The sequence below is a fragment of the Rhipicephalus sanguineus genome, chromosome 7 (assembly GCF_013339695.2).
Source record: "Rhipicephalus sanguineus isolate Rsan-2018 chromosome 7, BIME_Rsan_1.4, whole genome shotgun sequence".
Taxonomy (NCBI): Eukaryota; Metazoa; Arthropoda; class Arachnida; order Ixodida; family Ixodidae; genus Rhipicephalus; species Rhipicephalus sanguineus.
In genome coordinates, this window is record NC_051182.1 from 3,232,415 (window position 1) to 3,304,503 (window position 72,089).

The 72,089-nt window shown below is 49.3% G+C and overlaps 1 long non-coding RNA gene and 1 other non-coding gene across 2 annotated transcripts; both read left to right on the forward strand.

Annotated features, from left to right (window-relative positions):
• Positions 1–27,921: 27,921 nt before the first annotated feature.
• On the forward strand, positions 27,922–58,757 carry LOC119400603 (uncharacterized). The gene is made up of 4 exons (XR_005185111.2): positions 27,922–28,050; positions 40,624–40,671; positions 43,388–43,423; positions 58,476–58,757. It is a non-coding gene; the product is annotated as an uncharacterized LOC119400603 (long non-coding RNA).
• A 6,873-nt stretch (positions 58,758–65,630) lies between these two features.
• Positions 65,631–65,704, forward strand: Trnas-gga (transfer RNA serine (anticodon GGA)). The gene has a single exon. It is a non-coding gene; the product is annotated as a tRNA-Ser (tRNA).
• Positions 65,705–72,089: the final 6,385 nt, after the last annotated feature.

The window sequence follows — 72,089 nt, forward strand, 5'->3', positions numbered from 1 at the left end:
TGGAACAAGGGTAAAACGTTCATTAAATGATTATGTTCCTCCTCCCTAGTGGCGCAAAGAAGGTAGTCGTCTACATACCTAAAGCAGGCAACAACGCCTCGTTCGCATAATTACGCTGTGTCGCTGTTGACACAACCTGGCCATTTGGCTTCCCACTGCGCAGAATGGAAATGCAAGGCGATGTTCCCTGACACAAAAGTTTTGGCACGATCTTTCGACCAGACAGAGAGGGAAATCACCGAAGCATTTTACATGCACACCAGCGAAGGGTGCGTTAGCACACCCTCGATCGCCTTTTCTCAAACGGAAATTAACTTTTTGAAGGAAACCGTATTACCGCATGCGTAATCTCTTGACACGTTTCGGTGACACTGTTTAAAGCCATGATATGCATATTTTTCTTATTTTTTGTGTTAATTGTGTTATACTGCCTCATTACTGAATCCCCTCTCCCCCCCTTGTCATTTAGTGTGCCTTCTTTCTTGTACGTACATAAGGCTGTACATTATCGAAATAAAGTAGTTGTGAGTTTGCGCATCATCTTGTGTTGTTTTTCCTTGTTTCTTGGTCCGTGTCCACCGGCAGCGCACTACAAGCATGAATAGCGAGAGGTTCACATGTGAAAAATGCAAAATCTCTGGGAAGGTTCATGTCACAAATAAGTTCTATACCTCGCCACGACTTTAAAACAGGGTTCAGCAGACCGGTGATGTCCAGCACACAGCTCCGGTGGGCGAGGCTGGCTGTTCCACGTCGGATGAGATAAGCTTTCCCGGCGCCTGGATGCTGAGGTAAACACAGCTTGAGTCCTCGTGAGAAGCGAACAAGGTCGGGATACCTTGTAGCTTCTGCAGGTAGGGTGTCGTAGGCGTTGGATTCTGTGTCGTGGTTTGTACGCACGCTGTGGTTCCAGTTTGCGTGTTGTTTGATCGAGGATGACAGGGTGTCGTCTTTGTTCTTGTGGAGCACAATGGGTAGCTTTGTGCCTCTTTCGTTGTTTTCCTAGGGGCAGAGGGCGTTCTTTCATGGGCAGATGCTTTACATCTCGAATTTGTCTTCGGCTTAATAATGTTGTTTTCGGACGTCCTTCAGTCCGCGAGTACGCTTCGGATGAAGTTTTCGTTCGTCGTTGTCCTCGTCGTAGCATCTGTTGTTGTCGCCTAAGTTGGTCAGCTGGCTTGTGCTGGATTTGTCGATGTTGCTATGGAAACTGCTGATGGTCTTCACCATTCGATGAGCATACACTATCCGTGGTCTCAGCGTAATTCAATGGCGGTACGTAAGCATGCTCCATGTCAACCGAAGTAAGAGCTGTCTTGACGTTTTTATCCTTGCGGCTTATATTGAATGTTGGCTCATCATTGCTTTGACTTTTGGGCGTGAGAGCACTGGGCGATGATATCGCGGAAGACATGGCTTCGGCAGATTGCGATTCAGAATACTTGTCTCTTTGCGGAACTATTGAGCTAAGCACTTCTGACTCGTAAACACGTCCGGGTGGCTCGTGGCTTGGTCGAGTGTTTTCCTGATTCATCAGCTCCTCCATTGTAAACGTAGCGAGCTTTAGGAGGAGGCCGGTCTGCGTTATGAGCAATCGAAGAGCCACATGGTGTGAAATCAGGTGGTGGTCCACGTCGGCCAGACGAGTAGTGAAGCCCATCGGGTAGTTGAATATTGGCATGATTTTTGTAGCAGAGTGGAGAGTTAGGAGATGGCGATCTTTGCGCAGATGGGAAACCTGGTGGAAGGTCGGTTCTTGTGGGAAAGCATCTTGGGTGACTTCCAGTCAGCTGATGCTCTGATTTGTCTTGTGGGAATGGCCGATTCATGCTCGGTGTTCGAATGCTGAAGACTGCTTGTGAAAATGAGGATTGAGTGCGAATGTCCGCAGATGGTGCGTTATAAGCAAGTCTTCATCGTAGTCTTAAATCGGGCGACCATCTCTACTCTGATTTTTGTCCACGACTCATTGTTTTCGAAGGTGTGCGTGAGATAAAATCGGAAGGCCTCACCAGTGACGTAGTCGTTGAAGTTGGTGACCATCTCCCTTTTCGACCATGATGCAGCGGTAGCGTGGAGCCCGAAAAGGTGGAACCAGTCCTGTACGGCTCCATCGTCCACTGCCGGTGTACTTGAGGATGTCAAGGTCAGCCGATGGTTCTGTCATGATGCTGGTCGCTGTGTGCAGCAGGCTCTGCTTCGGTTGTCTGCATGTGGTCAATGTGTCTTGCTGATGGCTTTGCTGGTGATGTGCGGCTGACGAGTCGGCTGCCAGGTCTCCATCCTGTCGACTTGTGTGACGCTGTAAATGAGACGTGCAGTGGCATGACGCCATACTTTCATTTCATTCACGCGCACTTCTTCCTCATTGGCTTCTCCTGACTGGCCTCATACGTCACACATATATATATATACATACTTATGCATATACGGTGCATGACGGCGGCGGCGGGGACGGACAAAACCAGCCGAGACTGACCATATAATCGCTATCGCAAGAAAACACATCCTGTGGAAAGCGGACACAACTATCAACTGCTCAGCCAAATATTGTAGTCGTGCGCGCCGCGTCAAGGCTACAAGCGGAGCGCGAAGTTGCAGTTTTCTCAGGCGCCCTCCTTTCAAACAGAGGCCGGTTCTCATTCTCGTCGGTGGGCGGGTCGTCTGCCGGTTGACGTCGTGTATCTGCTTCTCCGCGTTGCAAAAGACATAGTATCCTCATTGGCCGATAGCCAACATAAATCGAGAGCGGCGTTCGGATCAGATGCGCTTCTTGCCACGGGGTGCCGCCACTTGCGGGCGCCGCACTCCTCAGTCTGCTAACTTTACACGGTAACGACACTCGCGTATGCGAATCACAGCGGGAGAGCAATCGCGTTTCATGACGCGGGCTGACGCAACTTCTTTCCCCCGTGCAATCCCTTCCTGTGTAGCTTCCAAGGCGCTCGTCGGCACAAGAAAAGAGAAAGCGCTGAGAGCGTGCTCCAGACCCCGTAACTCCGCTCATTCTGCACGGATTCGAGAATTTCTTGCGGGAATCGATTTGGAAGGCAGTAAACTCAGTTACTGAGGTCATTAGATCATTACTTGGAAAAGTAGTTCATGAATCCTTTAAGCGGTTCCTTAGTCCCAGTATCTAAAGCCGATCACGTCTGCTTTACTTTGTTGGTTGCGCTATCTATCTGATAACGTATGTTGCTCATGTACAGGGTACCAAACTTTAGCACTGCATTTATACCTTCTTGTCTATTCTGCTTTGCGAAGCTCCACAAGCGATTTCTTTTGCCCTCACAACATGCGGAAAATCCTCCGAAATGCTTTAGTTCGTGCCTTTTAACTTGCGCCCATTTGTTAGTACCTGTTGGCGTTCCTTATAAGAAAACTTCGCGATAACTGGGCGTGTTCTGTCTGCTCGATAGGTACCGATTCCTATGTGCACGTTTGATACTAACTGAATTAAGCTCAAATCTTGTACTGCAAAGATTCAAGACCAGTTCACCCACGTTCTCGCCCGTTTGCTTGTCAGCTTGACCATAAATATTTAAATTTTCCTGTCTTTGACGATTCTCAAGATCGTCAGTTTTCGAAGTTAAAGCCACCAATGAGGCCTGATCCCGATGCTCTTGGGCCTCAATGTTAGCCATTGTTGAACCGATGTTGTCTACTCCCGACATTGTTTCCTCCAATGACAGAATACGTACTTTCACTTCTTCGATTTAGGCGTAGAACTTGTCCTCCATTGCCGACAGTTTCTTTAAAGGGGTACTGACACCTTTTTTTCGAAGGCGAGTGTACTCCGCCATACAAATGATCCTGTATGCAGAGACGGCTCTGAGCAAGTGTGAAGCTCGGCAAATGCTGATAAGATATTTAATTTTGATATTAAAGTCAATTTTTCTATGGCGCACCTACCGACATCGACACTAGCTTGACGTCAGGCTACAGTACTAATTCTGGTGGCTTCACGCAGCAGTCTGGCTAGTTGTGATGACGTCAGGTACCAAAACATCAAAGATGGCCGCTAGTGCGTCACCAAAACATTCAAAATGGCCGCTTCTACGTCACCAACGGGGCCACGTTGCGGAGCGGCCGTGGAAACGTCACTGTATATTGTGCGAGCACGTGACGAGAAGCTCATACCGTGTTGTGACGTCAGGGTACAGTAGGAACCGAAACTAGCTTTTAAAAACACACTGTAATTATTTCTTCAGGGTGCACTCGCGCTTAGCACTACCTTTTCTAGGGTCTTGAGGGCTTGGCCTTTCATTTGCCGCAAAATAAGGACAAGTAAAAATTTTCATGTCAGTACCCCTTTAATACTGTATTCTGACCCCCTAGCAGGCGATCCAACTGTGCAGTATTGGGCCCTGGGTTTAATTCTATGTCATTGCCACAAAATAAAAGAACAAGCAAAAAGAAGGCGATGCTCTTCCAAATAAGCAATTGGCGTCTTGTGGGCGCCCAACGCGTCTTTACCGAACACTGTTTGGAACACAATAAAAAGAGAGTTCGGGGTGGAACCGGCAAAGAATGCAAACATTCACGGAATAATAATTCCATTGACTAGCCTGGGAAAACAGTAAGCAATAGATAAGCATGGATGCCATGTTGCCGGTTCCACGTCCCATCGGTGTAGTCCCGCTCCGTGGCTTTTGTAGCTGAAGGACATCACCAGCGTTGGCCTGGACGCATAGTTGCCAGTCTCCGTGTAGAAGAATGTCGAAATCGGCTAGTGTCGGGCAGGCCTCTTGGTCACACCACCACCCCAATGGTAGTCCGTCACTTTCCAACCATAAACAAGCATCGTCGCCCGCACATGCTGACGGCCACACGTAACTCGGCACGCAAACGTCCTCGACGCCAATCTGTGAAAATAGTAGACAATAGATAAGCATGGATGCCATGTTGCCGGTTCCACGCCCCATCGGTGCAGTGCCGCTCAGTGGCTTTTGTAGCTGCAGGACATCACCAGCGTTGGCCAGGACGCATAGTTGCCAGTCTCCGTGTAGAAGAAAATCGAAATCGGCTAGTGTCGGGCAGGCCTCTTGGTCACACCACCACTCCAATGGTAATCCGTCACTATGCAACCATAAATGAGCATCGTCGCCCGCACATATTGACACCCACACGTAACTCGGCACGAAAACGTCCACGACGCCAATCTGTGAAAAGAGTAAGCAAAAGATAAGCATGGATGCCATGTTGCTGGTTCCACGCTCCACTCCCCACGGTCCCTCGTCTTGAGGTCGAAGTCGACGTACATCACCAGCATGTCGGCGATGAACGCTCGGTGAGGCCATTGGTCTGTGGTTGGTAGGCGGTGGTCCCGCTGGCTGTATGACAAGATCGCCTGAGTAAGGTCCACTGAGGTGCCCAGCCAAGGGCTCGTCGTGTAGAACCTGGAGGACTGCTGGTTGCAATTCTGCGGACACCAACCACCAGTAGTTGGCTGGAAGTGGCAAGAAGTTTTTTTTTAGGAGAACGCCGTTTCGCAAGAAAAACGACGCCAGCCCTCACGTAAATACCTTTGGAACAACGGCGGTCCTGCCCTCGAAGCATTCCACAAAGCCTCTGAGTTCCGGGTCGGCTGGCTGTCGTTCGGCAAAGTCATCGGCACTTGTGGGTCTCAAGAAGCAGTCGTCATCCTGGTCATCCTGCGGCGGGGGTCGACGGGGGCACGAGACAGGCAGTCGGCGTCAGTGTGCTGTCTTGCGGACTTGTAAACGATGGTAATGTCGAATTCTTGAAGCCTCAAACTCCATCGTGCGAGGCGACCTGAAGGGTCTTTCAAGTGTAGTGAACCCCCAAACTCGTGTACCCCCAAACTCGTGGACCCTCGTAGCACTGACCTGTACGACTGCACCAGATGGAACAGCGCTCTTTGCCCCGTCGGACGTATTTCTACGTCGTCGCGGCTTACGACTGCCCTTTGCAGTACTATCGATTAATTCTGGCGCTACGATAATGCTCGTTGCCAACTCGTTGACGTCCGCCGTTACCTTGCTTCGCGGGGAATCTTTGGGGCACGTACAAGACGTCGACCTCTTGCGTTCCCTGGACTTCTCTGAGGACCAACGCCACCTTCAGCTGAACGCCATGACGTCACCTGTTCCCAACCCTTCAGCCCCAGATAATTTCCGCCCTTCAATCGCCGACGATATACCACCATCGCATCGCAGCCAACTCCTCGCCCTTCTGCAAGACTTCCGCTCGTCCTTCGATTGTGCCCAGCCAACCTTGGGCCGCACGACGAGCGTACCACATCGACACCGGTTCACATGCCCCCTTACGCCAACGACCCTATCGAGTTTCCGCGGCAGAACGGCAAATTATCAACGAACAAGTCGACGACATGCTTAAACGCGCAGTGATACAGTCGTCCCAGAGCCGCTGGTCCTCTCCTGTCGTACTTGTGCGCAAGAAGGATGGATCAATAAGGTTCTGCGTTGACTATCGCCGCCTCAGTAAGATTACTCGAAAGGATGTGTACCCGTTGCCACGCATCGATGACGCTCTCGATTGCTTACAAGGGGCAGAATATTTCTCGTCTTTAGATTTACGCTCAGGTTACTGGCAAGTACCGATGGATGTCACCGATCGTGCGAAGACTGCTTTCGTAACTCCTGATGGACTCTACGAGTTTAACGTCATGCCGTTCGGATTGTGCAACGCCCCAGCTACTTTCGAACGAATGATGGACAACATCCTTCGCGGCTACAAGTGGAACACCTGCCTTTGCTACCTCGACGACATCGTAGTTATTTCTAGGGATTTCCCTACTCACCTTGTCCGCCTACGTGAGATTTTGACGTGCCTCACCTCAGCTGGTCTTCAACTCAACATCAAAAAGTGTCATTTTGCAGCGCGCCAGTTGACGATACTGGGTCACGTCGTCTGCAAGGAAGGCGTTCTTCCGGACCCAGCGAAACTCCGGGCCGTTGCCGAATACCCCAAGCCCACTTGCATGAAGACGCTTCGAAGATTCATTGGGCTGTGTTCTTATTTTCGTCGATTTGTTCGCGACTTCGCTTCCATCATCGCCCCTCTTACCAATCTTTTGACAACTTCTAATGGCCTGTCTGCTTGGTCAAGAGAGTGCGACACATCTTTCGAAACGCTACGGCGCTTACTGACATCGCCTTCAATACTTCGGCACTTTGACCCTGATGCGCCAACGGAAATCCATACTGACGCCAGCGGCGTCGGCCATGGTGCAGTACTGGCTCAAAAGAAACCGGGATACGAAGAATACGTCGTCGCTTACGCGAGTCGAACTCTCAAGAAAGCTGAGTGCAATTATTCGGTTACTGAGAAGGAATGCCTTGCCATAATTTGGGCTTTGGCTAAGTTTCGCCCGTACCTCTATGGCCGCCCTTTCGACGTCGTCACGGACCACCATGCTCTATGTTGGCTCTCATCGCTGAAAGATCCATCGGCACGCCTCGGTCGTTGGGCGCTTCGGCTGCAAGAGTACGACATTCGTGTTGTGTACCGATCAGGCCGCAAGCACTCTGATGCTGATGCGCTCTCCCGCTCACCGCTAGCGTCCGACACAGCTTCCCCATCAGCTTCCTTGTCGCCAATCGACGTCGCAGACATGTCGTTGGAGCAACGCAAGGATGCGTGGGTTTGCCACATGCTCGATTTTCTGGCTGATCCATCAGCTTACCCCGCTTCAAGAACTCTTCGTCGCCAAGCGCGCCATTTCGCTATTCGAGATGGTCTCCTCTATCGGCGGAATTACGCGTCTGATGGTCGCAGGTGGCTCCTTGTCATACCTCGCCACATGCGCATGGAAATGTGCGCTGCTTTTCACACCGACCCGCAAAGCGCTCACGCCGGCGTTCTCAAGACCTACAACCGCCTGCGTCAGCGATACTATTGGCGCGGACTGTATTCATTTGTGTGCAAGTATATCCGCACTTGTACCGCCTGTCAGTGACGAAAGGCTCCACCCCAACGACCAGCCGGTACATTTCAGCCTCTCCCGTGCCCGGCGCGTCCGTTTGACCGTGTTGGTATTGATTTATACGGCCCGCTTCCCTCGACCACTTCTGGGAACAGATGGATTATTCTCGGCGTAGACCACCTCACGCGTTACGCAGAGACTGCAGCTTTGGCCACAGCAACAGCCAGAGAAGTTGCGTTTTTCATTCTACGCAACTTCGTCCTGCGCCACGGCGCCCCGCGCGATCTTTTGAGCGACAGAGGACGTGTTTTCCTGTCCGAAGCTATTGAAGCATTGCTCGCTCAGTGCAATATCGTTCACCGCATGACGACCGCATATCATCCACAAACCAATGGCCTAACCGAAAGTTTTAATCGCACTCTCGGTGATAGGCTGACGATGTACACCGCATCCGACCAGACCAACTGGGATACCGTTCTTCCTCTCGTGACATACGCGTACAACACTGCTACGCAAGCCACCACAGGATTCTCACCGTTCTTTCTTTTATACGGACGAGAGCCATCATGCATGCTGGACACCATGCTTCCTTACACACCGACGCATGTGAGTACAGCCCAATTTCCGACTTTGCAAGGTACGCAGAAGATTGCCGACAGTTGGCCCGTTCATTTACGGCAGAAGACCAAGGTCGCCAGAAGCTTAGGCGCGACGACGACGGACCTCTTGCTGCTTTCAAGACAGGTGCTCTCGTTTGGCTTTGGGTACCGCCGAACACTCCTGGACATTCCTCCAAGTTACTAGCCCGATACCACGGCCCCTACCGCATTCTTGCTCAGACTTCTCCCGTCAATTACGATGTCGAGCCCTTGACACCATCTGACGACTTGCGCCGTCGCGGCCGAGAAATCGTCCACGTGTCTCGCATCAAGCCATATTATGACCCCGCTATCTTGTCAACGCCTTAAGTCGCCAGGATGGCTCCGCTATTCCCCGGGGGCCAATGTAGTGAAGAGAGGACGACGAAGAAACACACGAGCAAGCTAGCAAGCAAGCAAGCCGCAGTGTAAAGAGTAGCAGGGGACTCCAGCTCGCGCTTGCCCGGATTTTGGCTGCTTGACGCCCGCCGCTCTCCGCGAAACTTTGCCGCAGACCAGGTGATGGCAAGACACTTCTTTCCCGTGGCAAATGAATGTGCTTCGCTTAAGCGACCGTATCAGTGGACTGAACGTGTTAAGACGGTGCTATTTATTGTACTAAATACTTCAGCTGCAGTTGCATTAATCATATTCGCTATATGCAAATTGGTTAACTGGAAGAGCTACAGCAGTAGGAGCAGGCTCCGGCCGCGGTGCACACGGTGACTTTGCGTCCACTTTAATGGGTCTAGATGCGCACAGTCGTCAAGCCAGCCTACCGTGCCGAAGTTTGTACCGCCATCCCTTGGGCTACTTGCGAAGCAGAACCTGGTCCCCCAGCGGGTAGTCCTGGCGCTCAGTCAACTAACGTATTCTTTGCACCATGGTCATGCCCACGACGGCGGAAACGATGACAGCCCCTGTGCCACCGCCCGCCACAGTCGCGCAACAATAGCGCAGGGAGCCGCCAACGTTCCGCGGATCATCATTTGAAGACCTGGAAAGCTGGCTCGAAGCGTATGATCGTGTCGCCGTCTTCAATACCTGGACCAGTGAGGACCTGCTACGGCACGTCTACTTCGCCTTGGAAGCCGCCCTCGGAGCTGGTTCGAGAAGCAAGAGCAAAACCTGACAACGTGGCAAATTTTTTGGACCAGGCTCCTCGCCACATTCACGAGCGTAGTCCGCAAGGAGAGATACGAAGCTCTCCGGGAAACCCGTGTACAGCCTAAACAAAAACGTGGTGGTCTACACTGAAGATATGAAACGACTATTCCGCCATGCTGACCCTGACATTACTGAGGAGAAGAAAGATCGCTTTCTCATGCGAGGAGTCAAGCAGAAAGCTCTTCGCGGGACTGACTAGAAACCCACCCAAGACCATCCTGGAATTCCTCTCGGGGGCAACAACCATCGAGAAGACGCTTGAGGTGCGGACCCAGCAGTACAATCGCCGCTAATTTGAAGACAGCGCAGCTGTTCATGCCTTCGGCTCCAACGACTTGCGCGAAACGATCCGACCCATCGGGCGAGAGGAGCTGCGAAAGCTCCAACCTATTCCACGGCCTGAAGTGACGCCTATCGCTGACGTTGTACGCGAGGAAATTCAAGTCTCTCGGTGTTGCAAAGCCGGCACCACCGCAGCCGCAAACTATGAGCTACGATGCTGCAAGTCGCTGTCACGCTTCTCCGCGCCCACAACACGTCGAACCGCAGCAGTTGCGTCTCCAGACGCCGCCACCGCCACCGTTGCCATGCCGCCGGCCTCTCGGCTAGCTCTATGCCCCCAGGAAGACCGACCTTTGGCGCGCCCCCGACCACCACCCACTCTGCTACCATTGTGGAGAACCTGGCCATACCTACCACCACTGCCAGTACCGACAGATGGTGCTGCGTGGGTTCGCGATCGACGCGCCGCGTCCACAGCGGGCTGAACGACCACGCGACATCGCCGACTACCTCGCAGGAACGCTGTAGACACCCCGTGGATCCTTTACGATCGCCGTCGAAAAGCCGCTGCGTCTCTTCCCAACGCCGACCATACACTGGCCCAGCCCGGGTCCGTCACCTAGCCCGTATCCGGAAAACTAAGGGCAGCAACCGGTGGAGGTGCGGTTGCTGTACGAAGAAATTATTAGAACGAAGTCTTCGGATTTTTTGGACTGGAATAAACGGCTGCGTTGGGACGCGCTGCTCTATATCTTCAGGCGTATTGTCCTTAAACCCGGTATATATTAGAACGAAGTCTTCGGATTTTACAGAAATACCGAAGATCCTCCGCCGCAGACGACGACACCGCGATGAAATCTAAAGAACACGCCGCAAGCCGAACACAGCCCTGACGTCGAAACTTCGCGGCCCGAAGAAGACCTGGCGATGCAACATCGAAGCAGCGGGACAAACCGACGTAGCCGTGATCCGACACCGCGGCCTAACCGCTACGCAATGCGACAAACTAGTGACGTCGACGTTCTCATCGACGGCCACAACGCTCCCGTCGATACTGGAGCCGACTATTACATCATCAGTGGGCCGTTCGCCGCGTAGTTAAAGAAGTTAGGACTGCTTGGCAAGGACCCGAAATCGGGACCACTGGTGGTCATCTAATAACGCCGTCTGGAGTCTGCACAGCAAGAGCCACCATCAATATTCGCCCTTATTCTTGAGTAGCACTGACAGTAGGGCGAGTTGGTACAGATGCTTGGCTTCAGAACGGCGCAGCAAGCAAGACGAAAAGACGAAGGACGTGTTCGTGTGACCTTTCGTCTTTTCGTCTTCCTTGGTTGCGCCGTTCTGAAGCCATGCGCCCTTACCTGCGAGCTTCGTAATCTTGCAACATTGCTCCAAGGATGCCATACTTCGCAATGGACTTCTTAAACTATCCCGGCGCCGACATCGACAAAAGAACCAACTCGATAACTCTATCATCGGGCAAAGTGACACCGCCGGATATGAATCCATGTCAACGTGCCCTGAACGTACTCGAGAATCAAGTCACTATTCCGCCTAGATCCGGAGTCATAATTCTCGTCGGCACCGTAACGAATGAAGACATCGAAGGCGTGAACGAAAGCTATGAGCGTCTGCTGCTGGACTGTGACATTTGCGTCGCAAGAGGCATTGCTCAGTTGCATGAAGGAAAAACTAGGAACCAATAAAATTTGTTGCGGGGCTAGTTGGTGCATAGTTAAGTATAAGACGGTGGCGCAAAAAGGGACAAGGACGAAACAGGAAGAAGAGACGTATACAAGCGCACACTACCAACTGGTTTATTCTCGAAAGGACACTCAATATATATGCCATTACACACATGCGCAGACGGCCGAAATCAAAAGCGATCTCGCAAAAAAAACAAACTCACTGCTGTGCAGGACGATAGAGGGAACGCTGACACACCCACTCCCGTACAATTTAATGAAATAGGCCTCAGCCAGTTCTCTTGCGACTGCGTCACAACTTCGCTTTAAGATTTTCCTGGATGAGAACAGGGGCACACATGCACAAGATTTACAATGAAATGGCAGATGCGAGCCCGTACCATTTTTGATGGACAGCGCATGTTCCTGTAACCGAACATTAATGCATCGGCCTGTTTGGCCGATGTATACATTGCCACAGCTCAAAGGAATCAAATACACCGCACCGACACAACACTCCCCAAAAGGATGCTCATGCTTAATATCACAGCAACGTTTCGTATCACCAGGTTTCATTACTCGCCTACAAACGCTGGACAATTTGCGTGGCGCCGAGAAGACCACAGGAACATTGAACCTTGTAGCAACCTTCTTAAGATTATGAGCGACTTTGTGAGTGTACGGGATGACTACAGGCCTCGTTTTTTTCTCTTGGCGATCTAAGGCAGGACTCTGAGTCTTGCCTTTCATCTTCTTTAGCATTGCTTCTACAACAGAAGCAACAACAGTCCGGGGAAACCCCGCAGCTGAGAGGCGCGAAATTTGTAGGTCGAAGCTCTCCTTCATGGTGTGCATACACGACTTCTTAAGCGCTGAATCTAAACACGCAGAAGCAATAGCTCTTTTCACTGTTTTGGAATGGGCAGAGTCAAAAGGTAAAAATTCTTTTCGCACACGTGGTCTGTACATCCAACAGACGTGTTTGTCACAAACATTTAAAAAGATGTCTAAAAATTGAAGCCCGTTATCAACCGGCGTCTCAAAAGTGAAAGTAAGCCCATTCCCACCGTTGATAAACGCATCTAAAACTACAGACACACGCTGTTGCAAACGCTACCCCCCTGGTCTTTACCCAAGATAATCAAAAAATCGTCAACATATCTAAAAGTACGTAAAACATTGACCCCCTGCATTGCCCTATCCAAACCTTCATCAACTTCTGCCAAAATATTTCGCTTAGCACCGGTGCTACACAAGACCCGATGCAGATTCCTCGCTTCTGCAACAAAAACCGATCCTCAAAAGAAACAACCGTGGCACCAAGATAAAACTCGAGTAAACCTAAAAAGTCATCAACGCTAATGCCACACCGATTCTGAAAAGCCAAAACCCCATTCTTTTCAATGCACACCCGTACTGCCCTGAAAAGCTCTTGGTGGGGAATGGAATAGAATAGATCTTCCACATCTATGGAGAAAACATCGCTTATTGACTGGTTATCCTTCAGAAATTCAATTATTTCAGTCGAGTTCTTTACGCGGAACGGGTCATCCAGTTCTAAGGACTCTAGGTGCCTCTGAAGAAGGTTGCTACAAGGTTCAATGTTCCTGTGGTCTTCTCGGCGCCACGCAAATTGTCCAGCGTTTGTAGGCGAGTAATGAAACCTGGTGATACGAAACGTTGCTGTGATATTAAGCATGAGCATCCTTTTGGGGAGTGTTGTGTCGGTGCGGTGTATTTGATTCCTTTGAGCTGTGGCAATGTATACATCGGCCAAACAGGCCGATGCATTAATGTTCGGTTACAGGAACATGCGCTGTCCATCAAAAATGGTACGGGCTCGCATCTGCCATTTCATTGTAAATCTTGTGCATGTGTGCCCTGTTCTCATCCAGGAAAATCTTAAAGCGAAGTTGTGACGCAGTCGCAAGAGAACTGGCTGAGGCCTGTTTCATTAAATTGTACGGGAGTGGGTGTGTCAGCGTTCCCTCTATCGTCCTGCACAGCAGTGAGTTTGTTTTTTTGCGAGATCGCTTTTGATTTCGGCCGTCTGCGCATGTGTGTAATGGCATATATATTGAGTGTCCTTTCGAGAATAAACCAGTTGGTAGTGTGCGCTTGTATACGTCTCTTCTTCCTGTTTCGTCCTTGTCCCTTTTTGCGCCACCGTCTTATACTTAACTATGCACCAACTAGCCCCGCAACAAATTTTATTGGACTATCTTTCTTGTACAGTGGGCCCTTTTAGTCCTATGTCAACGTCACCTCCAGACTTGAGCGGCCTAAGCAGTCAAATTTCCTTCTCGTCGTGCCGCGCGAGGGCGATCGCCTTCTGCCTGAGGAATGGCCTTGTGCCTGGTGAGGTGTGTGCGCTTTTTGGGTGCATGATGCCATCTGTGGGACATGCGAGACGCCTCCTGAAGATACTGCGTTCAGAGTTATGGCGCCAAGTGCGTCTACTGCACGACCGGATGCGTGTGGTGTGCTATGCTATGCATTCCAGCGTAGTGGCGGAGCTAAGGTACCGTTCTATCAAGAAACAGACGGCGCAGAATACGGAATTCCTGTGGCAAAGGCTACTCCTTCAGCTGCCCAGGCGCTCCAAGTCTCGGCGTGGTGTGGGTAACCTGGATGTGCTTGACGACCTACAGGTACCGGAGGATATTGCCGATGGTCTCAGGAAAGGGCCGAAGTTTAGTGTGCAGCCCAGGATACCTGCGCATGAGCTCCTGTCACTTAATCGTCGTGTGGCAAGGAAAGCACAATCGGAGGATCAGCAAAGATGCCTTTTGGATGGTGTGGACTGTCTCATAAGGTCGGCTCCAAAAGTGCACCCTAGGAAGGACCACATGAAAAGCGTCGAGAACTACCTCAAAGAGCGGGACCTTCGCCTGGTGGTGTCCGACAAGCAGGGTGGTTTTGTGGTCATGACGTCCGGGACTTTTGGTGCGAAAGCTGCCCAGGCCTTGGACAAGAACTTCACTGAAGTGAAGAAAGCTGCGCTCAGGGTAAAATCAAAGGCGATTTCTTTGTGCAAAGATCTTGGGTTGAACAAGCTAGCTAAGGGTATCAGTGACTCTAAAGGGAAGTGCCTCTCGGTATTTTTTACGGCCAAGACACATAAGCCTGGTGTTCCCTTCAGGTGCATTGTCAGTGAGAATGGTGCTTGGCAATTGAATCTTAGCCGGTACCTTCAGAGGCACCTAGAGTCCTTAGAACTGGATGACCCGTTCCGCGTAAAGAACTCGACTGAAATAATTGAATTTCTGAAGGATAACCAGTCAATAAGCGATGTTTTCTCCATAGATGTGGAAGATCTATTCTATTCCATTCCCCACCAAGAGCTTTTCAGGGCAGTACGGGTGTGCATTGAAAAGAATGGGGTTTTGGCTTTTCATAATCGGTGTGGCATTAGCGTTGATGACTTCTTAGGTTTACTCGAGTTTTATCTTGGTGCCACGGTTGTTTCTTTTGAGGATCGGTTTTTGTTGCAGAAGCGAGGAATCTGCATCGGGTCTTGTGTAGCACCGGTGCTAAGCGAAATATTTTTGGCAGAAGTTGATGAAGGTTTGGATAGGGCAATGCAGGGGGTCAATGTTTTACGTACTTTAGATATGTTGACGATTTTTTGATTATCTTGGGTAAAGACCAGGGGGTAGCGTTGCAACAGCGTGTGTCTGTAGTTTTAGATGCGTTTATCAACGGTGGAATGGGCTTACTTTCACTTTTGAGACGCCGGTTGATAACGGGCTTCAATTTTTAGACATCTTTTAAATGTTTGTGACAAACACGTCTGTTGGATGTACAGACCACGTGTGCGAAAAGAATTTTTACCTTTTGACTCTGCCCATTCCAAAACAGTGAAAAGAGCTATTGCTTCTGCGTGTTTAGATTCAGCGCTTAAGAAGTCGTGTATGCACACCATGAAGGAGAGCTTCGACCTACAAATTTCGCACCTCTCAGCTGCGGGGTTTCCCCGGACTGTTGTTGCTTCTGTTGTAGAAGCAATGCTAAAGAAGATGAAAGGCAAGACTCAGAGTCCTGCCTTAGATCGCCAAGAGAAAAAAACGAGGCCTGTAGTCATCCCGTACACTCATAAAGTCGCTCATAATCTTAAGAAGGTTGCTACAAGGTTCAATGTTCCTGTGGTCTTCTCGGCGCCACGCAAATTGTCCAGCGTTTGTAGGCGAGTAATGAAACCTGGTGATACGAAACGTTGCTGTGATATTAAGCATGAGCATCCTTTTGGGGAGTGTTGTGTCGGTGCGGTGTATTTGATTCCTTTGAGCTGTGGCAATGTATACATCGGCCAAACAGGCCGATGCATTAATGTTCGGTTACAGGAACATGCGCTGTCCATCAAAAATGGTACGGGCTCGCATCTGCCATTTCATTGTAAATCTTGTGCATGTGTGCCCCTGTTCTCATCCAGGAAAATCTTAAAGCGAAGTTGTGACGCAGTCGCAAGAGAACTGGCTGAGGCCTATTTCATTAAATTGTACGGGAGTGGGTGTGTCAGCGTTCCCTCTATCGTCCTGCACAGCAGTGAGTTTGTTTTTTTGCGAGATCGCTTTTGATTTCGGCCGTCTGCGCATGTGTGTAATGGCATATATATTGAGTGTCCTTTCGAGAATAAACCAGTTGGTAGTGTGCGCTTGTATACGTCTCTTCTTCCTGTTTCGTCCTTGTCCCTTTTTGCGCCACCGTCTTATACTTAAAAACTAGGAAGCATGATACTAAGGACTTCAGATAAGAATACAGATATCTGAGCTGGGGCACGACGATTGCTTACATCGAAGAAGTCTTGGCCGTCAGCGATGCGTTTGCCTTTTCAGATTCTGACGAGGCTACAACAACGATCCCAATGCCTGAGCCATCTTTCGACGTAAACGAAAGACTTCCCGCTCGCCAACAGCAAAAACTGCTTCTCGTCGTCATGGCGGGTCGAACAAACGCCCCTTGCTAAGCACCCTATCATAACGGAAGAAAATGTTCGAGCGCTCCGTCAGAGTCCCTATCGGCTTTCGACGCGAGAACGGGAGGCTCTTAAGAAACAAGTCGTCAAAATGCTATGCGACGACATCATCTAGCCGTGCAAGAGTCCGTGGGCGTCTACCGTAGGGATAGTGAGGAAGAAGGATAGGACCGTACGTTTCTGCGTCGATTATCGTCGCCTGAACAAGATCACGAAGAAGGACGTACTCTGGCTCAACTCCAGAACGCGAAGTACTTTTCCTCGATGGACCTGAAGACCGGCTACTGGAAAATCAAAGTCGACGAGAGAGAGCGAGAAAGACTGCCTTTAAAATACCAGATGGCCTGTTCGAGTTCAAGGTCATGCCTTTCGTCTTGCTCGGCACCTACAACTTTCCAACGTGTTATGGATAGAGTGCTGGCTGGCTTGAAGTGACAGACGTGCCTCATGCACTTGGACGGCGTCGTTGTGTATGCCTTAGACTTCGACGAACACATCCGGCGCCTTGAAGCTGTACTTCAAGCAATCAAGAGCTCCGGACTCACCCTGAAGCCACAAAAGTGCCACTTTGCGTACGACGAGCTGTTGTTCCTGGGTCACGTTATTAGCAAGTCTGGAGTTCGCCCAGACTCGCGCAAAGCAGCTGCCATCGCTACCTTTCCGCCACCGGCCGAGAAGAGGCCGTACGCCGATTTCTCTGCTTCTGCGCCTATCACAGACGTTCATTGAAGCCATAGCGCTGATAAGACAGGAACCACAGAAAGAGGACGGGACGTGGTGGGGATTCTTCTGTGGTCCGTGTCTTAGTGCTATGGCTTCACTGAACGTAACAAACCAACTAGCCCAAAAGTCTCTCCTCTTATATTACAGACGCTTCGTCGAGGAATTTTCACGGATCACCAAGCCACTTACTCACCTCACGAACACCGACGTGGAATTAAAGTGGGGAACGGCGGTAGCCGATGCACTTTAAGAACTGATACGACGCCTGCAGATGCCTCCGATATTCGTGCTTTTCGGCGAGTACGCCGAACCGAAATGCAGACCGACGCAAGCAGCGCAGGACTCGGCGCCGTCCTTGTGCAGAGGACTCACGGACTGGAAAGGCTTATCAGTTATGCTAGCCGTTCGCTATCGAAGTCGGTCGCTACTATTCTACAACAGAAAGAAACTGTCTTCCTATCATCTAGGCTACATCCAAGTTTCGCCCCTGCATCTACGGCAGACCCTTCAAAGTTGTGAGCGACCACTACGCCTTGCGTTGGCTAGTTGACTTGAAATACCCTTCAGGTCACCTCGCACGGTGGAGCCTAAGACTTCAAGAATTAGACATTGTCGTTGTATACAAGTCTGGAAGAAAACACTCCTACGCCGACTGCTTGTCTCGGGCCACCATCGACCCACCACCGCAGGACGACCAGGATGATGACTCCTTCTTGGGAACCATTAGCACCGATAACTTCGATGAACAACAGCGAGCCGAGCCGGAACTCAGCGACCTTGTGGAATACCTCGAGGACACGGCCGCCGTTGTTCCGAAGGTGTTTAAGCGAGGAGAGAGAGAGAGAGAGAGCTCTTTATTGAAATGCAGAGAATTTAGCCGGCGTGTGTAAATTCGCTGACTAAGCGAGGATTGGCGTCGTCTTTCTTGCGAAACAGCGTTCTCCTGAAGAAGAACTTCTCGCCACTTCGAGCCAACTACCTTCTTGTGGTGCCATCAGCGTTAGAACTAGAAGTCCTCCACTGCCTACACGACGATCCGATGGCTCGACACCTCGCTCGCTACGTAAGGAAATGCCGAGACTGTCAGCGACGCAAGACACCGCCGACTAGACCAGCAGGCTTTCTTCAGCCAATGGAACCTCCTAGCTGACCATTCAAGCAAATCTGGATGGACAGACTGGTGTCGTTCGCAACGTCGACTTCCGGAAATAAATGGATCGATATAGCTACTGACTACCTCACCCGCTACACCGAAAGAAGGACTGTGCCCAAAGGCGGTGCCGCCAAAGTAGACAAGTTCTGCGTTGAGAACGCCGTCCTTCGTAATGGCGCCTTAGAGCTCCTTATCGCCGACAGAGGTACGGCTTTTACTGCTGACCTAACTCACGCGATTTGGAATACAGACAGACAAGCCAGCGCCGGACCACCGCAACCCCCCAGACCAGTGGGCTCACCAAGCATCTAAATAAGACCATCGCGAACATGCTGTCCATTTACGTCGACGTCGAGCACAAGACGTTGAATTGCATCCTTCCGTAGGCGACCTTCGCGTACAACACAGCTGTGCAAGAATCGACGAAGATGCCGTCCTACAAATTGGTCTACGAAGGAGCCCAGCTACGACGCTCGACGTAATGCTGCCAAATGTCACCGACGAATATAATCGTGATGTCGCCGCTTACATGCAACGCACCGAAGAAGCCCGACAACTCGCCCGCCTACGCATCAAGAACCAGCAGATGGTCGACAACCGTCACTGTAAACTTCGACGACGCCACATGGAATACGATCCCGGTGACCGTGTTTGAGTTTGGACGCCGATGCGCCGGCGTGGACTTAGTGAAAAACTTTTTCGGCGATACTTCGGGCCATACAAGGTGCTTCGACGGCTCGGCGTTTAAGACTACGAGGTCATCCCGGGCGGCATCACGAACTCTAAACGGCGCCGCGCATGACCTGAAGTCGTCCATGTCGTGCGCCTTAAGCCGTTTTATACGCGTTAGCAAACCTTAGGACACTGCTTTATTTTATATTTATCAGTTTTTTTGTTTGTTTATGCACTTTTCCCCTTCCATGTTCTGTTACAAGCATCGGGATGCTGCTTTTTCAAAAGCGGGCAATGCTATGTGCGTTTCTTTAATAATTTTTATTTAACAAGTCTGTTGCCCGTCTAGCCGCTGTCTTGCGCAAGCCGCGCCCTATGTCTGCGAAACTTGCACATCGTTAGAATCTTCTTATGGGCTTGAGTGCGCCAACGCGAACAGCTAAGGTTTTTCTGGAACTGAGGCGGCCATCAGTGATAAGGCTCGAATGTTCGTTGCCGCATGTATAAAATGCAGGCGCGCTTTGGCACGGTTCAATTTTATGGACGGCCGACGCGCTGTTTGGCGCTATCAGTGTACAGCGTGTATTGCTGTAGTTTGAGTTTTCTTGTCCCCGCCACAAGTTTGGGCAAATAAGGAGTTTAACAGGCCGATCTTTAACACGCCGACTGCCGCGTATGTCGCCGTCACGACCCCGTCACAATATCTCTTTCTGTGCCAAGGTGCTACTATCCTGAAGGCAAGTTCTACATTTCCAGAATGTTGCACAATTAAAGAACACTATACCATCAAGCTTAAGTTTTAATAGAGAGCGCAGTAAAAGCAAAGTGGAGACAGCGTTCTCTTCTCTGTGTCCTCTGTCCTTAGTGGGCTTCCTGTTGGGACTGAACTTATGCAGCAAAGCACTTTTCTTGCGGCTATATCTGCTACCAAACACTCTTGATGATAGCCATTGTACTTCTAGAGAATGTAAGCACAGTATACCACTGCCGAATAACCTTTCCTCGTACCCGGTATGTTTGGTCAACTGTTACCACAGTGAGGCCCTTTTGTACAAGTACGGTCATTCCATGCCAAACGTCCCAGACATTGCGCTCGACCATCTCCAATTGTATTGTAAAAAATTGTGGACGTTAATATCAGTGCACTATTTGCCCTCGGAAAGTATATTTTGGAAAAAAAATTTTCTTCTCTGTTACAGTGATTTGAATTTTGCCGTAGTGGGTGAAACATAGGTTGCGATAAAATACTTTAGAAAATACAATACTTTACGGAACGCCTTAAATATCGGCTGTTTACTTGAAAAGGAATGGCACTATCTTATTATTGCCCACTGACGACCACTACTTTGTCTCACGATGTGCTTTGTGGTGAAGCAATGCTGCAATTCTGCGCCCAATTTGATTATTGTTTAAAAATTCTACGAATACTACAGACAAAATAGGACTATATCACATGACTGGATAGTTGGCAGTAAGCGTGTCAAAAAAGTATTGCAGTCGATGACCGCGTAGTTTCGAAGTGGAAGGGGCGCAAACATTGAAAAATGTGTGAAATGCATCACGTTCAGGCACATGTAGAGTGGTGATGCAGTCCAAGTAAAAGTGCACGCTTGGTCTCGTTGGGAAGAGTAAACAAAGGCAATTTATTTGTGAATGTTTAATCGGAGTGTTTTTTGTTTTTGGCGAGAAACTAAAATTTATGTTGAGCATTCACGGCGCGCCTGGGCGCGGGCCCGTAAGTCCGCTTCACTGCGCCGCCACTGTTCCTTGGGGCAACGGAAGTATGCAGCGCCCACGCGGGTGGCAAGATCGTGTGCTGCTGTGAGTTTTCACGTTGCTGAAAACTTGCAAACAGTGTATATGGCTGGCAGAATGTTTCGGAAGGGCACTAAAGGCTGCCGCTTAGTAGTCGGAGCAGAGCACGATTTCATTGCCACGTCACTGCATGCACACGTACGACAGGCGCAAAGCTTGGGTTGTGTTTTCGATCTCTACGGAGGTTGCAGTTCTTACTTCCGTTGCCGACGTATGGTCTTCGCCACTTGAAATGCCTGTGTTGCTGAGTAGGTGGTGAGCTCGGCATTAAGAGTGGTCAGTGATGATGGCACGAAATGGTGAAACGTGCGGGCACATTTGAGGGAGGTTGTAGACTCAAACCTTGCTGAGAGCTCAACTTTCTGCCACGCTGCATGCGATGCCTCCATCTTAGTAATCGCCTTGCGATTATAAGCGAAGGCGATAGACATTTAAGAGGGGCTTCGTCTTTTTGTATATTTATCGCTTTCGGTTTCGGTTGTACAGGCTCTCCGTCTAAAATATGACACGATGGCAGTATACTCACCATTCGCAATGTTTATCTTACGCGCTGCCAAGGGATGCGGCCGAAAGACGAACCTTCGAGTGCCGCGTGCTCGCTCGGCGACGCGATCACCGGAGCAAAGTTCACCTCTGCCGAAGATCCGAGCGTAAGAATACGTAGCACCATTCGGCTCCGAGGCACGATTGGCGCGAGTCACGTTCAAGCGAGCTGACCACAAAAAAGAATTATAAGTGTATTTCTGGTGCCTGTTAGCCACTTTTATTATATAAAAATATATATAAAACGAACCATCACTCGTTTTCCCTGACACTTCGTCGGCGGCACTGCGGAAAGCCGAAGAATGCGTGTCGAAACGTGAAAACTCACAGCAGCACACGATCATGCCACCCGCGTGGGCGCTGCATACTTCCGTTGCCCCAAGGAACAGTGGCGGCGCAGTGAAGCGGACTTACGGGCCCGCGCCCAGGCACGCCGCGAACGCTCAACATAATTTTTTGTTTCTCGCCAAAAACAAAAAAAAAACACTCCAATTAAGCTTTCACAAATAAATCTCCTTTGTTTACTCTTCTCAACGACACCAAGCGTGCATTTTTACTTGGACTGCATCACCACTCTACATGTGCCTGAACGTGGAGCATTTCCCACATTTTTCAATGTTTGCGCCCCTTCCACTTCGAAACTACTCGGTCAGCGACTTCAATACTTTTTTGACACGCTTACTGCCAACTATCCAGCCATGTGATATAGTCCTATTTTGTTTGTAATATTCATAGAATTTTTAAAAAATAATCAAATTGGGCGCAGAATTGCAGCATTGCTTCACCACAAAGCACATCGTGAGACAAAGTAGTGGTCGTCAATGGGCGATAATAAGATAGTGGCATTCCTTTTCAAGTAAACAGCAGATATTTAGGGCGTTCCGTAAAGTATTGCATTTTTAGAGTATTTTTTCGCAACCTATGTTTCACCAACTACGGCAAAATTCAAATCACTGTAACAGACAAGAAAATTTTTTTTCCAAAAAATACTTTCCGAGGGCAAATAGTGCACTGATATGAACGTCTACAATTTTTTACATTACAATTGGAGAGGGTAGAGCGCAATGTCTGGGACGTTTGGCGTGGAATGTCCCAGTAATTACCGCTGAATAAAGCATACTTGTTAGCGTAGATGTACCAACAAAACCTGGATATTTGTTTCTTGTGGCGCCTTGCTGTCAAATTCATGTTCGGGCAGCACCACCTAGATTACTGATTGGGCCCCTGTCGGGCCCGATCTGCGGTAGGTGCAATTTTTTCTTGGGTTCGGACTGGGCCCTGGTCTCGCTTTTGAGTCACCGGGCTTTGTTCGGCGGGTAAACTTCAACGATACGAGAAACGCGCGAAACACGGACAGTAGGGCAGCGCTCTTACAACCAAGGTTTTATGTCAGGCCCAAATGCACCTTAGTGGGTAACCCGAGCAGGGCTCGGGTCAGGCCTCGCCCCAATCACGGCCCGTGCAGTGCTTTAATTGATAGCCGCTTTGTGACACGTGAAGAAGCCGCCGCTAAGTGCCCTGATTGCATACGGCTATACTACAGCAATGCGGACGTCGACCACTATAACGCACGTTGCATCGACGCTGTGAGCAACGTGTCATGCCATCCGGCATGCGATAACATAACTAGCTATTAAGACGAGCAGGTTCACAGGAATTCCTTGACCAATGTGGCCAATATGAACGCAAACGACATGAGTGGCCTGCCGGCCTCAATTTGCCTGAGGATCGGCAAGCCGTACATTACTACGGCCAACATCGACGTAAGCGACGACCTCGGTAATGAAAACATGGGCACCCTGTGGTACATCGAGCGTAAGGAACACGGCAACCTCGTGCGACTGTGTCTTGAATTTCCACGTCCAGGGTAGGCATTGTCGTCCCGCCAGCACGAAGCACATCACTACCTCACTCCCTCAATAGAACTTAAATGAGTGCTCGTGGACTGCGATGCACCACAAAGAATAAACATTCGTTTAAGAGGGGCACCGTTTCTCCTTGCGCAGCAAACGCCATAACTATATATGATCACGAAGGGCCACATACACCCACGTAGTCTACGGATACGATAAGCGCCAACCACTGAAGTTGGTCTAGGTAGCACTTTCCAGGCTACCAGCAGACGGCCTATTCGCAATGCCCACGAATATAGGTGGGCGCCCGTGCTTTTCACGATGCGCCAGGAGGGGAGGGTCAACCCGTACATAGGAAACAGATAGGACGTGCGGACGTACGGACCGTGCCACTTTCACCGGATGAAGTCACGAGCTGCGCTGAAATGGATATGAGACTAAAATACTTTCCCAAACCATGGAAGTGCTAAGTACTCGCCACCTAATTATTTGCTGCGAAGTGAAAGGTTATATTTCAGCTCCGTTATCGTGCATAACGATGCTTTGCGAAATCCCTGTGCGTGCTATATACATAAACATGTATGAACTAGAATTGACGTATGAGCTGAACGGCACACCGAGGTAGTACGTACCGAGCCTGCCTGACGGATTTGCCGCAGTAGTAGGCCGCCAGCGAGTAGCGCCATCGCTGCTGCGCGTGATGATGGCTTGCAAACATAAAAGTGTTCTGTGATAATACCCGTCGTCATTACTTGCGCAGTCGGAAACGCGGAGTTACGTCTTCAACGGAACACAAGCATTTAACATGCCATTCAGTAGCGCTTGTGTCACAGCCATGCTGAGACTCTAGCCGTGTGTACTTCACTCGCATGTTGCAGGTTCGATCAGCACGATCGAAACATGAATATCGAAAAGAACGCACACGTATGCTTTTCGCAACGTCGAAGAAGTTCGCCGAGAGGCGTGGATTGTGTCCGTGACTGCACGTTCCATCGCTCTAACCATTTCGCTTCGCTGGTCGAGATCGAGCGTGTTGGCGGCATGCGGCGCTCCATAATATCCACAATAATTGTGATACATGCAATGCACAAGAGGAACAATGCTTTTATTTGATCTCGCTCAAGGATATTATACATTAAATACAATCAAAAGTGACTTACGAGCGTGAAAGAACATTAGCGCTCGAGGGGACGTGAAGTGCAACTCGCTCCTCGTGAGTTAGCAGCTGGTGGTTCATCGTCGCTGTCACACTCGGTGCTTTCACAGTCTTCTACGTCCAGTGAAAAATCCTCGTCGTCAAGATGGTTTCTTTCAACATCACTGCTGAAAGCAATCTGAAGAATTTCCTCCGCCGAACGACTTCGACCACTCCGCGTCACCACGTTTACAATTAGAGAGACGTCTGGGTGGTCTGGGTGCGGAGAACGTTTTGCTCTCAGAACGGTCAACAAGCAAATCGCTTGCAGTGTGCTGCCACCTATCAACAAACGTACAAAAACAAGCGGCGCAGCGGTGGCTATGAAACCCAACACACTGGCGAAGGACGGCGTGGATGGAAAGCGTTCGCTCCATGAAAGGCGTCGAGCAGACGCGTCCTCGAATGATTGAAACGTCGCTCGCACGATTCGTAACAGCGCTTTGCTGACAAAGGATAGAGGCCCTATTTTCATGTATCGCCAACTTGAGATCGCTCAGTTATACATGAGGCTGAGCACATCGCGAGCCCGCGCGACCTCCCTCCCGCGTACAGTGTTATGGGACTCATGCACTACAAGAAACACTCACCAATTATATATGCAAGTAAAACAGGGTGAGCTTCAACTGAATATGTCAGACGATAACATTTAACTTACCTACGTGGCTACAGAAAGCCTCGCGAAGCTGATAGTATGCGTGCACTGTGGGCTAGCATTGAAAGCGCGAGTTGCCACGTATTTTCACGAAAACTTCGCGTCTCGCAAGAACGAATCAGATTTCTCGTGTCGCGGAGGGCCCGGTTTATTCACTGATGCAGGGAACATGCATAGTCGTAGTGTTCCTTTCTTGCCAACGCGTTAACACTGAGGCTAGCACAGCCGAACAAGGGAGCGACTGCATAGTGCCGCCATTTTGTCGTCTACTAACCCTCCTCGAGAGGACGCTCCTGAATTCCGCTCGGTGGCGCGACAGTCTATGGGCATTGCGAATACCTCACCGAGGCAAAATGTGACTTCAGGTTCCGACATGTCGCCAGCTCTATCCTCAGACAGTCAGTCGACGACATGACCCGGCTAGCAAACAGGCCTCTAGACATTGTCTTGGACCGGGCTACCACCTCCATTCGATGCCGCAACCACAACAATACCCCACGCTCGCCGCTCTCGACGTACAGTCTGTGCACGCGCACGTGCACGACATCGGAAAAGACGCTCTGCTCACAGAAACTGGCGTATTAGCACTTTCTGAAACCTGGAGCGGTGACCCCACTGTGTCATCCACAGCAAGCGGCCTCATTGCAGGTGTGGAGGCGTGGGCACACATAAGAACACGCCGATGCTCAACTTCATCGTTGGTCACATCCCACTTCGTCGGCCGCCAGACACGAAACACACACAGAAAAGCAGCGAAATCGACGAGGTCTGCGTTGCGCACAATAATTATATAACAAAGACCTTGCCCTCGCCCCTATCTACCTGAGAACTCTGAAGAAACCGTTCCACACATGCACAGGGGTTCGTGAAACGTGCGTGCGTTCTCTTCTCAGGGTACGTGGGATCTGCCGAATTTTGTAGCGTTAGCTGCACTTGCCTAGCCGGCGCCGATTTCGCATGGTTCCTCATGAGCCGTGCTGCGCATGCGCGAGGATCAGTGCGGAGCCGGCATCTCACGCGCTCTCCGCCGGCCCCGCTGCTGGTGGCGAAGAGCGGGAGGAGTGGCGTCGTAGCCGGGCAGACAGACTGGCGCCGGCATGCGCGACTCGCCGCTGCTACTGTGCGCATTCGAGAGGGGTGACGTCGTAGCCATGGCGGCGCGCAGCTATAGGGGAGCGCAAATGCTGCTCAACGGCGCAGAAGAGCCAAGAAGCTTATGTCATCGGATTGCCTGGCAATTAGCGGTTCAGCGTACGAAGAATGAAGAAGCAACCTGACGTTGAGCAAAAATAAATATGCATGTGCCACATAATACGTATACCGTGTGTGTGTCATTGGAGCAGCAGTAAGCATGACAATCAAGCTAATCCTAGACAATCTGGAAAGCTCAGAATATTCAGCTGAACCTTTGGCTAACGCTACGTATATCCTGGCATAGCCGAGCTAAGCCACTGCAATTTTTTATATGCTTTCGAATACCAGTAAATAAAAGCACCAAAACTGCCTCGTGTAAGACGACTGGCGCGTTTAACGAAATCGATGACCAAACGTGCTAACTTTTTGTCACTTGTCCCGTTAATCGTGTGGCAATCGCCAGGCAGATTCCAAGGGCTTACGTATCGGCCCCCTGGAACGCACCACGAAAGCGTGAACAATTTAGAGTAGGTCCCTAAAAGCGCGAGCAAACGCCGGTTGTGGTCCAAAGACCGAGTCAGAGCCAAGAGCTGATAACACAAACGAAATATATTCTCAGTTCAAGCGCAGTACAAGCGTCATACAAACGTGCACACTCGGCTGGTATCAGTTACAACTTCACAATATACTTTAGATGTTGTTTTGCACAACGGGAACAAAACAAACAGATCACGCGCTACAAATGCAATCTCATGCATTACAACTATTCAAGAACACTCATAGTCTTGAATTTTCACCAAACATATCCCGTCCACAGTTCTTGGAACGTAACTTGAATGCTTCTCTTCCAGCAAGCCCTCACACAAACTCCATTGCTGATCGTCGTGGTTCCCTTTCGTCGTCGGTCCCGAATGTTTCTCTTCCAAGAAACACTCACGTAATTTTTACTGCTCACATGGCGTCATCATCCGATTCTTCCGGATCGACGATCGACTGACCGCGCATCATCATAAACACGTCTTCTTTGGCCGACGGAAATACACTCAACATAGTTTCCTCACCATCTCCGGACGGACCGACTGTTCGCTCGTCGTCGGTGCACGCTTATATCTCCTCGCCCCCGGGTTCCAGAAGCGTTGGATGTGTTCTTGTGTGTTCTTCGGCGTGCAGCACAGCCAAAGCTAGGGAAAGGGCGAGATTCTTCTCGGCGGTTCCATTCGCAGTGGCGTCACTCGGCGTCGCATCATGCTTTCTTTCGCGATGTTTCCAGACTTTTCCGGGCGCTTCATCCGAGACTCTTGTTCGATGATGGCCGTTTCGAAAGGTAAAAGGAGGAGGAGGCGCTGGCGTCTTTTAATACTTGTTTTTTCGTTGCGCGCGCTTCCTGAGCGAGCGGCTGGCGCCATGCTTTCCCGCTGTCTGAAAGCGGCTGCGTACGCGCCTTATTAACGCGCTCGTTTGTAACAATTTTATACATTTTCTTGCAGGACTTGTGTCATCAAGTCTCCAGGCGCTATGTCAAGCAGTTTCTAGTGTGTCCGGCACTGTTGGTGTCGAACTGCCTTGCGATTCCCTGGGACTTAACGAGGAGATACTTTGCACTGGCAACATAAAGTTGAAAGCGCCAAGCACACTTGAGCTTGAGGAGGTAAGCAAAGTCATTGATAATTTTGTGTAAACATTGATCGTACAAATAAAGTTAGTGTTACGCCTGCGCTCTTCGAACGGTGTTCAAAGTACGCGCTGGCGCGATATATTGGCGTTCTGGCAGCTGTCAGATGACTCAAGTAATCAACAGCGCCGCCATCGCTCGAGCAGGCGAGCAGGTATATTGGAGAGTTGGTGAGGAGAGACATGTGTCCCTCGAATTTTGAAAAAAAATCACAGTTTTGCCGAAAGGGCGAAGCAGAAAATGCGACAGCAAGAAATCGTAATGTTATACAAAGTAATGCTGGCACCTAACTCTTCCAAGTCCGATATCGCGTAACTCTACGAAACGCTTGTGTAAGGGTATACCTCCGCTCCCTGGAGAGAAACTGTGTTTGTCTAGTTTGTCGTATCAGTGGTGTCAGCGGGCAGCGGTGAGATGACCGCGCATACAAGGGTATACGAGCCGTTTGCTGATTGATGTCTGCCGGGATAGCCCGCACGCCAGCGCTCGCGACTGCGCCCTTATAATAAAAGATCGCAGTTGCTCCTCGAGCCACGCAGCCTCCTGCATCCCAGCATCCTTTCGTGCTCCTTCGCCCTGCGAAAGACGGATGGGGTGTTTCCTCTCTGCTTGAGGAGCAATCGTCGGCAGGCCTCGCACGCGGGCTGACGTTATCGCATGTGCCGTTCATGCGACGGAGACGGCGGGCTCGTGATAGAATTAAAAGGACACTGACCATAAAAAGGAGTTCAAAAAAGACGTTTCGGCTCCCCTGACGGGAGCCTTGTTCACAATGACAGATTTTCATTGTGTACGAGCCTCCCGTCAGGTGCGTCCAAACGTCCTTTTCGTACTCTTTTTTATGGCTAGTGTTCTTCTTTTAATTAAGTCACGTTACTTCCCGACCAGACGGGCTTCCGTAACAACCCTGACTTCAGATGGCCGGCTCATTTCATCTCCGCTTCATGTGTGTTCCTCGCATGTGAGCTTTTACTCGCAGGTAGAACGTAGGATGCACGGAGGGATGTTATCTATTTGGACATTATACGTAATCTGACGGCTACGGCAAAAAACAGTCGAGACCGTCTATGTAATTCATATCTCAATAAAAAATAATAAAAAAAACGTGCAAGCTGGCTTGCCTTTTTTCTGGAGAGCTGCTTCATCTCCGCTGTAAAGACTTCGTCCGTTGGAAGAATCAAAATAATCCGGTCCCTTTTGCGCTGCTTTCGTTCTCGCCTTCATTACCCTTCTTTTGGGCGATATCTCCGTGTCACTTATTTCTTCATAAAGCACGCGTAAAATATAAGCACTAAGCGGGCAGCCTGTCAGGATTTCGTGCTTGTCGGCTCACGCTGTTATCTCCATTTGGGCAGTCTGAAACGTACAAAATGGAGTGAAATCAGTTGATCGCGCACGATAGTCATGCGAGACAAAAAAGAACGGATGGGCGACTGCGTGACAAAGTAGGGGGCGGAACAATTAATAACTGATATTTCTCGTATATGGACAAGTCATGAGTACGAGTTCAAAACAGCGCTACAAAGACGGGACAAGAAAGGACACGGGACCACGGCGCTGACTAGCAACCAAATGTGTTTTATTCCTTGAGTCAGCATAAATATACTTCACCACTATCTCAATGAAACTACAGAAAATTCAGCCTGCGCAGAGGCAGTAAGGCGATCAATGGGACATGAATGCTATCTCCTTCGGAAGGAGTGAAATCGAGGGGAGGCTTCCACATGCCTCGCCGCTATTGTGGATGTGATAAGCCTCCGAAATGAGACGCGCGCGCTCGTCATGGTATTTTGACAAGAAAGTGGTATCTTTAAAAGATGGATGGCAACCGCAACTGTTACAATGAAGAGATAACTGACTATCGGTAGCTTGTTTCTGAACCTTGTTCGAATGCTCGCGCATGCGGTCATTAGCGCACCTCCCCGTGTGACCGACATAATAACGCCCGCAAGAAAGTGCAATCTTGTACACAACACCTTGAGCACATTCAACAAACTTCTGCCTGTGCTTCTTAGTGCATATTTTGTTCTCTACCTCTCGGTTGACTTGCTGGCACAGGCTACCAATCTTATTTTGGGCAGAAAACAACATCCTAACGCATGCCCTGCCGACAACTTTCTTGAGATTGTGCGCTACCTTGTGCATATACGGGATAACCGAAACAGTTTGCTTCGAGTTTGTCTCGGATTGCACAGCAGCTGAGCGCTTGTTTTTAAAGCCTGCTACGAGGCTTTCGGCAATGTTGGTCAAAAGTGTTGCTGGAAAACTTTCGAGCTTCAGGCGTGCTACTTGTGAAAGAAATTTTGCTTCAACTTGGTGGTCGCAAGACCTGTCTAGCGCCGCCTTCATGCAGCGCTAGACAGGTTCCAGCAACACTTTTGACCAACATTGCCGAAAGCCTCGTAGCAGGCTTTAAAAACAAGCGCTCAGCTGCTGTGCAATCCGAGACAAACTCGAAGCAAACTGTTGCGGTTATCCCGTATGTACACAAGGTAGCCCACAATCTCAAGAAAGTTGTCGGCAGGGCATGCGTTAGGCTGTTGTTTTCTGCCCAAAATAAGCTGGGTAGCCTGTGCCAGCAAGTCAACCGAGAGGTAGAGAACAAAAGAAGATGCACTAAGAAGCACAGGCATGAAGTTTGTTGAATGTGCTCAAGGTGTTGTGTACAAGATTGCACTTTCTTGCGGGCGCTATTATGTCGGTCAAACGGGGAGGTGCGCTAATGACCGCATACGCGAACATTCGAACAAGGTTCAGAAACAAGCTACCGATGATCAGTTATCTCTTCATTGTAACAGTTGCGGTTGCCATCCATCTTTTAAAGATACCACTTTCTTGTCAGAATACCATGACGAGCGCGCGCGTCTCATTTCAGATGCTTATCACATCCACAATAGCGGCGAGGCATGTGTAAGCCTCCCCTCGATTTCCCTCCTTCCGAAGGAGATAGCATTCATGTCCCATTGATCGCCTTACTGTCTCTGCGCAGGCTGAATTTTCTGTAGTTTCATTGAGATAGTGGTGAAGTATATTTATGCTGACTGAAGGAATAAAACACATGTGGTTGTTAGTCATCGCCGTGGTCTCGTGTCCTTTGTTGTCCCGTCTTTTTAGCGCTGTTTTTCACTCGTAATCATGAACCAACCAGCCCAAATGCGTACCCTACTACAATCAAGAGTATGTACCCTAAGGACGTCACGTGAATCACCGTTCTGTAGTAACGAAGTGCGCCAACAAGACGAGCAACGCCAAGAGAAAATAACGCGCTCGTTTTTCGTATATCATGGGCTGTTTGGGGGCCCTTTAAAAAGACAGGGCTTGCGAACACGGAGACAAGAGAGTAGTAAAGACACCACGAGCGCTGCTAATAACTGAAAGTCATACAGCGGCGGAAAAGAAGGTAGACGCAAACTCTCATCTGCGCATTCCCAGGCGAGAGGCTATACCTATCATTCAGGTGCGCGTGGTGGTCTACTTGAGAAATAACTGTTCACTCTCTTGACTTCTCTCTTTTGTCTATGTTTGCACTCCCGCTCCTTTTATCATCTGTTATTGTAAGTTTTTCATTGTCTTTACTCCTTGAATAACTTAGCGCTGAGCTAGTTGGTAAGTATTCATTCTAATAAGACAGGGCGTGCAAACACGGACACAAGAAAGAAGTCAGGACACCACAAACGCTAACAACTGTAGAGAAGCACAACGGCGGAAAAGAAAGAAGGCACGAAAAGTTATCGGCGCATGCCCATGCAATAGGCGAACCTATCAATCCGGCACGCGTGGGGGTCTGCGTGGAAGATAACTGTTAAGGCATTTGATTTCATCCTTATGCCAGTTAATCGACGGTTGGCTCACGAATGCGCTACCATTATTCTCGACATGTCACGTGTCAATCATCAGGCGCGTTTCTTTATTCCTATGCCGTTACAACACTGCGCATTCATCGAATTTTAGCTTGCACTTGCACTCTCGAATATGTAAAGATAGATTAGAAGGTGAGCCGCCAGTTAGCGATCTCTTATGTTCCAATAATCTTTGGTTAATGCAGCGGCCCGTCTGTCCTACGTAGAAGCGGCCGCAGCTGACAGGGACTATATACACCACACTTGTACGGCAATCAGTGAATTCGTTGGTGTGTTGTACGAAATAAATATCGGTCCGCTTCTTGTCTTTTACACGTTTAATCTTCCTCTGCACAGCGGCACAAATCTCACCGAGCTTAATGGCAGCCGTGAAAACAACATTAACGCCGTATCTTCTTCCTACTTTCTTTAGCCTGTGAGATACGCAATGAATGTACGGTATACCAACAACACGTTTCTTCCTATCGCTTTTTGCATCCGTGCTCGGACTTCACATACTGGACTTCTTTAAGCGTTCGGCGACAGTGGTCACTGCATCACGACGATAACCTACGTTTAAAAGACGGGTAATCTATGCGTTAAAGCTATCACTCATTTTGTGCTGACACGACTTGGTGAGGGTCAGACTTAAGGCAAGACATGGCGATGCCGTTTTTTACAACCTTTGAGTGCTTCGACGAATAATTTAACAGCAGTTTTGAAGACCTAGGAGAATACTGCCAGCACACGTGGTTCTTCTGGAACCTTAAGGAAATGTCTAGAAATTGTATTCCATTATTCTGAGGCACCTCTTTAGTGAAGTTCAGCCCTCCTTCATTTATTTCAAATTTTTCGCTCACTGAGGTTTCCATCGTTTCAAAGTCCTAACCAATACAAAAAAAAATCAAGTAATCGTCCACATAACTAAAACCCTTAATAACCGAATTACCTAAGGCGCCTTCCAAAAGATTGTCAATCTTGCTAAGGTATAAATCACTAAGAACCGGGGCAACCTTAGAACCAATACATACCCCTGATTTCTGCACATAAACGCCTTTCTTTGAACCTACCAGCGTCGACTCTAAATGCATGGAAAGAATTTCTAGAAGAGCCCCGGTAGAAACACTACATTTATCGGTGGAAACCGTGTCGTGCCCTTGTTCGTTAATACATTCATTAACACATTTTAACAAGTCCTCATGCGGCAAAGAGTAATACAGGTCATCAATATCCATACTAAAAGCTCTACAACAGCCGGGGTTCTCCTCTGAGAGAACCTGAACTAGCACCTGAGAATTACGCAAACGAAAAGTGTTTGAAAAACTCAAAGAGGTCAAGCAGCTCTGGAAATAACTAGATACGGCGACTTGCCAGGTGCCTTGCTCTGAAAGAATTGCTCCAAACAAAATCTCGTTCTTACGTTGTTTTTTCCGCTAAAAAAAAAACAATTCTAAAGGAATTGATTGAGCCGTTTTGACATTACAAGCTATTCTCTGAATGTCATGTCTTAAAAAAGGTCGGCAGCACGCTGCCTAACTACCGATGGTTTAAGTTTTACCATCCCAAAATTCTTTTTTATGGTTGATAATGCTTTTTCTGACAACAAATTGACCTGCATAATTACAAAATACCCTTCTTTATCTAAATGTCTGGACAGAGTTTTTTCTCGACAGAATAATTAACCGAAGGCCCGATATGATCAGGACACTTGAGATGCATATTAGATTCCTTGATACTAGCAACGCAGTCTGAAATGCAGTGGGAACGCTCTTCTTCAGGAACAAGTCTAGTGATTGTACGCGGCAAACATAAAGCGTCTATTGGTTTCAGGTTCTGCTTAAAACAGTATTTGGGACCTAAGACAAGAGTTTTGCAGTGACTATCACCAAAGCAGCTCCTCCAAAGACTAGCAAGTTATTCTGCGGTGAAACAGTAGAAATAATCTTCCTCTCACATGGTTGAAGTTCTCGAAGTTTTACCCTCCATATGAATTCCGCAAGCTGCTTAGCTACCCTCATCCAGTCGGCGTGCAGCTGCTTCTGGCGGCGATCGTCACGACGAACCCTAGCCTTAGGTCCCAAGTACTGCGTTGCTAGTATCAACGCATGTAATATGTAGCTCAAGTGTCCTGATCATATCCGGCCTTTTGTTAATTATGGCGTCGAGAAGAAACTCAGGCCAGTAATTTCACATAAGGAAGGGTATGTTCTAATTATGCCTGACAGTTTGTTCTCAGAAAAAGCACTAAAAGCCATAAAAAAGAATTTTAGTACGATAAAACTTAAACCATCGGTAACGTTTTGTTATGCTGTAACCTGAGTTTCTTATTTATTTTGAAAAGGAGGCCCATTGCACTCTTTGGCTTCGGGACCTTCTTCTGTATATTATCACTATGTTTTTGTACCAATCACAATGAAATTGGTTCCAATTCTGAATTGGGCAACGTGCTATCGACCTTTTGTAAAGACATAACCTTGAGAGAATAGCTTGTAGTGTCAAGAAGGCTAAATCACTTACTTAAAATTGTTTTTTTTTTCAGCCAATACACATACGAGATTCCGTTTCGAGCGATCGTTTCAGAGCAAGGCACCTCTCAAGTCGTTGTATCTAGTTAGTTATCTAGTTATGTTAAAATGTGATTGAACACCACGGCCGGACTGGAGGGAAACGCAAAGCGCGTCCTGCCGCCCCGGTAGCCCAGCTCCGATTTTTCTCGGGGCGAGCGCGTCAGCGGTGAACGCGGTGTTACAGCCAGGTGAGGTAGGCGCGCGTCGCAGAGCTATATTTGGTTTGGATTAGCGTGATGCTATGAGCGAGGCCGATGCTTCTACGACGCTTGGTCTAAGATCGCCACCTCGTGGTGTGTTAAGGCATTGACAAAAATGAACTTCTATTGAAAAGGTGCCGAATGGGACGGACGTGTACCGCGTTGTAGGTGGTAATCGCGGAGGCCACAGTAGTGACGAATTACTTTACTTTACCGCTCCCAGAAGGCAACACCTTCCCGCCGACCGGGAGAGTGGTAGATATAAAAGGCGCGTTTGTAAAGCCACTAGAGGCTGTGGCCGTGGCGCAGTGGATAGCGTGCCCGGCATCTGTGGTTGCGGACCGAGCGGTCGTGGGTTCGATGCCCGTTGACGGAACTTTTTTTCTTTGATATCTGATCGTTTAAATTTTTTTCGACGTCACTTCCGTGACGGAAATACGTAACTGAAGTCTTGGTGGACCCCGGCATAAAACAGTTTCGTGTTAAAAAAGACAAACAGCGGCGGCCCGCGATTGCGTGGCAGCGGCGGCGGCGTGATCACTCTTGGGACTTCGGCAGCGGCGCGGCGCCGCCGTTGCCGAAGGCGAAACAGGCGGCGGCGTGGCGCGGCAGTGCACAGGTCTAGTCTAAGGGTATAGGTAGTAATGAACAGTCGTGCAATAACACATCATTGTTTAACAAATTGCGCACTCGCACGTTATTAGTAAGCTGCATTTCCCGAAATATGCAAGTTGTTCGTGGCTCGTAATTTTTGCGAATTTAAGGACCGCATTTCTGAGATCCCAAGACATCTAGTAAAAAAGCACGATGCGGGATACTTGCCACTTGATCTCATAAAAAGGACAGAATAGGAGCTGGCAGCGAACGTCACACCATGATATCACCTGTGTCCGGCGACCTCGCTTGCGAGGAATCAACCCTGAAGTGCTTGACGAGAACAAACATTTTTTTTTCGTATCTTGGAATCGGCCGCATGGCTTTAAATCAGTTGGTAGCGCTCAAGAAATTTTAGTTCCAAATGGCTACAGAAAGGCTACCATATCATAAATGGTGTAACAGCCGGATTAGTCATAAACAGTAAACATATTATAGGCATAAACTTCACTCTCTCTCGTTACTTTTCATTAAGCAGCGCACAAAAGGACAAAATCACGCACACATAAAATGCCAGAAATATCATGGCTCACCAACTAGCCCATAAGTACATATTATTGTTACTTAGCAGTGTTTGAATACATCATTTCATAGAAAGCTCCCTGGGCGCCTCCGTAATCCCCTCTGGGCTGTGGTAAATACTGGTGGCAACCACAAAACGCAGCGCCGAGGCAGTCACCTTACCCTTTTTGTTCCCCGGCCTCATTCCAGAAAGGAGGTGTTTCTTCTCTCCTCTCAAATGTTCTATAGTGCTCAACATCCATACCCTGCAATTCTTCTTGCAATATCGCCATTTAGAGCCCCGCATGCAGGAAGGCGGGATACGGAGACTCCGCGAAGTTCACCTAGTTACTCTCGATATACTCACTCTAATGGCGCGTTCACACTGAGACATTCGGCGGCGAGAGCGCGCAGAATCCGCTTCGGCGGCAGTTAGATCCGCCGGAAAAGCCCATTTCGCGCCGATCGGTCCTGGACCGATTTTTGCGGCAGCTGCCATCGGATTCCCTCACCGCGAACCAATTGGAACGTGAGTCGAACATTCGAAAAATGGCGGCGCGCTTGTGATATCGCAGTCGTCGAAGCCCGCCACAACAGCGGAGACTTTCGAAATCATCCTGTAGCTCTCGACAACTGCCAAGTGTTGTCGCGATTAGCATCTTTGCAATACATCATCGCGATCTCGCAAAACGGGTAGCATTATCTCGCCTCGACCAAGCTTCTCGCGTCTAGCAAATCAGGACGAACCAACCACAACTGCTTGCGCCGTTTCTTTTGTTCGGTGAATGCATGCTTATCCTCTTCGGACATCGCCAGAAAGTTGCTTTGCAGCAGGCCCAGCAGTTCGACGACCGTGCTCCTGTTTATGCGCTTCGCCATAACGAAACGCGTGCACAACGCCGAGCGCGTCGATGCCAGCGTTCCTTCGCGCGAAGGGACGATGACAACTAGACGCCCTAGTTTCGGCGGTGCGGTTGCGAAGTGGTGTGAACAATGTGGAATTTCGGTGGCGCGCGAATAAGGCTGCCTCACTTTCCTGTATCGCTGTTCTCAAGGTAGCCTCACCATCTGAAGAGTACCGATCTTCGATACAGTGCAATAGTGAAGTGCACTTTACTCACTGATGTGAGATATCAAACAAGTAAGCACGGAAAAGCGAAACTTAAGTGATGCGACAGAACCTCGCTTCATTAAGCATTATTCCGCAGTGGACGATCTTGTGAGCCAACGCATTTTAACAGACGGAAATTCGTCAACATAGCACGTCGCTGACGCTGACGTCTCGACAAGCGACTGCAATTTGAAGAAGACAAGTCCGATTGTAGAAACGTCGGCTACATTGACACCCCGTGTTCACGAATTTTTCAACATTTGAAGCTTCCTTGTTCCCCTGAACTCCTGCCTTCTTTTCAAGACATTTTCCCAGTAGTTAAGATTGGCTCACGTAAATGCCCTCAATACTGCATAGACTGGTCGGCAGTGATAAGCTGGATGACAAGTGGTTTTTCCTAACGACATGTGGTGTCTTCTTAGAGACATCTGTTTGCGCAAGAAAACTGTAACGACAACTGTAGTTTAACATAGCGAAAGCCTCTTCCGTAAGTTTTTATTCTAAGTGAATAGCGCTGAGCATTCTTCATTTTTGTTTTTTTATCAAAATAGGAAAGAAAGGTTTTTGGAGACCTTGTACATTACAAACTTGTGACGCCGTGGTTAGAACATTGGATATTGTTGCTGGATGTAGCACGATGAAATCCCACCATGCCACACTTTTACTTGGGATTATGTGTTGACTTAGGTGGATAAATATTGATATAACACTACTGAACATCACCGCTTTTATGTGCTTTCGTATCGTTTTTTTTAAACTGTCTTGTTTTGAAGAGAGTGTGATTACTTAGGGTCTTCATAGCGTGTCAACTCTTTGACACGCTATGTACACAATTGTGTTCACCACTTGTTTTTGTTAGTTGTATCGACTACTGGCAATAAAAGAGCTAGATACATTGAGCTTTGGATGAATTGAACCTCCGGCGTAATAAATTTGTCTTCATTTAATTTCATTTTACAGTGTACTGTTGCATACGATAACTTTGCTGAAGGCACTACCACGTTCGACGTGCCACTTCCCGCGAGCAACGTCTAAAGTATATTTCTTCTTTGCTCAAAATTGATATAACCGAAAACGAATTCGCAACATATTTCTAGCCTGAAATTTAATTCTATTTATGCAAAAACAAGGTATAGATGACTTCAGAATATATATGTAGTTACAATTTATTTGGGACTAATTACTATAACAGACATAAATTAGCGTATTATGACATTATTTTTGTTGCAATAGAATATCGAGCGCTTCGAAATAACGTTGTATCGATTTGACGCATTTACAGGCAGTTCTTCGTGGGTGGCGTCTGAAAGGGTTAAGGATAACGTGAATAAGTGCTCGAGAAATCAGTCAAGTTGCGGTTTCATTCGTTTTCTCAATGTCGTTCTTTTCCTCTCGTTCTAAAGCATCGTAATTGCTTTGAACTGCAGTGCTAAGTTCCTCTGTTTGTACCGCTACGACTTGGTTGGGTCTTTTTTTGCTTTATTTAACTAATTTTGTTTTCGCTTGGCTTTTCTGAAAGCGATTTCGCATTCACTAACATGTGATCGCTGCACGCAAGGCTGTTCACTAATTCTGTCCTTTACAGCAGTTGGGTCCCAGCAGACCATGCATATTTCGTTTTAGGGGCGAAGCTCCTTATGCCGTGGGTCTGTCCATCCTCCGTTTGTAGTAGCCACCCCAGCTGCTTCTCGCAATGTTCACTAGATGGCGCTGCGCTGTGACAGTACATGAATTGCTCACTAGATGGCGTGGAGGCGCGCGCTGCGTGTGGGGTTAGTGTGATAAGGAGAGCGCCAGATGGCGCGTTAGGAGTCGAAAAGGCGCTCGCTCTTGGCGGGCTCCCTCTTTCGACGCTGCGCCATGAACAGCGAAGACAAGGCGGCGGAGCGGAGGGCACGGAAAGCGGCTGCGGCGCGCGCTCGCCGACAGGATCCGGCGGTGAGAGTTCGTGAAGTGATCACTAGACGGCGTTGGTGGCGCTCCCTCCATTGAGATACATGGTAAAGGCTAGTGTGACGGGATATCACTAGATGGCGCTAGCGCGGCATAATTGTTTCGAGCCTGGTGGCAGACATGTCACCGCCCCGTTATAAAGGGGACGCTCATAGCATCCATCCATCCATCCATGACGAATTAAAATACGAGATGGCGCTGCGGCGCTCGCTCCATAGAGGTACATGGTAAAGGCTAGCGTGACGGGATATCACTAGATGGCTCTAGCGCAGCATAGTTGACTAATTAAAATACGAGATGGCGCTGCGGCGCTCGCTCCATTCAGATGTATGGGACCGCGTGTGTGATGAGCGATCACTAGATCATTGGATGGAGGCGATCGTTCGAGATGTTTCGATGTAGTGCGATGGGAGACCGCTAGGGGTGAGAGCTATAAAATGCGCTCGCTCTTGGCGCGCTTCCTCTTTCGCTCGGAGTCGCTGCGCCATATGGAAGACAAGGCGGCGGAGCGGAGGGCATGGAAAGCGGCTGTAGCGGGCGCTCGCAGACAGAACTCGGAGGGGAGAGCCCGCGAAGCCGAAGCTGCACGGAGGCGCCGAGAAACGGATCCCAACGTTCGAGCCCGTGAAGCAGAAGGTGCACGGCGACGCAGTGAAGCGGATCCAGAAACTGTGAGAGCCCGACAAGCGGCGAGGAAACGCGCGTACAGGACGTGCATAGACATTGCATTTATGAACGTCCAACTGCAACCCATACAAGAACCGCTCTCCTTGCATTTAACGGACCACAAAGCCGTCATTTGGAAGGGACAACGGAAGCCAAACCTCATATAAGAAATGTATAAAAGTTCTTATAATAACCTCACACACTGATTCTCACGTCTTTCATGATGATTTAATGGGCGAATTTTCACAGAAAAGTCATGAACCTCCGGAGCTTCGCCCACTCATCATTATTCACCCCGTGGATATGCTGTGATTTTTTAAATGCGAATGTATTTCTTAGTCGGGCTATGTAAGGCCTCGGTCTCCACGCGCCTCTCCGCTCTCACTCCCCCTCCCATAGCAACAGCTGCGGGCGCGCGCGCTTATCCTCGCCCCTAGCAACCGGAGCAGGTGGTGCGGGCGGAGTAGCGGAGAGTGAGTGGAGAGGAGGAGCGCGCTCTGGCGTGTGAGGGCGCTCGCATCGTGGGAGCTCGGCGGAGCTCCCGCGTGTGTGGAGAGAGTGTAGGAGAGGGTAGGTGCAGTGCTTCGCCGCTCCTTCTCTCGCCGTTCGCTCTCTCTCCTCCCTGCGCCACCGCCTCAATGCAGTGCGTTTGAAACGCGTTTGTAGCGTTTGTGCTGCCTTGGCACAGCCTGAAAACAGCGCGTTCTAAACGCGTTTGTGCTGCATTGAAGGCGGTGGCAACAACCCTGAGGTGATTACGAACGCACGTAGGAAGCGTTCCTTGAAAGATGCGCCCCAAAATGGAGACACTTGAGCGCGTCGATGTGTCCAGCTTTACGCCATTAAAATTACTACGCCGTGTACTCTCGGCGCAAGAAATGCATTCGCAATTCCTTACGATTCCCTTGGGGAGGTGGGGGCATTGTTTTAGTTTCTACGTTAGCATTTATCCTATTTCTATTCTTTCTGAAGATGTTCATTATACATTATGCGAAGATCTCTTCTGTGCATTTTTTATCATTCTTGTTTAGCTCACAGCCCCTCTTTGAATTTTACAGTGTGTTGGCGACTACCTCCAGACTTGCAAAAATAAAAAGCCAGTAACCGTAAGTGATACATATTCACAACCTTCAAATACGAGCACATGTTATTGTTTCAGAAACTGTGTTGCCATATTATGGCTGCATTTAGCAGATAAATGTATTGAGACTGCTTGTGCACATTTCATTACTTATTTATACTGGACATTCTGCGCCAAAGATGTATGTGTGCATGTGCAACGGTCGAAAATACTTGGCAATTCTGTCGTTTCAGGCCGCCAATGCAAAAACTTCAAGAGCGTTAGGAGAGTATTTTGTTGCGCGAGTCATTGCACACCTTATCCCAATATTTTACGCTCATTTATCATAACAGGAAAAAACAAGCAGAACACATCAGATGTAGACCTAGACGAGCAATTTCGGCCGCTGCCTTCCAGATAAGAGCTCACTTTCGTCTTCAGGAGGACATGCTTTTTGTTGTTGTTGTTGCTTTTGCGCAGTGCTTGTGTTCTCTTTTTTTTTGTTGTTGTTGCCCGGGATCGCATTTGTGCCAATACTTTTGTTTGTGATTTTTCCAAAAAGACCTCAATTGGAAGCCAGCGCGAGTCCGTGTGGCCCCTCTTCGTCCATTCGTTACTTTTTTCTCGCTTTAAAATTCTTGTGCAACCATTTCACCCATGAGCCCACTTCAACGGATCCTAACAATCACCCCAAGCGCGATCGAGAAGCTGTTTCAGCGCACATATTTATTCGCAGTGGAAAGCTAATTCTATAGTTGCGCATTTCAGATTGAATAACAGGTGACAACGTGCGAGGCGATGGAGTCTCAGCAGGCATATTCAACAAATTTTGGGCAATCCCATCTTACGCAATGCACAAACAGCCGCAAGAAAAATTATGTTGGTGAGCAGGCCGCAAGAATATTCAAAATGCAGCATTAGGGGATGCTTTGATACGAGCAATTAGGAAACCTCTAATTGGCAGTTATTCGAACAGCGCCTGGTTTGGCCTATGTAGAGTTTGGGACAGCTCAACAGAATGTCATATATGACGCCAAGCATGGATCACAGAACAAGCCCAGCGTGTTTTTTAGGCGAAGCTTCTATGAATTACATATCTCAATGGCGGCGGCGGCGACATAGTTCGCTGAAAAGCCGGCGCCGACGAGTGTATAGAAATGCGGGTGCATTCAAAGAGGCCCTTGAAGGCTCATGCATATCTTTGTGCGCCTTTTTCCAACAATTCATGGTCTCTCGTCCGTGGGCTTGTCCGGTGGTCAGCCGTTTCTGATATGGTCATCTGATCGCTTATCGAGGTCACGCGGCCCCATTTCATCGTTGTCGTCCACTGTTACACACCATTGTTTCGCGCTTGAACGTCGTTCTTTTCTGCAGCAACAGAACTTTTGCATTGCTAAGCACGTCGGTGAACATCCAATTTCCTTACCAAGGTGTGGGTTCGAGCTAGTTGGTACTCCATGATCAACACTTTTTGCGCAAAATTTTCTCAGACAACGGACGTCCGTCCGTGTCTGTCTTCGTCCGTTGTCTGAGGAAATTTTGCGCAAAAAGTGTTGATCCAATTTCCGGCATGGAGGGATGCAGAAGTTAGGGGGGCATTGCAAAATACAACAGAAAGACAGAAAGAAAAATAGTAGGTAAGGCACGCGCACGCGAAGCTTGGCGTGTCCCCATTTTCCGGACAGGTGAAGGGCTCTTTCTTTTACTCAAAAGCTTGGCCTTTGGGGTGAAAATATGGGTACAAACATTAAAAGGCTGTGCGATGCAGAAGAAGCCACTGGAAGATGTTGCCTGCTTGCAACTTTTTTTTGTTAAGCTTTGGATAATCTTCTGCATCATCTAAGGCTTTCTGCTACAATTCAACTTTCGCAGCAGAGATTCGGATCGGCTGGTTAAAACCGATGGGAAACCAGGTGCATTCAGGCTGGAGATCGGAGGCTGTCGTCCATGGTTTTCTTTCACAACTTTGTTAGCAGCAGACCGGGGACAACGCACCGCGATAGCTCTCTTCACTGGTTTATAGAGATCAAAATTATGAGGCACTATGCCCTTATGGCACAGGGTTTGTACATTCACAGCATCGACAAATGAGTAGCATTAGTTAATGTCTAAGAGGAGGAGGAGGAGAAGAAGAAAAACGAAAAGACAGGGAGGTTAGCCAGTTCTCGGACCGGCTGGCTACCCTGTGCTCGGGAAAGGGGAATTATTGTTCTTTTTTTTCTTCTTCTTCTCCTTTTTGTAACATCTCTTTTCTATCATCTTTCACTCCCCCTTAATGTCTAACAAATGTAAATAATTTTGGGGGGCAGCTCACTGGCCAGCTGTAAGCCTTTTACATGCTGTCTAAACCATATGGTTAATCATTCACATCGCCAAGAAAAATCGCTGTGTCATAAATTTCTTTAAAAAGAGAAGAAAATCAAACGTACGTCTAAAAATTCTGCAGCATAAATCCGGATCGTTATTTTAGGAAGTACATGGTCAACACGTGAAAGAAACATGAAGCATAAGAAAGGAGCTACACATCACCCTATTGGGCGGCGCTTACGGCGTACATACAGCAAGTCCATAAAAGAAATAAATGTGCTACTTGAGCGGAACTCAGTGTAGGAAACTTGTCATGCCACAAAACATAGAGTTCACTAAACCAGTGGTTCGATCACTATCAATACACTTTCTAACGCATAGAAGAAGCCGGTTCATTCGGAGTTGCTGCTTTTTCCTGCGTATCGTCATGGCATTTTTTTTGTTTTCATTGACAGGAACCAACGATAACAGGCCTCGTCAGAATAATCGCGGTAAGTACTGAGAGCCTTGGTAGATTTGTCAGTAATAGTGGTAATATTATCTTGTTAAGCTTTGTATGCACCGTTACACGTTTGCAGCTCGTGAAGTTTTACCTGAGAACGACGGTTAGGGCGGTTTGGGTAGGGAACAGTTTAGCAATACCTTGTGAAAACAGGTTTATGGCGTTGCTGGAGTGTGCTGATACGTGCGATGCTAGGGGTAGGTCATGTATTCAGTCATCCAAACACGGGAGAGGTGAACGGTGGCAATGAAAGAACCAGAATGCAGTTTCAACTTACTGGAGTTTTGGAAGCTATGCTGCAATTAGAGAGCGACCTGAATTAAAACAGGGTGGTGGGCCGCAGGACGAGTCGGTGGCAGTTTAGGTTCAGTGAGTTGTGTGGCGATGAAGTTTGAACTTGCACGAAGGCCGCGTGTCTTTGTAATAATCGGAGAGCAGGAGACCACCGTCGTAGAATACCTGTCACGCTGGAACCTAATGCAACGGAAGTAAAAGCGTGCACGTAGATGGTCGGCCTTACCAGCCACAACTCCGGCAGTGCTTATTTTTTGTGATTAGGCAGGAGAGCCATTCTGTCCAAGTCTCGTTTCTGCGTTAATGACATGTTTCTCTGTAGGCCGTCGACTGAGAGGAAGCAAGCCGCCACAGTGCGTGGGCTGCTGCCGGAGCGCGCCTCGCTCTATTCGCGTGTTTATCGCCGGCTCCAGGCTGCCTGTAGTTGGACTACCGATGAATATTCTTCAAATAGGACCCAAGTTTTTCCTAGGACATTGCTTAAAACTAGGGGTGTGCGAATATTCGAAAGTTTCGAATATTCGTCGAATATTACATTCGAAATATTCGTATTCGATTCGAAAATCATGTATTCGGAAAGTTTCGAATATTCAATAACTTCGAATATTCGAAAAATTCGAATATGTGATTCGATTATCATGCATAAAATAACTCGTCTTCCACATTTCTGCTGTGTTCGTATAGCTAAAACGTTGCCGAGAGGAGCGATAAACATCGTAAGTACACGGAGCCACGATATCTGCCTGTGACGAGCTCCCCAATACGTACGATTTATTGCTGGTGCATCTCCGACGTGCAGCGCTGTTGGCGATCATGTAACCATACATTTTCAATATTATGCGGCCGTAACGTGCCGCACTACCACTCGTTCACTATGCGGGACCACTTCTGAAGAAGGACAGTGACCCATGTGACTGGTGGCGGACTGTAGGCACCTTCAGGTACCCCAGTCTGGCAAAGCTTTGCCCCATGTACCTCCCTATACCAGCCACTTCTGTTCCAAGCGAGTGTGCCTTTTCAGTGGCAAGGGGGGGGGGTGTCTCTGTTAGAAGGGAGCGCCTGCTGCCTGATCATGTGGAGCAACTCATATTTCTTCATGATAACACCATGTCATTACTTTCATTGTGCCGTGATATTTGCTTGTGTTGTGATGTGCATTGTGCTAGCCTGGACATTGTGTTCTGGAGATAGCAGTGTATGTTGTGTTGCCAGTCAGGCTGTTAATGTTGTTGTTTTTCAAATAGCTACATGTTAAATAAAATATTGTTACTGTGGAGGCATTTTCCCTTTGATATTCGATATTCGATTCGATATTCGAAGGTGGATATTCGTATTCGATTCGTATTCGAAAAATTTGATATTCGCACACCCCTACTTAAAACCGTATAAGATAGCCACCGTACGATCGGTGTCCAAGCCTGTTGGTTAAAATGAAAGCTTCTGATGCATCTTGGATGGCTTAGATGTACTAGTTAAATCCCAAGATGGCAGAGTGCAACACGTTCAGCCACTTGGGAGATTTTTAGGAAAATGAAGTGAAATTATTCACCACAGATAAAACAGGATCCTTCGTCCTCCTTGCAGGAAGGGCAATTCATGGCAAAACTACATCCGCTTTGAGAAGAAGCTTCAAGAAGGTACCCATCGTACCCAAGAAACTTGAAAGTTCAAGGGAAAAAATTGGCCGCGTATCTGCGTGCTACGCTGCAAATGTCGTCTAAAGACGATAGAAGAGGCGCTGCGTGAGATATGGGACGCCATCTGGCAATACGTCGGGAAACATGAGTGCTGTGTTGCGGGCTGGTAGTCCCGGCGCAGCGGCAGGTGAAGACCGGCGGTGACCAACGCGACCGCCGGGGACGCCGGCCAGCCCGAACACGCGGTTTGGCGCGATGCGCCGAAGGAGAAGAAACGTCCGCACTCAATGAGTACTCTCCACAAACTCTCTTATTTACACGTCGCCTGGGTAAAACAGGAATGCCAGAGCGGCGCCCCCTGTCATTCGTACAATGCAATACTGAACCGGAAACGAAACACAACATGAGCTTGTGCAGATGGTACGGAGGAAGACAAGTTTTAGCGCAGTCGCATTTTCAGTGCAGCTTAAGAAACTAGGGTTTTTAAAATTGCGTATCTATGTATTTTCTATTAAAGGAACACACCACCTAATACTTACCTAATGATGTTGCGCCTCAGATATGCGTAATATTTACTTTTTGATCGACAACGTTCACAAGTAGGAACAGCCGTACCAGTTCAAGATGGGTGGGCGGTAAGCAAGTGGTTCAACTTTGGCCGGGTGGCTGAATCGAGTGACGTGCCGACAAACAGAAAGACAGACCAAAATTTCTGCGTTTAAGTTGCCCAAGAAAGACTATCGTCTATAAAAATGTTGCTGTAGATGAACCTTGAGCATTTGTGTAGGACAGTAGACAGCCGTCACGGAAACAACATTGAAGTTTCTCCGTTTTAAAGACCCATACAACAGAACTTGCTTGACGTACCATCGTTTCTGAGAGAAATACTTGGTAGCAAGTTGATCAGGGTCTTTGCAGAGGAACCTAGCAAGGCTCCGTGGAGTTTACCTCTTCAACGTAAGGAGCTGGGAAGAAGGCGTAAGATTTTTACCTGAAGGAAGACCCCAAGCATGCCCATGACTTTGCATTGGCGTTAAGGATTTCTATTATTTCCTTCCGCAAAATCAGCCGATGAAGACTGTCAATGAATGTATCATGGTTAGCGATGAGTCGACGTTCAAAAATCAGAGTGGTATTCCTGTTCGATCATTTCTCGAGCGGTCGATTTTCTATTTGTAGTCCACGTTTATTATTTTGCATGGGAACATCGCGGTTCAAAATTCGCATTGGTTTGGATTGGTTATCAGTAGCCTGAATTCGTAGCGACCTTTTTCTCGGCAGTATTGACCGGGCCCTCGAGAGCATTTTGATTACCACGCGATAAATATTCCTTCGCAAGCAGTTCTAGGAAAGTTACCCACAATCTCGCTGCTTTAAGAAAAAAAAGAAACAAAGCTTACCTTCACCCACTAGGTGTCATTCAGGAATGAAATGCAAGCTTTAGATTTGCAGATGAATTTATTTGCTAGCAGCGCCTCTCAGATCAAGAAGCCAATTTTAAGCTACGCGTCGGCATACTCGAAAATAGTAAGAAGAGGCTTAGCTACAACTAGTTTAGGACCCGCCCTAAAAATTGCTTCCAGCCACCCTGCCTATTAAGCTACTCACAACAGCTTAATCGCCTAGAAAAGGACAGCTTTCCGAAAACCACGCTTGTCTTAATCCGTGAAGAGGTTGTGAAGGAGATAAAAAGGAGGATTGGCATCAACGGCCGACTCAGGCAGAAAGAAGTTTCGCCGAAAGCAATGAATGCGATAGCCACAAATTGGGATGCGCAGAAAGAATAGCAGCTACGCTCTTGCCACGCGCTGCTCAAACACAAAGCGCACGAAAATAGCTCACAGGTATAAGTAGGAGGAGCGCGAACTACAGTTGGTAGTTCGCACTCGTCCCGTGTATACATATGTTTTCTTTTCGTAAGTCCTTCTTTGAGTCTGAGGAGCACGCTGTGTCGACCATGCACAGTCAACTGGCCCCTACTTTCGCTCTTCTAGCTAGCAGCTCACTTCTTTCGCAAACACGGCGACTGCGGTCCCCCCCTCCTCCCCAAGAGATAGGCGAGCGAGCACGGGCGACCACGCACTGTAGGTCAAAGTACAGGGCGAGCCGCGCATACCAATTCCGGCGCAATATGAGCGGGTTGACTGAGACCTTTAAAGCGCGCCCTTTGTGCAATCTCGGGTGATAGTGGACGCCTCCGGCACGTTAAAGCACCTCCGAGCTCTGCGTACCTTTTTAAATTGTGATCACAGCGCAAAGTAAGACACGAGACAGAGAGCAAAGAAGACGAGCGCTGTCTTCGTCTTCGTTCATCTCTGTCTCGTGTCTCACTTTGCGCTGTGATCACAATTTAAAAGGGAATACTAACTAGCCCGTACCCAGACCTTGCTCTGCGTACCGCTAGATTTATGGGTGTATACAAATAGCTCGCTGTTAATGTGCTCCAAAACCCATGTTACGTAGCGCGTCGTGGTGAGGTTCGAATCCCCGGTGACAAACTTCGGAAAATTTTCATCTGAACTACAGCTCTTTGTGGGTTTATATATATATATATATATATATATATATATATATATATATATATATATATATATATATATATATATATATATTGTCATGGGGTCGTGACGTGGACGAAGACCGCAGGCGACGTGTCCCAGATGAAAGTCTTTATATGGCCGAACTTGTGGCCGAGAAACGGAAAGGTAATTTACAGCAATACACACTGTATGCACTGATAGCGGCGAACAGAGCGTCGACCGTCGATCAAATGACAAGCGGTGAAGCGCGTCGACATTTAAACATGTGCCGTCGAATATGCCAGCGTTATCGCTGGCTGTCGTGCAAATTCTAGAATTAGCTCGAGTGTGCGCGTCTTGCGCGCAGTCTTAACAAAACGATCCACAATGATCTCGAAGTTTCTCGAACAATGAGGCGCGGTTCGCGCTGAGCGTTGCTGACAGTCTGTGTGGCCGAAAACCGAATTCAGCAAAACTGATAAAGAAACGCACGTGCCAATGCCCCCCTCTGAAAAAGCATCGTCCCGATGCTTAAAACAGAACACGGGGAGGGGGGGGGGGCCAATACATGCAACAATAGATAACAGGAATAAAGCAAGATAGTACAATAAACAATAAGCAAAAGTACAGTCCTCAGATTAACTAACGCGCGTAATATGGCTTGAGGCGTACGACATGGACGACTTCAGGTCGCGCACGGCGCCGCTGAGAGTTCGTAATGCCGTCAGGGACAACCTCGTAGTCGAGTGCGCCGAGGCGTTGAAATACCCTGTACGGTCCGAAGTATCGTCGAAGAAGCTTATTCCATGTGCCGTCGTCGAAGGTTGTAGCGGCGGCTGTCAGTCGTCTGCTGGTTCTTGATCCGTAGGCAGGCTAGCTGTCGTGCTTCTTAGGCGCGCTGTAGGTAGATGGTCACGTCGATGTTTTTCTCGTCGGTCACGTTTGGTAACATGGCGTCGAGCGTCGTTGCCGGACTCCGTCCGTAGACCAAATTGTATGGTGTCATCTGTGTCGTTTCTTGTACGGCCGTGTTGTACGCGAAGGTCACGTACTGAAGGATGGCGTCCCGTGTCTTGTGTTCGACGTCGACATACATGGCCAGCATGTCGGCGATGGTCTTATTTAGACGCTCGTTGAGGCCATTGGTCCGCGGGTGGTAGGCGGTGGTGCGGCGGCGGCTCGTCTCGCTGTATTTGAAGATCGCCTGAGTTAGGTCCGCAGTAAAGGCGGTACCTCTGTCTGTGATGAGGGCCTCTGGGGCGTCATGACGCAAGATGACGTGCTCCACGAAGAACTTGGCTACCTCGGCGGCACTGCCTTTGGGCAACGCCTTTGTCTCGGCGAAGCGGGTGAGGTAGTCAGTTGCCACGACGATCCACTTGTTTCCGGTATTGGACGTCGGGAACGGCCCCAGTGAGTCCATCCCGATTTGCTGGAACGGCCGTGGAGGTGGCTCGATAGGCTGCAGAAGTCCGGCTGGCCTAGTGGTCGGTGTCTTGCGTCGCTGACAGTCCCGGCAGGTCTTTACGTAACGGGTGACGTCGGCGGAAAGGCGCGGCCAGTAGTACTTTTCCTGTATTCTTGCTAGCGTGCGAGAAACACCCAGGTGTCCAGACGTCGGGTCGTCGTGGAGAGCCTGGAGGACCTCTGGCCGCAATGTCGAGGGTACCACGAGAAGGCAATCGGCTCGAAGCGGTGAGAAGTTCTTTAGGAGAACACAGTTGTGCAAGAAAAACGACGTCAGTCCCCGCGTGAATACCTTCGGAGCAACGGTGGTCCTGCCCTCGAGGTAATCCACAAGGCCCTTCAGCTCCGGGTCGGCTCGCTGTCGTTCGGCGAAGTCGTCGGCACTTATGGCTCCCAAGAAGCTGTCATCATCCGGGTCGCCGGGCGGTGGTGGGTCGACGGGAGCACGAGACAGGCAGTCGGCGTCGGAGTGTTTCCTTCCGGACTTGTACACGACGGTAATGTCAAACTCTTGAAGTCTTAGGCTCCACCGTGCGAGGCGACCTGAAGGGTCCTTCAAGTTAGCTAGCCAACACAAGGCGTTGGTGGGCGAAGCGAGCGCCGCGGCGAAGCGAGCGCGGCGCCTGGCGCATCCCGCGACGGTGCGCGCCAATGACGCCGCGGCGCAACGTGCACTCCGAGCAGCGGACCCCGAAAGGCGAGCCCGAGAAGCGGCGGCGAAGCGAGCGCGGCGCCTGGCAGACCTTGATGGTGCTCGTGCGCGGGAAGCGGCGACCAAGCGGCGCCAGCGGTCTCACATTCAAGGAACCGACGCGCGGTTCGAGCGGGAATTTCTCGCTCATTCGTTTGGCCACAGTTGCGACGTGTGTGATCGACTTTGGTTCGATAATAACCTCACCGCGGTTTCTGTCATCAGGAACGAGATCTTCACCGTACCTCACGTGTTTGCATGATGATTTTATCGGCCGAACTTCTCGGAGGATTAACGGTATCACCCATAACCTCCGGAGCTTCGCCCACCTTACCATCATTCACCTTGTGGATATGCTGTGATTTTTTCTTTGTTAGACATAGTATATTAATGAGAACTAACAGACAATAATGCCAAGGAAAGTACAGGAGATCGTATATGTAATAATTGTGAAGAAAGTAAAGTGGACGAAAAAATAATTTGTCGCTCGGTCACTGCCGGCGGTCTAATCAAAGTATCTGCAATAAAAGCACGTTTGACGAATCCACTATTGCCTTAAAGCCCGGCCAGGTAATCACGTTCTAACAGTGGTCATGCAACTGATGGGGAGCTTACGCAGTTTTTACCTAGTAAGTGGTTTTTTTCCGCTTCGATAGTATCGCGGGTTGAACTGATCCCTGTGCCTTGCCTTTATCGCACATCAATCGAAGAGGGAGGTGCAAGCGCCGTCCTGGCAATGGATGCCAAGGTGCCCTTGTACCACATTGTCCGCGTTGTTCCGGTGCTCTCGCAGGTGGTCGTTTAGGCACCTGCTGGTCTGGCCGACATAAGCCTTTCCACACGTCAGTGGAATCGAATAGACGACTCCCACTGCGCATGCGACGTAACGTGAACTGTGCGCCACAGAGCAAGAGGGAGACTTTGCGCGAGGTGTGTTAACCTGTGTTAACCTGCTTGGATAGTCTCTGCAATTTTTCCGGCACAGAAAAAAACCACCTGAACGCTGGCGGCCTGGCCAATCGTTTTTAACCTGTGCGATACGTCATGCACATACGGTAGTACTACATGCCGGCTCTTTTCGCCGCTGCTGCGCTTTGCAGGCTTGCCGCCTCGCTGCACGATAGTCACCAGCTTTTCTGCCACAGAAACCAGTACGTGCGCAGGATATCCGGCTTTTGTCAGACGCTCTACTTGAAGAGCAAAACTGCGATGTACAGTGTGGGGGCAGGACTTCTTTAGGGCGTTGGCAAGGCAAAGGTTCGCGATGCTCCTCTTAACCGATTTTGATTGGTTTGCCGCTTCTTGGCTCATACATCCAGCAAACATGGGAGGATTCTAACGAAAGCATCAAGTCTATAAACCTCAAGCTGTCATCAGTGGGCAATTCAAATGTTAGAACAAGCAGCTGCAAGCACTCCCAGAAGACGGTCAAAACGTCAGAGGAAATGGTCTGGAAATCTTGGCTTCCGCATTTAGAAAGTACGAAATAATCGTCAACAAAACTGCAAACTTCAAAACTTGACAACAGAGTTGTGAAGGTTATTTGACAAGACACGATCATGATGCGCAAGAGAGATGTCGCTGAGAATGGGCGCCAAACAGGATCCAATACATACTCCACTTTTTTGTAAGTAGTTGTTGTCATTCCATGACACAAATGTTGCCTTCATATAAAAACAGCAATTCTAGCAAGCTGCTATTATGAATTCAGGTGCGCGTTTGAAACGCTGATGAACCGAAGGTGTCTACGGATTCCTGTGCACATTAAAGTAGCTGGTCGTGCGGCAAAGAGTAATACAAGTCCTTAACGTCGACAGACAGTGCCTGGAGCCCTGTGTTAGTTTGCTTGAGAATGTCAATGACATCGTCAGAGTTTGCTTACCAACAAAGGGTCGTCTAACGTTAAGTTGCTAACCTTTTCCTGGAAGAAAAGTGCTACCGACTTTTGCTAGGTCCCACTTTCTGTTACAATAACACGCAGCGGGCAGTCAATTTTGTGGGTTTTCGCTGAGAAGACCATCTCAAGGCTGATCTTTTTGCAACTCTCTATCGCCTTAGAAAGCTTTTGAAATCCTTGGGCACTAGTGAGATTTTTCGCACGATTCTTCAGCTTAACCAGACACGTCTCATCATCCTGGTTGAAAACCGATTGCACGGCCTGTACAGCCTTCGCGTTAAACAATGAACAAGGAAGGACAGCAAAGCCACCTTCTTTGTCGGCCGGCAGTAGCGGCAAGGAATGTGCCTTTAGGTACGCAACAGTGTTTTTGTATTGACAACTCTGTTCGAAGGCTTACGTCTCGATAGCACCTGCACGCCTTCAGCAAAACATCTATCACATTCAGAGTCAGGAGCACGACGAGCGAATTGCCTCACCAGAGTGAGGAGCTCGTGTGGCGTTTCCGAAGGTGCCACCGCGTACTTGGGTCCGAGGCTTAGGGTGCGCTTGACGCTGTCGGGAAGAAAAGCGTCACGAGAACATACACATGATCCTGGTCGCTCGAGACTTCCTTGGTGTGATGGCCCGCAGGTAGCTGAGCGACTGGCGCCACATGAACTCGGCGTTACGGTCTAGGAGGTTTGAGAGTTCACGACAATTCTTTTCTCTAGCTGCTGTGCGTTCGTTGCCGAGAAGTTGTAGGTGCACGGCTTGACGGTAGAGGCAAACCTTTCGAAGCCACTCAGAGCGTAGAATCTTGGAAACCCTTAAACCGTGGCCAACAGAGGGAGTGAAGCCACCAAACAACGGCTTGACTTTGGGAGGAATTATCATGGCGCGGATGCGGTGCGCCAAAGAGCGTGCGCGGCAAACAGCTAAACTGATTAGACTAACGAGAAGAGAAGGGCTTGTGGACGAGAAGAGACATAGGCCCGATGTACTAGAAATGTAGCTTATAGGTGTTGAAGCTTTGGTTTGTTGGTTTGTAATCATACTGGCAAGTTTTCGCAGCGCGCAAACATAGGAAAAACGGACAGAGTAGACAGCAAGAGCACTACCTTTCAACTGACTATATTTCGCAAAGTGGCAAAATATAAATGCGGAAGTTCAATAGCTTTACTAAGTGAATCGAAAACTAAATGTGTGTTGTTCCGTGCCCCGGGGCATTTTAAGAAACGTTGATGACTATGTAACTCTCAAGCCATTACAAATCAAAATAGAGAAACATATTAAGATTCGCGGTGCAATAGTTTCAGAAAATATGTGCCTGAAATGAACATGTGAAAACCTCATTGCCAAAATTAAGCAGAACAGCCGGTGTATTTAGCCGGAGCCGTCACACTTTTCTTGTTAGCAATAAAGGAATATTATATTTCGCGCTGTTCAACTCTCACTTATATTATTGCACACTATAATGGGGAAACACAACATTGTCAACTTAAGCAAATGTTCTTGGTCCAGAAAAAAGCACTTTGTTCATTATGAAGCGTCTGGTTTCTAGAACATACACAACCTTCATTCCACAAACATAAAATTATGAAGAATCAGAACATATACAAACATATACTACTGAGAACATACAAAAAAAGTCCGTTTCACCGCAAAGGCGGAGCAATGAATGCGATAGCAACAAATCGTAGTGTTACACGAAGTGAGGCTGGCAGCTAACTGTTTTTATCCGATCTCGCGTAACTACAAAACGCTGGTGTAAGAGGATACGGCCGCTCCAGGTAGCGATGCTCTCCGCATAGTCACTTCGCGTTGAGAGCGCAGCACGTATAAGGGTATACGAGCCGCCCACTGCGATGGCTCTCGCGATAGCGCGAGCGCCAGCAGTCGCGAAAACGCCCTTAGATTCAAAGTTCAAAGTTGCTCCTCGCGCGATGCCCCCCCCCCCCCCCCCCTCGTGCCTTCGCGTCTTTTTTCATGCTCGTTAAAGATGGATGGGGCGTTTCCTGTCTGCTTCGACGGCAGGCCTCTCGAGCGGGGTGATGTTATCGCATGCACTGTTCGAGCGACGGAAACAGGACCGCTCGTTTGACCTGTGCTTCGGCCGCGTTCGTCACCCCCGCTCGTGCGCTTTTAGCCGCGGTAGAACATAAGATGCGCGGGGGGATTTTATCGATTTGGACTTCATACCGGAAGGACATGACAGTGACGGCGACGGCAACGGCGACGGCAAAAACCCGTTGAGACTGTCTGTATAATTGCTATCGCAATAAAATGCCACATTAGAAAGAACAGAGCTATTTGAAGCCATAGCAAGTCTTCGAGCAAATATCGTATCCTTTCAGGTATCACCTACCATACCACGTTATTTTCTCGCGTACCCATTATGGGAAAGAAAAACTTGATTATGTAGTCGCAACCTTCCTAAATAAACTAAACCAAAAAATTTTCACGTTCTTAACGACTAACCCAACCTTACTAGATCTCTTTATGTAAATGTATCGAAACGACTCATGTCTGTATATTTACAGTAGCCGGTTTTACTCAAGTGATTCTAAACCACACATTGATGGTTTTTAGATGCGAAGCAGCTTTTGCGCTGGGCTTCGTCCGTAGTTCCATTGGCGACCGTCCGCTTTCTAAAACCTACCTTAGCCATCTGTAACGTATAGAGCGCGCGCTCGCGCGAACGAGAAGTCTTTCGTCTTGTTCTTCGACCGCCTTGATGATGATACGTGCAGAGCAATTTGGGGGTCGGGCTGCCGTATGCTGTCCTAGCTTGGCGTAACGCACACAAAACCACGTGTGCTGGCACGCGCTAGCGTGTTCGGGCCTGTCTAAGGGGCTGGGTAAGACGCTGGGGCATCTCCCCCTTACACCCTCTCAGCAATCACGTGATGGCGTCGGTGAACGACATTCTGCAGACGCGTGATGAACCCGCGTGCCGTGCTTCAACAAGTGTTTGGGACGAGTAACAGCAACAGCAACTACAGTGAATTCATGGTGTGCTCCACATGCAAGCACGCGTTAATATCGTGCAAGGTGCCCATGATGAACGGAACTTAAAGTCAACCCACGCACTGCTTCGCATCCCCGCATGGTTCCCTTTAGTGGGAGATGGTGTAATTTTTTTCATTACAACACTGTATAATATATAACTAGTTTTGGTAATAGCATTGTATATACTGTCGCTGTATAAACTTGCTTAGATGTTTCGTCCTGTCAGGGCTGCTTTACGGGTGACCAGAGCTCAGTCAAGCTGCGCAAGCGCAGCTTTTTTCTCTGGTCTCTTAATTTCGGAGTGACAATGCGCTGAATTGTCTGAATCGAAAATAAAGTATGGCTTGATCGATTGATTGAATCAATATTATATTGGTGTCTCACTAAAGGTGGAAGAAGGAGGCGGCCATGTCGTCGGTCAATATTGTTTACCATCGCCACACCGGCTGTTCCAGACAATAGCGTACTCTGGTAGTTCAACTTATCAACAGCGTCGAGCTTTTTGTCTTTGGGCTCTACCGCCAAAAGTTGCGCCTAAATTCGGTGCCACTATTGCCGACTACCGTTGAATTCCTTAAGTTCTAACTACGGAAGTCTCGACCTGACATTGACGGAAGGTTGGCTGCTCGTTTCGGTTCGAGGCTTGCAACGCACAGTCGGCCTAAATCTCGAACCAACATTTTGGTGTCAAAGTGACCATCTTGTGTCCGTATCTGCTCGAGCCTATCATCTCACTTTCTATTAGATCCTTAGGCGTCTCGTCTAATGCGATCTGACCGGTTTTCGGCATCTGTGTATAGACCACGTTAATGCGGTCTAGTAAAACACTGGGACGGTGAGAGCTATTATTCTTGCAGAAGGCCCTCCTCCTCTCGTACGATGTCACCGAGTTGAGGGTGTAGGCACCGGAGTCGTGAAACTAACCGTTTTATGGGTCAATAGGCAGCCGGGAACACTTCGTCAAATACACAAGCATGGTGGGCGTACTATGATCCGATGAGGTTAACGTCGTTTAGAAGATCCCGCGGGCTTTCGACACCATGTGGTGTATCTTGGCCTGCGCCAGCTACCAGTGTGTCCTGTTCCACAAAAAAGGCACATCCGAAAGGTTCTCTCTTTTTCTAATAAACAGCGATAAAAAATGAAAAATGGCTTATGAGGAAAGAAAACGGTGATGATGAAGTCTACTAGGCGGATGAGTACGAAGTTCCAACAACCCACATAACCTGAGTATAATATTGCTGACGTCTTGGGCAGGGAATCTTTTTTACAAAATAATGTAATGTCAAGCGAGCGAGAATGCAGCCGAAAAGGCGCGATGCTTTGCTCCAGAGAACAAGTGTCGGTAGACAACGCCTTCCTCAAGCTCTGTTTCGTAACCACCATTATTGAAGAAAGGCAGGATCGCTGTGGCACTCAGCGTCTAGACGACGTCTCACACGATCTCTTACCTAACTATCCTCGAATTTCTACAAGGTATTGGTTGCAAAAGAAGTATGTTTCGTACTTCCTTACCTTCCAACGCGACAGGAAGGTAACTGCTGGTCTGAGCAGTGCTCGGTGTGACTTCTTTGCAACGCCCAATGGAGGGACTGCACAGTGCTCGATCTTGTCACCGCTTCTTATCAACGACGGGATGAGGCGATTGGCCCTAGAACTCGAATAAGAATCAGACTTCGGGTGTAAAATCTATGCCGATGAAATCATCTTCGCAGTGCGCCAAATATTAAATGGAGAGAAACAAGACCAGTTACAGGAGACCATACGCAAGATAGCAACTTTCACTAAGCAAGCTAGTATGACCGATGCACCGTGAAAAAATAAGTGTTTACAGAGTACGCAGCAAGCCTCAGAAGGAAGCTGGGTGCCTGACATGAAATACGGCCACTGGCGAAGTCGGATGAAATTATGCGATGTTTTGGAACCACGTATGGGTCACTTGTTCACTCAGCTGGACTCGAAGTCCTTCTCCGACTTTCAGTCAAGCTTAATGAACAAGGAACTGAAGGGGAGGGAGGCTGCGTCACTCGAGCAGCAAGTGCAAACTTTGCTCATAAAGGCGCGGTGGCGAGCGTTACCTCGAGAGACATAAGGAGACGGCTTGTAACCTCGCTGTGCTCTTACCGCTTATTTTGCGTTGAGAGCACAGACAGCACGACAACGCTTCGCTTCCTGGAACAGCCACGTTCCCTTGAGCCAGTGTATTCAGTTGTGCGAGATCGGATCAAAACGAGTTAGCTGCTAGGCTTGCGCCATATGACATTCCAATTTGTTGCTATCGCCTTCATTGCTTCACACTTGCGGCGAAGGAGATTTTTTTCACGCAATTGCGTCTATGGTCCTATGCTATCCCTCTGCTTAAATTTCTTGATTTGCGTTGCACAATAAGTGTTCACGTGCCTTGAACTGCACGTATAGCATGGTGCGCTAGCCAGCGCACCCGTTCATTTTCTGGTATGCACAGTACCCCGGCATCCACGGCAAGTGGAGGTCATGTTCTTATTCTCCAGACGACACAGGCGTATACGGAGCTCCAGCACAGTAGGAGAGGCTGTGCGGGTGTAATTTGTAAGTGAGACAGACATATTAGCAGCGCCTAAATATAATTTGTAGTGACACTTGATATCCCTTCGAAACTTGTGAGTGGTGTACATGGATTGTTTGGCAAACTCGTTCGATTGCATAGCGTTCTGCTGTGATGTGCGAACGACGTGGATAATGAGATGGAACTTACTTCCCCCTTCGGTCATTTCCAAATTTGTCCGCGCCGTTGTGAATATTGACTGTTCTTCTTGTCGGATGGACTGTACCTGCGTAAAGTACTTGACAGCTTCTTTGGGTTGTGTATTTCTCGTGGCTTCGGGCGTGGGCTTGCTTCGTTGCCAAGTGTTCGTGACCCGCACTCTTCGATAGAGGCTTGGAATCTGCAATTTTTATGTGCTCCCAAGGTGGAGACATGTGCGGGAAGGTTAGTTATGTGATGCCCAATTTTGGCAAGAGAGGCTCTGCCTGGATACGTCGACTTCAGCGAGGTAGTGTGTGTCAGATCCTGCGTGGACATCAGGCGAACGATGTCTCCCAAGGGCAATACATTTTCACTACGGAAAGGGGTGTGTACTTCTGCAGTGCTCTGATTACTCTCCTGGCCTCGTTATTGTGGCGCTCCAGAGTGCGCAAATGTGCTCGAGTGACCTAGTGGAAGGTCATTTCATGCAGGATAAGGGACTGTAAGAAAGCATGCAGATAGTGCTTCATTGCGACGTGGCAAGAACGCCTTCTATTCTCGTTGGTATAAGGACTTTTCAGCGGAGACCAGTCATTGTCTTTACCACGGAAACTGTTGAAAAGCGGGGACAAGGAAAGCACACGCACATGCGTAGACTGGCAACTTGTGCGTGTGCATTTCTTGTCCCCGTTCTTGGCGCAGTTTCCCTCGTTATTGATTATTAACTTGCCCAGCGCTCAGTTCTTTGCCGTCATTGTGGTCACCAGGAAATAGTTGAATAGCGAATGCCACTAGGCAACAACTCATTTTTCATTTGCAGTGCCTCATCTCAACCGCCCTGCATACCAGTCCTGCCGATGAAGCTCAAGACTTGGCATGCCTCCTCGTAAGACTGCCAGCTACAGTTATTGGGAGCCCGGCATATCACACATTGGAACCATTTGTTGATGCAATCTCTCAGGCTTTCAACATAGATTGCAGTTCCACTGTGTTCTGCTGAGATTCGCGATACTCACTTGTTATCCTCTGCGAAGCTCGAGAAACCTACATACAAGAACACGAGATCTTCACAATATGTACTAATGCGTTATCAACAATATACACTTCACAAACATTAAGAAGAGTGAAATGAAAGCGCAAAATTAGGGAAATTAAAACGCCAGATGCTTATACAAGTGCTTCGGCAACTTCAGATGTTTATGCAAGGCGCAAGTAAGGACTCCTTCACTGACACTAAATCATCTCGAGAGTAGTCAATAAAATTTCTCCAAACTTCGCTCTGCGTTCTTTCTTTCTGTGCATTGTGCACGCAGGCAGCACACAACGTCGGGCCGAAATTGGTTTTACGGCGGCTCTGCTAGGCCCAATGTCGGCCCAGTAGTTGTCGGCAGTGAGCCATTATTGGCTGAGCCGTTGAATTTGGCTCGCAATACAGGGCCGGTTTCACCACCGTTCATCCGATATAGGGGTTTCACTGGCAATACTGGGCCTGGTTTGATGCCATCTTGCCGATATCGGCTGAGCAAATGGCTTTCATCGGCAAATATTGGGCCGGTTTTGCCGTTCTTCACCCTATGTTGGCTAAGCCGCTGGCTTTCACCGGCTAATATTGGGCCACTTTTGCCGCTCTTCAGTCGACGTTGCCTGAGCCGTTGCCTTTCAGCTACTAATATTGGGCCCGTTTCGCCGTCTCTCAGACAGCGTAGAGCTCAGTCACAGTCGTTTGCGGGAATATTCGGCCGTCTTTGCCGCACCTGTGAGCTCGACCTGATCATTGATACGATCAGTGATAAGCATTACCGAAACTCAATTCATTTATTATATGTATCGATCAGACGTCGAGCGCCCTACGTACGCGTTTCATTGCCGGAACATCACTCGTGCATGCTTCTGAGTTGTTTTGTTCATGTGTTTTTTTTCTTAAACACGGGATACACTTGCAATGCAATAGAGCATTAGGCAATTCAATATTCGTCGCCTAAGCTGCAGAAAGCCGCTACACAGATTGGTGTACTAGCAAAAATAAGGAAGTGCATGTATCGTACCGTGCTAATGCCGCACGTACGATTCGGCATTAGCACGGTACGCCGCATGCCGCACGTACGATATTTCTATATAGGAGACACACAATGTCATTGGAGCACCATTTTGGTGCTTTATTTCTAGCCCATTGTAAGCGCTGCAATAATGAATAGCCTTCTGAAAGCTTGCGCACATACTTTACTGTTCCCTTAATTTATTAGTCTTTCGTGCCTTTTGCTTACTGCAAAAACATTAGAAAATCAACGTGAGTGTAATGGGAGAGATGCGAAAGCCAGACAAAAATGACCATGGAGGCTATTGCGCTTGTTTATTCGAAAAATACTGTTTGTGCGCGCCCCTGCCAATGTCCTCTTTCTCGTTTTATTTCCAACACGCTTCCAGCCATGATGAACGTGGTGATCTAGAGCGGGGAATTCAGCGAGACAGTGTCTATAAGCATGGAAGCCAGAAAAATCGAACCACCTTACGATGAGGTGGTTCGAGCTGGGCGGGGGTAACCTTGTTTCACCGCTTGGTGAGCGATGGCAGTTTGTCAGCAAAATCTTATGTTAGTCGAGGTTTCAAGAATGATGAGTTTGGGCCAGTGACTGTTACGTGCTCAAGATTCCTTGCGGCATCCACTCTAGCATGGATTCATGGTTCATTATGTGCATAGGCAGCATATATATCACTAAGATATAGGGACAATACGACTAGAGTGATATGCGCCTGCAGCTACTTTGCTTGCACCAACATGCTCCTCACCCTTGCTTCTAGTTCTGCTTGACTCAATTAGAAGCTTCTGGAGGCACGAAGCACAGAATTGCATAGAGAGATGTGATAATCAAGTAAACAAGTTAATGAGCACAAAAATCCTTTTTGCTCATCTACACTGCGTCTGGAGGAAGGGAACTAGAAATATAAGGATAGGATCGAAATATTGAGACACTGGGAGAGAGAAATTTAAACAGGGCACATGCCCAAATTTACTGCTGCTCGCAGCACAGGCAACATTCTTCAGTGCTGTCAACAGTCACTCATGCCAGCTTGTTGGTTGCAATAACTGCAACAATCGTAGCTTTCTAGATTTAATATTAAACACCCGTTTCAGTGCGCTGGACAAGGCCTGGCACCAGCTGCCAAATGATTCTCCTGATTTTCTATGGGTACGTCCACAAATCTCGTGAAAAACAGCGAGGCTTCGCCCGACCACGAAACGAAAAAATAATAACAATGGACAGGCGGGTCTAAAATAAAGCTTTCCGCTCTTGATCGAGGCAACAGCGTCCCATATATATCTGGAATGCTCACCTTTTTCCATGGATTAAAAAGAAAAGGGAGGGGGGACGTTACTGGTTCTGTCTTTTATCAATGCACGCGCTTCCTGTTTTTTTTGCTTTTTTTTTTGTTGTTAACGGTTCACAGAAGCGTTTTCTTTTTTTTCGCGTCGTGCTGCGCGACCCATGCCCGCGTAGGCTGCTGTTTTGGGCATAGTAGAGTATAAACAATGTATTCTAAAAAAAGAAAACACGAAAAGAAAAAAACAGCAGACCGGGATTTAAACTCGCTACGACGTGGCACGTAGACAAGGTGCTTACGCCCACACACTCCGCCACACCAGATGTTGTACTTATGTGGTCGTGGCATGAACATACTATGTATGTGGGTATGTATCAGATTACTGAAACTGCACGTATTATACGATTCAATCACCACAACGCTCTAACTGAACTGATAACCCTCACTTCGCACACGTCGAGCACCTCCAAGTGGGAAGCCGTTAACCGGTACTGCGCTGTGAACAACGCGAAACAGCCAAATCGATCGCGGCGATAGCAATGCAGGACACGCGATACGATACAATTTGCGTCCAATCCGACGTTCAGCGCGCCGTTACGGTCGCGTTACGTACGGCAGCCGGATACGCTTCTACTTTGTCGTACCGAAGCACGGGATCGGACGCCTGGCAGGTGATAAACTGGGTAAATTTTTCTCAGTGAAACAGTCTTGCGCCAGTTCAACCAACAATCATGCAAATCTACGAGCTGTGCATGACTTAATGACCAAAATATGTTATGTTGTGTCCGGCACATTACTCTTTCGGACTTAAAAAATCGGTGTGTGAAGTGGGACCACCGCAGGGCCTGCGGCCCTGCGGTGGTCCCACTTTACACGCCGATTTTCTTAACCCTGCCGCAGGGCCGCAGGCCCGTAGCCAGGAATTTTTTTCGGGGTGTGGGGGGGGGGGCACTTGCCGAAAACATGACTATTTGAGAAAAACACCTATTTTTATTACTTATTTTTGGTAAAAACACCTACTTCACCAAAATTTCGAGTGGGGGGCGGTGCCTAGGGGCCCGCCTCCCCCCCACCTCGGTCCCCCCCTGGCTACGGGGGGAGGGGACCCCCCTATTTACAACTTGTAGTTCTGTTGTAAGTTGTAAAGTTGTAATTTCAGCGCTCGTCCAGTCTACTGTGTTATTGCGTTCACGTCCTTCGTTGCGTTGTTTTTCCCCAGCTAAGTGAATCTGTAGACTACTTTACAGCCTTTTTGATTAATGCTGCCACCAAATGTATCCCACCAACAAGTGGACTGCCTGGCAAACGACGGGTCCCATCGTGGAACAAGGAATGCCGAAATGCGCGCAAAAAACTAAACAAAGCATGGAGGTTGTTTCGGGACTCTCCGACAGCCGAGAATCTTGACAGTTTTAAGAACATAAAATCTCAAGGCAGGGAGACGTGCCGACAGGCAAGAAGAGAAGGTTTGGAGAAGTGTTTAACGGGCATCAATTCGTATACATAAGAGGCTGAAGTCTGGAACATGGGTAGCAGGATAGCATGCCGGAGAACACATTCACTTCCTTTAGTAAACACACAAGGCGACACCTTGGAAGACCAGGCCAACTTCCTCGGCGCACACTTCGAACAAGTGTCCAGTTCCGCGCATTACTCTGAATAGAGTGAAGAAAGGACGACGACGAAGCACACGAGCAAGCTAGCAAGCAAGCAAGCCGCAGTGTCAATAGTAGCAGGGGACAGCGCTCGCGCGTGCCCGGATTTTGGCTGCTTGACGCCCGCCACTCTCCGACGCCCTACTCTAGACGTCTGTCGACATTCTCTGAAGACGCGTCAATAAATCACGTCACATTTGGTGGAGGTACGTGTATTCCCTGTGCCAACCTGGACCTTCGCTCCCGGAAACTCCCCCCGGTTCGTGACCACATCGCCAACATGGCCGAAGAGACCCCTCTCCAGTCTGGACGTTCGGCAGTCCATGTCACCTGCGGCGCCGTGTATCGCCAGCGAGATCCGCCCATCTTCACCGGCTCAGGTGACTCGGACGTGGAAGAATGGCTCTCGGAATACGACCTTGTGAGTGCAAGCAACAGATGGGACGACCAAATGGAGCATGGTTACGTCCAGTTCTACCTTGCGGACATCCGCCCAGCTGTGGTATAACAACCACGAGAGTGACATTCCCACTTGGTCCGTCTTGAAGGCATCAGTTACGGACGTCTTCGGTCGGCCATCGGCTCGCAAGCTTCGGGTAGAGCAGCGCTTGCGTGAACGCGCGCAGCAACCCGGCGAGAACTTCACGGGCTACATTGAGGATTTTCTGAACCTCTGCAACCGCGAGAACTCTACCATGACCGAAGAGGAGAAGATCAAGCACATCCTCAAGGGCATCGGTGATGATGCTTTTCAGATGCTGCTCGCAAGGAATCGCACTACAGTCGCTGCACTGCTTTCATTGTGTCAGAGCTTTGACGAGTTCGTCGGCAGCGCTCTATCGCGCCCCAAGCCCTCACGACGACCGACACGCTGTCGAGCTTACACGTCACTGCTCGCCCTGCCGATCAGCAGCCGCTGCTATCCACCATCAAGGAGTTCATCCGCGAAGAGGTAGCGCGTCAGCTTTTACTACTACCTCTCACGAACGAGCCGGCGCAAACTTTGGCCCCTGACCTTAAACACGTCATTCGGACCCAAATTACTGGGCACCTAGGACCATCTATACCCCAACAACCACTCGTCACTGCGCCGCTCACTTACGCAGCTGTCGCTGCTCGGCCCCCTCAGCAGCCTATGCCGTATACCCGACCTGCGATGCCAACCCCTGCGATGCCAACCCCTGCGATTCCGACCCCTGCCTCGCCGCTGACCACGACTTCTTCGCCGCTTCACTACGCGGGGCCCTCGCCTTCGTTTTTCCGCCGTCAAGACGTGTGGCGAACGCCGGACAACAGGCCCATCTGCTTCGCCTGTGGTGTCGCTGGACACGTCGCCCGCCACTGCCGCCGTTGCCCACCTTCTTTCTTCGACACCATGGCCACACCTGATCCCTCGTCGTCACGCACACCACCTAGGTATGCCGCTGATAATCGGCCATCCTTCTCTAATCGGCGATCACCATCTCCTCGACGACGCTCTCTGTCACCCATGCGTCGCCGCTCGGCTACAGAGGAGGGAAACTGATTGCTGCAGTTCCGGAGGCAAGAGCTGCATGCAAGTCGAACTGCCCAAGGCCTCCATGTGTTTCGCCGCCACATGTTATAGACGTCGATGTTGCAGGAACCACCGCCGTTGCGCTTATTGACACAGGGGCCGCCCTTTCCGTCATCTCTGAGACACTGTGCCGCAAGATAAAGAAGTTGACGACGTCGCTATCAGGACTAATGCTCCGTACTGCCAGCTCACAGTGCATTACGACGTCAGCTCTCTGCACTGTGCGAGTCATCATACAAGGTGTACTTTACATGATCGAGTTTTTTGCGCTACCGTCCTCCTCCCACGACATTATTCTCGGTTGGGAATTCCTATCGAGTCATAGCGCCATCACAGACTGTTCTCGTGCAGAAGTAGCTCTTATGCCGCTGCACACCTCTCTTTCGACGGACATTCCCCACAAACTCGTCGTCGCTGAGGACACAGATATACCCCAAAAACGTGGACCCTTGTAGCACTGACCTGTACAACCGCACCAGACGGAACAGCACTCTTTGCCCCGTCGGAAGTATTTCTCCGTGGTCGTGGCTTACGACTGCCCTTTCCGGTACTATCAATTAATTCCGGTGCTACGATAATGCTCGTTGCCAACTCGCTGACGTCCGCCGTTTCCCTGCTTCGCGAGGAATCTTTGGGGCACGTACAAAACGTCGACCTCTTGCGTTCCCTGGACTTCTCTGAAGACCAACCCCACCTTCAGCTGAACGCCATGACGTCACCTGTTTCCAACTCTTCAGCCCCAGATAATTTCCGCCCTTCTATCGCCGACGATCTACCGCCATCGCATCGCAGCCAATTTCTCGCTCTTCTGCAAGACTTCCGCTCGTCCTTTGACTGCGCCCAGCCGACCTTGGGCCGCACGACGAGCGTCACACACCACATCGACACCGGTGCACATGCTCCTTTACGCCAACGACCCTATCGAGTTTTCCGTGGCAGAACGGCAAATTATCAACGAACAAGTCGACGACATTCTTAAACGCGCAGTGATCCAGCCGTCCCAGAGCCTCTGGTCCTCTCCTGTCGTACTTGTGCACAAGAAGGATGGATCAATCAGCTTCTGCGTTGACTATCACCGCTTCAATAAGATTACTCGAAAGGATGTTGCCCCGTTGCCACGCATCGATGATGCTTTCGATTGCTTACCAGGGGCAGAATAATTCTCGTCTTTATGTTTACGCTCGGGGTATTGGCAATATTGCAAATCAGTTTTGCGGAATCCCGCAAGGAGGCGGAAGGGTTAAGAAAGGAAAAATAGACAACCACCCATTTGTAGCACAAAGCCACAAGGACTTTGTGGCTTTGTGCTACAAATGGGCGGTTGTTTATTTTCCCTTTCTTGACCCTTTCGCCACCTTGCGGATTCCGCAAAACTGATTTGCAATATGTGTCCAGTTGCTTCGAGTTGTCGATAAATTCGCCCTCGCGCTGCCAATTGCTAGCTTCTTGGTTAGCTCAATTGGTAGAGCGGCCGCCCCGGAAAGGCGTTGGTCCCGGGTTCGATCCCCGGACCAGGACGAATTTTTCGGCGACTAAGAGGCTTTATTTTTTAGAAATCCCTATGAATTTCCTTGTGGCTTTGTGCTACAAACGGGTGGTTAGTTATTGGCAAGTACCGATGGATGTCACCGACCGTGCAAAGACTGCTTTCGTCACGCCTGATGGACTCTATGAGTTTAACGTCATGCCGCTCGGATTGTGCAACGCCCCGGCTACATTCGAACGAATGATGGACAACATCAACATCTTTCGCGGCTACAAGTGGAACACCTACCTGTGCTACCTTGACGACATCGTAGTCTTTTCTCGGGATTTCCCTACTTACGTTGGCCGCCTACGTGAGATTTTGACGTTCCTCACACCAGCTGGTCTTCAACTCAACATCAAAAAGTGTCATTTTCCGGCGCGCCAGTTGACGATACTGAGTCACGTCGTCTGCAAGGAAGGCGTTCTTCCGGACCCAGCGAAACTCTGGGCCGTTGCCGAATACCCGAAGCCCACTTGCATGAAGATGCTTCGAAGTTTCATTGGGTTGTGTTCCTATTTTGGCCGATTTGTTCGCCACTTTGCTTCCATCATCGCCCCTCTTACCATTCTTCTGACAACCTCTAATGGCCTGTCTGCTTGGTCAAGAGAGTGCGACACATCTTTCGAAACGCTACGGCGCTTACTAACATCGCCTCCAATACTTCGTCACTTTGACCCTGATGCGCCAAAGAAAATCCATACTGACGCCAGCGGCGTCGGCCTTGGTGCAGTACTGGCTCAAAAGAAACCGGGATACGAAGAATACGTCGTGGCTTACGCGAGTCGAACTCTCAAGAAAGCCGAGTCGGTCACTGAGAAATATAGCCTTGCCATAATTTGGACTTTGGCTAAGTTTCGTCCGTACCTCTATGGCCGCCCTTTCGACGTCGTCACGGACCACCATGCTCTATGTTGGCTCTCATCGCTGAAAGATCCGTCGGGACGCCTCGGTCGTTGGGCGCTTCGACTGCAAGAGTACGACATTCGTGTTGTGTACCGATCAGGCCGCAAACATGATGCGCTTTCGCGCTCACCGCTAGCGTCCGACACAACTTCTCCATCAGCTTCCTTGTCGCCAATCGACGTCGCAGATATGTCGTCGGAGCAATGCAAGGATGCGTGGGTTTGCCACGTGCTCGACTTTCTCGCTGATCCATCAGCTTGCCCCGCTTCAAGAACTCTTCGTCGCCAAGCGCCCCATTTCCCTATTCGAGACGGTCTCCTCTATCGGCGGAATTACGCGTCTGATGGCCAGAGGTGGCTGCTTGTGATACCTCGCCACATGCGCACGGATATGCGCGCTACTTTTCACACCGAGCCGCAAAGCGCTCAGGCCGGTGTTCTCAAGACCTACAACCGCCTGCCTCAGCGATACTATTGGCGCGGACTGTATTCGTTTGTGTGCAAGTATATCCGCAATTGTACCGCCTGTCAGCGATGAAAGGCTCCACCCTAACGACCAGCCGGTACGCTTCAGCCTCTCCCGTGCCCGGCGCGTCCGTTTGACCGTGTTGGTATTGATTTATACGGCCTGCTTTCCTCGATCACTTCTGAGAACAGACGGATGATTGTCGGCGTAGACCACCTCACGCGTTATGTAGAGACTGCAGCTTTGGCCACAAGGACAGCCAGAGAAGTTGCGTTTTTCATTCTACGCAACTTCGTCCTGCGCCGCGGCGCCCCGCGCAAACTTTTGAGCGACAGAGGACGTCTTTTTCTGTCCGAAGTTATTGAAGCATTGCTCGTTCAGTGCAACATCGTTCACCACATGACGACCGCATATCATCCACAAACCAATGGCCTAACCGAAAGATGTAATCGCACTCTCGGTGATATGCTGACGATGTACACCGCATCAGAGCAGACCAAGTGGGACACCGTGCTTCCTTTCGTAATATATGCGTACAACACTGCTTCGCAAGCGAGCACAGGATTCTCACCGTTCTTTCTTTTATACTGACGCGAGCCATCATGCATGCTGGACACCATGCTTCCTTACACACCAGACACATCTGAGTACAGCTCAATTTCCGACTTTGCCAGATACGCAGAAGATTGCCGACAGTTGGCCCGTTCACTTACGACAGAAGACGAAGGTCGCCAGAAGCTTAGGCGCGACGACGACCGACCTCTTGCTGCTTTCAAGACAGATGCCCTCGTCTGGCTTTGGGTTCCGCCGAACGCTCCATGGACTTTCCTCCAAGTTACTGGCCCGATACCACGGCCCTAACCACATTCTTGCTCAGACTTCCTGTCAATTACGAGGCCGAGCCCTTGACACCATATGACGACTTGGGCCGTCGCGGCCGAGAAATCGTCCACGTGTCTCGCATTAAGCCATATTATGACGCCGCTATCCTATCAACGCCTTAAGTCGCCAGAATGGCTCCGCTATTCCCCGGGGGCCAATGTAGTGAAGAGAGGAAGACGACGAAGCACACGAGCAAGCTAGCGAAGCAAGCAAGCCGCAGTGTCAATAGTAGCAGGGGACACCAGCTCGCTCTTGCCCGGATTTTGGCCGCTTGACGCCCGCCGCTCTCCGACGCCCTACTCTTGACGTCTGTCGACATTCCCTGAAGGCGCGTGAATAAATCACGTCACATGAAGTTTTCCAACGGCACAAAACAAGAATAGAAAAACAAAAAACTAGAGCGGGAATGTACAAAACACGAGGCATACAACAAACCCTTCAGCTTAGCCGAGCTCTAGATATCACTGAACAGCTGCAGTAATTTCCCCCAGATTCTGACCGTGTGGTATATCACATGTTGAAAAACTACCTGTCGAAATACAAAAAACATTACCTTCCCTGTACAATGCTATCTGGTTTTCCGGCGAGATCCCCTCGTCTTGGAAAGAGGCCATTGTCACTTCCTATTTTTAAACAGGGCAAGAATCCATCCTCCGTTATGAGTTACAGGCCCGTCGCACTAACAAGCTGCCTGTGTAAACTTTTCGAAAAGATGATAAACCGCCGACTTATACATTTTCTGGAAACAAACCATCTGCTTGACCCGTACCAGTGCGGATTTCGCGAGGGTAGATCCACCACTGACCACCTGTTACGTATCGAGGCACAAATTCGTGACGAATTCGTACACAAGCAGTTCTTTCTGTGTTCCTTGGTATGGAAAAGGCTTACGACACCACATGGCGCTTTGGAATATTAAGAGACCTGTCCCACCATGGTGCTTGTGGTAGAATGCTAGATATATTAGAGAGCTACTTGTCGGATCGTACGTTTCGTGTCCGAGTAGGTAATGTTCTCTCAGTACCATTCCTTCAAGAAACTGGAGTGCCACAGGGTGCTGTACTTAGCTGTACACTGTTTATTATAAAAATTAATTCCTTGCGTCTTTGCATTGCACAAAATATGTTTTATTGCACATATGTCGACGATGTACAGGTCGGTTTTATATCGTGCTACCTTTCCATGTGTGAGTGGCAGGTCCAGCTAGGTTTGAACAAAGTCTTTAAATAGGAAAATGAGAATGGTTTCAGTCTTAATCCTCAAAAAAGCACCTGTGTCCTGTTCTCTCGAAAGAGAGGCCTTCATCCTGATCCATATATTCACCTGCATGGTCAACATCTCTCTAAGAAGACGGAGCACAAATTCGTAGGCCTAATATCGGATAGTTAGCTGACGTCCGTATCACACATAAGGCATGCATTTAAAAACAAATGCATAAAAACAATGAATGTTCTAAAAGTGTTGTCACGCACTACGTGGGGTAGTGACAAGAAGTGTCTGATGAATTTGTATAAAAATTCTTATACGCGCTCACCTAGACTACGGGGCAATAATCAATCAGTCTGCGACGCCAAGCGCCCTGAAGATGCTTGACCCTGTCCACCATCTAGGCATCCGACTCTCTACGGGCACCTTTCGAACTAGCCCTGTAGAAAGCCTCTACGCCGAATCGAATGAGTGGTCGCTCCATCTACAGAGATCCTACTTATCATTTGTATATTTTCTGAAGGTGAACGCAAACAAAGAACACCCCGCACACTCCACAATCCATGATTTGTCCACTTCTGCCCTTTTCGACAACCGTCCTTCGATGAGACAGCCCTACTCGCTTCGCGTGAAAGGCCTAGCTGAAGAAACGGGTGTGCCAGTTCTCGAACACTCTCTAATGGCTCCTGTTCCACATCTCCCGCCGTGGCAGTGGCAGCTTATAGATTGTGATGTTTCTTTTGTGGAAGTTACCAAGCACGCACCACTTGCACATATCCGTACACACTTCGAGCTCCAGCACATATACATTTGTCCAGAATCCTTTACAGACGCCTCAAAGCCCAATACTTCTGTGTCGTACGCAGCAGTTGGCCATCCTTTTCCGATTCCGGTATTCAGCACCCAAATGCGGCCGTTAAACACATAAAACAATCAAAACTACAAGAGGCAGTTATTTACACGGATTCTCTAAGCGTAGTAAGAGCTTTAAAGACTCTGAAAAAAAAACACAAAAACCCTGTCCTTGTCTCACTATACTGTGTTTTATGCACGATCTACACACTCGAACAACATGTCGTGGTGTGCCGGGTACCAGGGCAACACGATATTCCAGGCAACATGTGGGCGGACCACCTAGAAGCATCCGCCCACGAAAACAGTCCCAATTCACTCGACCAATGACGGACTGTCTTTTATTTCGTTAGACCCACCAACCAATTCACTGAGTGCCGGCCGCATTTGCTTGGCACATAATGTTCCTTTTACCTGCGCCCGCTTCTATACGTTGGGCAAACCGGCGCTGTGTTAAGCAGACACTGTTGGAGCAAAAGAGACCATTAACCGGAAGCTCACCATCTTATCCTCGTTTACGTTGCCGAGAGTTCAAATGCACGCTGCGAATATGTTAATTGGCTGTGTAAGCAGTCGAGCTCCATAACCACTACACCACCGTGGCGGGGCTACCGGGAAATGATCGTCAATGCTTAGTAAGTTAAGCGTCTCCTGCAAAACACGGCGAGCTATTTTTGCCAAGTCTCGTTCTCAGATACTATTACCAGTAATGAGCACTCAGTCTAGTGCTTCTTAGCGGTGTAGCGAAGCGTTGTTAGTCTGTAATGGGTCGCCCTCTCGAACGCTTTCTAGTGGGTCGTCCCCTTCGGCTCCGCTCCTCGCGCTCAGAGCCCGCGCTCTGTCTTGACTGTCGCCGTTGTGCTTCGTCGACTAGTGCTGTCAATAAACGCCTTTATAATTTGGTGGAGAGTGCTGCGCCGTCCAACCAGCTTCGGTCCGTTCGATGCCCCTGGCGCTTCGATCCCGTACCGTGCCCTCTACCATGCCTCAAGACGCCGCCCAGCAAACGCTTCCCCCTGTACCGACACCATGCTCCGGTTCCCCCCGCATCCGCGACCCTCCTATATTCACCGGCGCGGATGGCACTGACGTGGAGGACTGGCTCGCGATATACGAGCGCGTGAGCGTACCCAACAAATGGGACGAGGCAGGAAAGCTGAGCAACCTGGTTTTCTACCTCGCGGGTGTGGCAAGCCTGTGGTACAACAACCACGCAACCGATTTCCTCACGTGGTCCGATTTCAAGACCGCCATCATCAACGTGTTTGGCCGACCTGCCGTACGTAAACTGCAAGCCGAACAGCGTTTACGTGAACGAGCTCAGCAGACCGGTGAGTCGTTTACCAGCTACATCGAAGACGTCCTCGACTTGTGCAAGAAGGCCGACGTAACCATGTCTGAGTCTGACAAGATCCGACACGTTATGAAAGGCATCGACGACGATGCCTTCACCATGCTCCTCGCCAAGAACCCTCGTACCGTGACAGAGGTGATCACGCTCTGCCAAAGCTACGAGGAGCTGCGCCGGCAGCGGTTGCTGACCCGTCGACCTCCATCACGCGACGCCGACCTCGCTGGCTTGTCGGCCATTTCTGATCACTCGGGCTTGCTCGCCGAGGTCAAGTCATTTGTGCGCGAGGAAATTGCCCGCCAGTTTTCTCTACTGACCTTGCCTCAGTCGCAGCATGTTGAACAGCCGTCCACCACACTGCTGCCTCCCTTACGCCGCGCTATTCAACAGGAAATCGCGGAGGTCATGCCGGAATACCACCAGCCACCTCCGGCGCTTGCGCCACTCAGTTACGCGCAAGTTGTGGCCAGGCCACCCCCACCGATCCCTGTGTCTGCCCCACATCCTTACGCCGAAGTCGTCACCAGACCACAGGCCTTCCAGGCGAGTGTGCCGGCTGCGTACGCCGACGTCATTCCTAGGCCACGACTGCAGCCCACCATGCAGTCCTATCAGCCGCCGCCCCGTCCACCGCGTCTTGGACCATGGATAGGACCCACCCCGGCGAACCGATGGCGCACTTCCGACAACCGCCCCATCTGCTTTGCGTGCGGTTG